At 38.5% G+C, this 60948-nt stretch overlaps 2 protein-coding genes and 1 long non-coding RNA gene across 3 annotated transcripts; 2 read left to right on the top strand and 1 right to left on the bottom strand.

The window, feature by feature from the left end:
• Nucleotides 1-13054: 13054 nt before the first annotated feature.
• Nucleotides 13055-16578, top strand: LOC110802447 (uncharacterized). The gene is made up of 4 exons (XR_002537164.2): nucleotides 13055-13289; nucleotides 13790-14166; nucleotides 14560-14721; nucleotides 16393-16578. It is a non-coding gene; the product is annotated as an uncharacterized lncRNA (long non-coding RNA).
• Nucleotides 16579-19775: 3197 nt separating this feature from the next.
• Nucleotides 19776-22455, top strand: LOC110802439 (zeatin O-glucosyltransferase-like). The gene is made up of 2 exons (XM_022007879.2): nucleotides 19776-20868; nucleotides 21844-22455. Exons 1-2 carry the CDS (start codon nucleotides 19865-19867, stop codon nucleotides 22265-22267), a joined length of 1428 nt encoding a protein of 475 aa, XP_021863571.1. The 5' UTR covers nucleotides 19776-19864; the 3' UTR covers nucleotides 22268-22455.
• A 27201-nt stretch (nucleotides 22456-49656) lies between these two features.
• On the bottom strand, nucleotides 49657-53760 carry LOC110802431 (uncharacterized). Its single transcript, XM_022007870.2, has one exon. The coding sequence runs from the start codon at nucleotides 53758-53760 to the stop codon at nucleotides 49657-49659; it is 4104 nt and encodes a 1367-aa protein (XP_021863562.2).
• Nucleotides 53761-60948: the final 7188 nt, after the last annotated feature.

Genomic DNA, 60948 nt, shown 5'->3' with positions numbered 1-60948 from the left:
CGGAAAAAAAAAATTGCATCAGGAAGTTACACATATCATTTCTGATGTCTGTTTTAGTATAATTTAATAGATATTGCAGGAATTAAACGTTGAACTTAAAATAAAATGAATAAAGTATAAAATTTTTGACCAGGGATGGGTACATAATGCAACAAGGATGTGCACTTGCATGCCCTGGATGATTGGATGTAAGTAAAAAAAAATTAAGAAAACAATTTAAATGAAAAATTGTCAATTACTATTTAGGTGTTTAATGAATTTATCAATCACTACCTAGATTGTTAAATGTTGTCAATAAATATGGTGCATAGTTATTGTTGTCAATTGATACCTTAACCCATATCTCATCCAACTAGTCACTAATTACATCATCAACCGTTATTTATATTTTAATTATTTTAATTAATTAATAAAATTATAATCTAAATAAAGTTCCAAAAATAATTAAATCAGAATCCCCGAAATTACCCAAAAAACTAGACAAACAAAAAAAAAATACTCCCCAAAACAAATGTTCTCGCTGTTCCCAAAATTACAAAGTAAAATAAAAATAAAACATAATAATCTATTACATTATACTAAAATACACACCTGGAATGACACATGTCATTTCCTGGTACAAGATTTTCCCGTCAATTCTTTTTTTTTCCCTAGAATAACATATGAAGTATCTATTTTATCTTATTATATTTTCTCTTCTTTTGTACAAACTGTGTTTGTATGGAATATAATTATAGGGTCATAGAATACTCTATCCGTTTCAAAATAATAGGGACACTTTGACTTTTTATACTATTCACAAAATTCAATTTGACTATCATTTGAGATTTATGGGTAAGGAAAAATATAGTCGTGTGAGGTCTTGTTTGATTCGTCTCGATAGGTAATTTCGAAATCTCAAATTTTTATAATTATTACGAATAAAAATTAGAGACATTAATATCCAAACATTTACATTGACAAGCGTGAACGTGAAAATGTATACTATCTGTAGACGCCTACATTTGTTCCTAGGCCCGACGCAGTGTGTTCGATGATGAAACTTAACAATTCTTGACTAAGCTTTCCTATGTGTACGATGAACGATCCGTGATTAATTGACAATCCCGTAAACCATATTTCCAGTTTTAGAAACTGCTATTTATAGTAACTGCTGTGCTTAACCGCTGCTCAAAATAGTAACCGTATAAGATAAATATTCAAGTGATTAAGTTGCATCACAACTGATCATCGGATAAAGAACAAGAGTTGCATCCCAACCAGTATTCTGAAGAGATAAAATCGTGAGTGAGATTCAAATAAAACCAAATAAATCTGGAAAAGTGAAGTAAAACACCAGCGCTAGAAAATTCTAGCGCTAGGCATGTATGCGTTAAAATATTTCCAGCGCACCAAACAGAGCGCCAGCATTATTTGGATCCACAAATCCTATGACATGTCATGTACATAGTTTAATCCATCTTTTATTAAGGAATATTTTTTGTCATCCAATTGCCATATGTACCAATATGCAATCATTGCTTGATTTATAGACTTGAGCATTACGATTATGCATGAGGTTCCAACACAATCTATGTCGTGAATTTGCTTGAAACCTTTAGCAACTAATCTAGCTTGTGTGTAAACACAATTCCATGTTTGTTGGTTTTTAATCCTTAAAACCAATTTGCAACCAATATGTGTAAACCATATATTCTTGCAAATCAACAAATTTTCAATTTTGTCATCAAAACATTGAGTCTATTTCATGGCCTGTAACCATCAAAAACATTGAGTCTATATAAGGCCTTTAACCATTTTAGGGAATCTGGGTTTCGTCATAGGTTTCTTACAAGTCATAAACTCATTTATCTTCAAGATAATAGTTTGACGGCAAGTTGTAGGTTTCTTCACTATCTAATAGAAGAATCTAATTGTTTCAGTGACCTAAACTCTATGACTACATGGTTATAGAACATAAAACAATAGAATATCAATAGACACATTGAAATTCCTTTGAATATCTATTCTCCTTGTAATGCCTTCTAAGATATGTCTATTCTTTAAAGCAAATTCTAATGTCCTTAAAAAGTAAGTGTTCGGATTTTCTGAAGAACTTATAAAAGCCTCCGGAATGTCCGTTTATGTTTATTGTTCTCCTTAGAGAGTCATTTTGGAAACGAATCTCCAAAAGGACACTATTTTGAGCAAACAAACATTATGTTCTCAAAATCTGTGTTAGAAATAATACCATTGTGTCTTATTTGAATAAATCACAATGAAATATATATATCTATACTTGGGCCTTAGTTTGTTTGACAACAAACACTAAGCTACCACTGAGTTTAGGAACTCTTAGATGTATATTATTGAAAAGAAATTCATAATTTACTTTTCAATAGCTTTAACGGATTTGCTTCAGTTTGGTGGTAGTTGAGCATTTTGTTTAGAAATGATAGGAAAAATCTTTATGATTCATCATTGATCGAATCAAGTACCAAGTGACTTTGATCTTTCCAATTTAGATATATCATATATTATGGAGCTCGATCGTAAAATTACAACAGACAAGCATTGATGATCATTCCTGGCTTAAGTAATTATCAGAATGATCTAACCTAGATCTTTATGATTTCTTGGCAACTGGGTTTTATACTTCTTTATGAATCTTTGAACTAGCCAACACATTCAAACTTATATCACATTGAGTAAATAAATGCATATTCTCTCAAATCTAGGTGAAATAATAAAGTCATAAAATCATCCTTTAGCTTTGAACTATATTGTCTAGGATTTCTAACAATAGTTCATTTCATTTGTTACTTTCAACAAGTAAGACTAGCTTGTCTTGAATGATCTAGAAATCAATCGACTTTCAAAAGTCCATCAAAATAGAGCTTTTAAATGTTACCTTGTTGATATGGTCTAAGCAACAATGCCAAAGGTTAGTGTAACTCAAATCAAGAGATTAATTTGAACCTAGTAAAGTTTTTATTGTTAATGAGTTATTTGTTTTAATCAAGCATACATGACTCAACTCGTAAATGACCATTTCATTCAAATAAACAAACAAACATTGTTTTTTTTTTTTTAATGTGAGTCTTTCTGTGTTTGAAACAGAAATTTAGGTATGATTATTATGGAAAATAAACATTAAGTTCCACCCTTGAAAGGACTTAAAACAAACTAGATGACCCTACAACTAATAATGTAGCAATTACATGCTTCATTTCGCACTTGTAGGTCATTAGTGTAGCCTAGATTCCATTGTTTGAGTTATTACCGAAGTAAGAACCTCAAGCGGTATATGATACCAAGGAAGTTTGATTTCTTGGTCAATTATCTTCAAACGTATAAATTAGTAGGTAGAAACAGAATTGTAAATTCCTTTCATTTGTTCCTTGTTTTCCTATTTCTTGTACCCTTTCTTATAATGTTAAGATTGACTTCTTTAGTGTTGACTTTTATAATTTGTTGGACATGTCCAATGTAATTTTAACAAAGTTCTTACCATTTTATTTATGTTGAACATCTGTTTCAACTAGATGATCTCACTATAATCTTCTAAAGTTCTCTAAGCATCGCTTTATTTGAATGTTTAAGGGCTAGACTCATTCGAGAATTAAATGGACAAAAATATAAGTTGTTAACCATTGTTAAAGTTGAGGGTCAAACTTTATGCTTTATGATTTCAAAACTATATTGTAATTTGAATTCACAGGCACCAAGTGTTTTTCCATTCGACTTTGTTAGTCGAAAACGATCATAAAAGTCGATCTCTATAATAAACGTACATTTTAAATTTCTCATTTTCTCTCATTTCCGTGAATCGTTCTTGGATTCATTACCAGTCGAGGAAATTTACTGTTATCTTTCTAAAAGCATTTATTGTTATGGAAGATATTTAATTATAAACAATAATCAAAACATACATTGAAGCATTAAAAGTTTAAACATTTATCATGAGTAATAACTTGAAATTAAAGCAATCATGCAATTTAAACAAGTCATTGACATTTTATTCAAAATATTTAGGTTCGTCAGATGTGAATAAAATGAATCCAAGATCCTAAAAATCATTAATGAACTAAGCACATTATGTATTCGACTTAATTCTGAAACATTGTAGGTAAGAAAATCCGTTGCTAATAGTCTATAAACTACTCTTAGTTGATAGGCACGTTTAAGAACTTATTTGGAAAATCTATCCCATTTGCCACGACATAAAAGGACTCCTTACTTATATCTATGAATTCAACAAAAATAAACTTGTACTCACAACTAATTGTGTACTACGATCAAGAATGACACCTCGCTATGGCATAAAACTATCACTAATTGATTGAAAAATGTACTCACAACCAATGTGTACCTTACCCCTTTAAAATCAATATGTAACACCTCGCTATGCCGGAAAACTATTACTAGATTGATGTAAAGTGAGAAATGATTGTTATTTTGGAATGACACCTTTTAACTCAATTTTGCGGTTTGGAACTTAAACCTTTTACTATGTTGGTTAGATTTTAGTGAACTAAATTTTTTAATCATGCAACATAATTAAACTAAAACTTTTTGCATAATATCAAGACATATTTAAAGCAATAACTATCCTAAAACATGCATAAGATTTTATTGTGATCTAGTATGGCCTGACTTCATCTTGAAGCTTCAACTTCAAACTCCGTCTTGAAAATGGATTCGGAACTTCGTTCTTGAATTTCACCACGGGAGGCTCCACTTTCATCAAATAGGATTTGCAATAAATAAACTAATTACAACAAATTGATGGTACACAGACCATATTTAAATTAAAACTATGGTGCATTAGACTATATTTACATAACCAAGTTACTGGTACACATACCATATTTTCTATCCTATTTGGGCCATAATAGTCAATTTCTGTAATCTGCAAAACAATATATTTACAATATACCATTCTCTCATTCCATTATCAATGAATGGCCCATTTAGTAAGTTAGCAAAAAAATATGCATCACATAAACATTTGCAACAACTAATTAAGGCTCAAGAATCTATCAATTATTTGACCTTCTTAGTTCTAATCAAGTTGTTAACCTTAAAGGAATAAGGACCTAATCAAGAGATAAACATACATGAATAAAAACTCCCACTCAAACCAAGAATTATATGCTTTATTAATTTTTAAACATAAAAATATTTTGTCAAGTCTAATCGGAAACCACATATTTAATTAAAAATTTAAAGCTCATATATTAATTATTTTAAAGGAAAAATTACTTTTAATAATCCGACCTTTAAGCGATTTTCCAAAATTAATCCAACCTTTTGATTATTATCTATTAATCCAACCTTTATACACCTTTAACTTGTATTGCTCCTTACAGGTTACCTAGCAGGTTAAGCCGGTCATAATTGATGATGTGGCATGTCACAGTTACAATTTTGCCTGTGGGCCCATTTCTCACGTGATTCCTTAAATTCCTCCCTTGTTCTTTTTTTTTCTTTCTCTGCACTTCTCCGATTCTTTGTTCTTTCACACCTCATCCCCCTTCATCATCTTCCTTCACCTCCATTGAAGACTTAGCTTCATTCTCCAAGAAAATGGGTTTCTGATTTGTTGGACGGTTCATATGAGTTTCAAGAGGGGAATACTTGAACATTTGATAAAAAATTGGAATTTTTTTTGGAAAGTTTGATAAAAGTATTTCATCAATATCGTTTCTCTTTTAACAATTTCAAGTTCTTCGTATAAATGGGTTGCTGGGAACATTTGAAGATATTGAAGTGCCAACAAATCTTGGTTCCTTCGTCATAACCATAGGATTCAAGACACAATTTTTTTACAAATACAATCAAATCGATGAATACAAATTCAATTTCAGGAAAATCATGGTATCCTAAATTAATTATAAAAACCCCCAAATCAATTTCGACATTATAATCAATAAATTTAACACCCATTAACTTCTTTCTCATACTCCGCCATTAATAAGTTAATAAGAAGATAGAATTAACCCAGAAAATCGAGCACATAACAAGTTCATAATAACAAGAGATTATTAAAGAAATTACAAAAGACTTCACCAAGCAGATGTCTACATTATTCCCAGTTGAACAACAATTATCTTTATCTTCTTAATCTGCCATTAATAAATCAAGTAACCCATGAAATTTAATAGCAATTGAGAGATAATCTTACACCAAGATATGTACTCCGAAAACAACTCTACCCAGGGAAAACCACCACCCCACTCTCTCTCCTAACCTCTTACGCCTGGCCATAACCACCCCAACACCAGCCCAACGCGAATGGAGAGTGTTTTATCGGTTTTGATGGGAGGTTGAATGAGGTTGGAATTTGTAAATAGGGTGTGAATGGGGGCGAGGGTGTTTATGGTGGTTGGAAATAAAAATGAAGATGCAGGAGAGAAAATGTGGGTAATGGTGTTAGACGGTTGAAGATGAATGATTGAATAAAAATAAAAAAGAATAATAAAAAAAGTTATCTTGATTAAGGTGGGTGGAGGAGTAATGAAAAAGACTTAATGAAAAACAGGTTTAGCCGGTTCCAAGTTTTTTGGAGTAATAAAAGTTAAAGGGGTATAAAGGTTAGATTAATAAATATTAATCAAAAGGTTGGATTAATTTTGGAAAATCGCTTAAAGGTTGGATTATTAAAAGTAATTATTTAAATCCCTTAAATTTATTTTAGTTGATTAAAATGAATTAATTAAAATTTTATTCGAAGTTTTAATTTTAGTAAATAATTAGTATAAATTTATTATAATAATTAAACCAAGAAAATTAAATTCTGAGAAAAAAAATTTAAGCACGAAATTAAAATTATTTAATTTCGTAGCTCAACGAAAAATCAAGCTGCATAAACATACACAATAGCCTAAAACCATAGTATGCATGTGCAACGGCCAAGGCAAGGCTCATGGGCGCGAGGCCCATTCCTTGCCAAGGCATTAGCATCGCGGGATGTGCACACATGGCAGAAGCCATTGCACAACCTCGCCAGGGCCATCGTTAGCTGGTGTGATTACAACGCTCACTGGGCGCGCCAATAATGCAGACAGACGCGCATGGCACGAGGCACTCGCTGGTCTTGTGCGCGCTCTAGTTCCCTTGCCCTGCTCTCTCACTCGCACACCGCACACACTGCACAGCCGTAGCCCTCTCATGCGCGCATGTGCCTTACTCGCTGCCAAAGCACCGCATGGGCGACGAGCTCCCTTGCTCGTCGTAGCATGCCTGTACCATAGCAACACCCCTTAAGGGTTACACTAGGCTTTTCGGTACTTCGTGCGTGCAAGTTTGTGAACGATTTTGTATAAAATTGAAACTTTTATACTATTAAATTTCATGAAAAATTAATGAAACATATTAATTTCATAAAATTTTGAAGAAAAATCGAAAATTTATTAATTAAACCAATTTCCAGTTACATGAATTCTAGAGATTAAAATCTTGGTTATAAAATTTTAAAGATCCAAACATTAATAAACTTTATGGTGGTTTTTAATAATAGGATCCTAATTAAATTATCAATTAATTTTAAAAAACGAATCAAAATCTAATTTATTCGTAATTCAACAAATGAATTATAATTACAAACTAGGTTGCATAATTAACTAATTTAGACATTAAATTGTTAAACATATGCAGTGGGTCAATTATTAATTTTAAAACGTCGTTTACAAGCGGAATTCACTATAAAAACATAAGATTCCGACAAAATTGACAGAAATGGCGAAAATCCTTCAAACATGTAATTAAAATAATCACACGAATTTGCAATTAATTAGACGAAATTAATTCACCCCTTTAATTCTTTGAAAACTTTTAAAATTTAATCCATGTTAATGTAATTGAGTAAGCAATTAATTAGAGGCTAGTGATACCACTGTTAGGTTATAAACAATATAATTCATGCGGAAAAACCATAAAGCCATAATCCAAATTAATTGTCACGTAATCAATTAGCATAATTTAGTATACATACTATGTGATGCGTGCCTTCCCTAGACGCTCCCAAACCGAACAAGAACAAGTACAAAGCTTCAAATATCGCCCCTCCGTAGATAGTCCACAACACGTTCGGATCCGCCTTAGGTTCAACCAACTATGATATAATCTAAGGTTGTTATGCACTCGGGAACTCACTATAACAGAATTTATTGAATTCAAGTTATGATTATTGATATAAATTTATGATCATGGATCACGTATTTATTGGGGAATAGAGTAGTCATATCCTACTAGAATTAGATTTACTAACACCCTTAGAATTAGGATTTAAGTTAATCTCAAATACTTAGTCTTTTATAAACATCCAAATACTTAGGTATTAGGATTATCATAAAGTTCTAAACTAAGTAGGATAGGGAAAATAGATATCTTGTGGCCAAAGCTACTTGTCGCGCAAGTAGATTTAGCGCCCAAGCCCATGATCCATGCGGGAATCAGCCTTGGCGTCCAAGCCCACAAGCGTAGGCCTCGCTGGGCTCTGGCCTAGCGCTGGTGTTGGGCCTTGCGCTTGGTGATGGCGCTGGGCCTTGTGCCTGGCGTTGGCATGTCGAGCCTTGAGGGTTTACTCATTAAGCGATGGGCTGGCTCGCTTGTCGGGTTGTCGGTTGTCATGCTTCCGATTTGTTTTCCAATTCTATAATTTATTTCCGATTAGAATAATATTTACGTTTCCAGTAATATTTCCGATTCCGACAATATTTTCCGATTTCGGAGATATTTCATTTTCGACAATATTTCCAATTCCGGCAATATTTCTATTTCCGTTAATATTTTCTGAAACGAACCATATTTCCGTTTCCGGTAATATATTCGACTTTGATAATATTTATATTTCCGTCATGAACCATATTTCCGTTTCCGGCAAATATTATTTATTTGCCTTTTGATGATCCTAGCTCCCACTGGAACCAATTTCCGTCATTTCCGAATGTCCATAATTAGAGTATTTACTATATAATATATTCACCTAAATACTTGATCCGTTCATGTACTATTTGTGTTATCCTACGGGTTTAGTCAAGAGTAAGTTGTGGCATTAATATTAGAATTCCACTTGAACTGAAACGACCTCTAGCTAGGCATTTAGATCACTTGATCTCATTGAATAATTAACTTGTTTAATTAATATTGAATCGCATTTATCAGATTTAGCATTAAATGCATTGAATGCAAACTTGGACCAAGGGAATTTTTTCCTTCACCCTCCTCCAGTGTCGTCACCAACAAGGAGTAAGTCATCCCCTTCCCCTTGTACGTACCTCTTCACCTCAGCACCCAAATCTGCACCTATGCACGCCCTAACCACCTTCTCTAAAGGCAACCCAGTCTCCCGAGGAAGAAAAATCAAAACGCCAATAAAAAGACATACCTGTAAGGGCAGTATAGTTCTCAGGGGTGATGGTCCTCTCGCCCCAAGGAAGGTAAAAAATGTTGGTTGTATCCCACCACCACTTCAGAATAGACTGCAGAAACCGCTTGGATGTGTTAGGGCGCACTAGCTCCTTGATACTCAGCATGGTTTGTTAAAGAGGGCAGGCTTGTACCGCCCTCAGCGTCCCCGCATCAAGCTTATCGAGACGAGCCCCGGACACAAAACCACCATAGGGCGGACAACTAATATCGGCATCTCCATGCCCGACCCAAAATCGAGACACCACTTGGTGCCTCAGGTCGTAATGTAGATCGACCCCATCGAACTCAAGAGGGCCCCGCCAAGCAGGCTCCTTCTCAAGATCAAGCTCATCCCCACCGGTAGCCGGCGCCCGCGAAGTAGAAGGGCGCAAAGTAGAAGGACTACTACCAGACCTCCGAGAGGCACGAGTAGTCTGGCGGGTATGCTCACGCCTCACAGAATGTTAGTAACCGAGGATCTACGACAAATTCCGAGGCATCCACCTCCTTAGAAGAAGACATACGACCATCCGACATACTAATTTCAGGAAACACGAAAAACTGTAAGGAATTATACCTTAACCCAACAAATAGCACATATTATTCATAAAAATTCCAAGTACTTATATTCTCAGCAAGTTTTCTCAATGAAGTCAAACAATTTTGTGCCCTAAGTATGGACATGCTAATAAGTTCAAAATTGGTAGTAAACCCGAACATGCAAAATTGGTCAGAAGAACTCCGAATACAAAATTCATGCATTTTTCTATCACTTATGGACCATGTAAACTGCAAGCAATAAGCCAAGAACGCCTACATTGTATTCCAACATCAATTCGTAGGCACACTTGCGAAATTGATATACTTGCAAAATTTAACATGCTAAAACACATATACATGTTAAAACCATCACATGCGAGCAAACAATTGCAAGAATTTAGGCCAAAATCAAAAGCCCCAAATTAATTTGGGCATGAAATTTCACACGAATTATGCTCAAAATCTAACAAAAACTCAAGTAAATTCCAAAATTACTTACATATAAAGGATTTGGGATGACTTGGGAACAAATTTGGTGAAGAAAACAGAAAAATCCAAGCAAAAAACGAGCAAAAAAGGGGACAGAGAAGTGAAGAACTCGAACAACAGTAGCAAAGGAAAATGGCGTAAGAGAACTGAAAATCTGTATATAAAGATGGGCCGCACTGAAAAATTTCAGTGCGTGACATATCCACGCTAGAAATTTTCAGGGCTATAGACCCACACGCTGGAAATTTCAAGCGCACAATTATTCCGCCTGCAAAAATTGTCGGGCCACTTTTCCCTTCGTATACCGCTAATAATCGTTAGCTTTACTCCATTTCCTTCCCGCGGAAAGAGTAACGATTTTTCAAAATAATTATTTTATAAAATAATTTTTTATCCTGTTCGTCCACTTGTTGACAACGACATTCCGGGAAGTAACCGTGACCCAATCCGGTAACGGTTCTCTAAAAAATGTTTTTCTTATGATTAATTTTTCATTTTAAAAAATAGAAAATGATTAATTTTCAAAATTATTTTAAATCGTATTCTCGTTTACTAAATTTAAACTCCATTTTCTGAAAATTACCCGTTTACTCTGAAAATGCAAACTCCGAAACTCCGAAATCCCGAAACTCCGAATCTCCTATCCCTTTGAGGTTTATTCAGTTCTCGTCAATAAAAAAATGTCATTATTCCGAAACACTGAAACTCTGAACCTCTCTGAGGTTTATTCGTTCCTCGTTAAAAAAGACATCATTACTCTGAAACTCTGATCTCTTTTGAGGTTTATTTGTTCCACGTTAAACGAAACGTAATTACTCTGAACTTTAGCTTTCATTTCCGTTTCGAGGTTTGTACATTCCTCTTTAATAAAATGTCACCATCGTAATCTAGAAATTAATTAATTAAGTATCTCTTTTTGAAAATTTTCTTTCACCATCTGAACATCTTCAATGACTCTGTTAGCAGTGTCAAATCAGGTTAATAGATTCCCGATAACTCGTGAGGAAAACTGATGATGTTCCTAATGATGACCCTTAAGTCAAAATGTTAGCACTCGGGGACTCGTGAGACCCTCGCCCGAATTTGGTCAATTTCCAAATGCACTCCATCTGTAGACGCCTACATTTTTCCCCTAGGCCCGGAGCGGTGAGTTCAATGATGAAACCAAACACTGCTTGTCAACGATTTCCTAAATATGTAGTGAACGACCTGCGAATGAATGACGTACTCCTAAAACCTATATTTTCAATTTTAGTTTATAGTAACTGCTATGCTTAATCTCTACCTAAAATAGAAGTTGTACAAGATAGATTTTCAAGTGATTATACTCATTACAATTAATCCTTAAAAAATATAAGAGTCGTACTCCGACTAATATCGTGAAAGAGATAAAACCGTGAATGAGATAGAAATTCGGAACATACCGCAAGGATCTGGGAAACCCACGGATAAAAAACACCGGTGGTAGAAATTACTAGCGCGTGGTACACACGCGCCGCCAATTTCCAGCGCCCAAACAACAACGTCATAACATTCTGGCGCTAGATTTTGGTTCTGCACCAATCACGGCACGGATAAAATTCTAAAATGAGCTGTCACTGACTCAACACTGAAAAATCTGGTGCGGCCTAACATGCGATGGTTATTTCCAGCTTTATCCAAACATGCGCTACAAATTTCCCGCGCTGCAGTTTTCTTTTCACCAAAACTCAATCTCTTCAAACGTCTATCTTATTTCGATCGGTTACACTATAATACAACCCTCTGAAATCCAGAAATTGGTACCATTATCACGCAAATATCAGCCTACTTGTAATCGTCTGTCGTATTAACTCTTGTTAAGCATACTCTGCCCGTATATGCATGGATCTGTCCGAAATACCAACGAAGTTATAGCCAATTACAAGCCTAAACTAAGGAATCTGAAATGAAACTCTGGAGGAATCGCAACGAACAGTCAGTCATTTACCGGGAAGTTCGAAGGAGAAAAGAAAAACTAGTGGTTAGTGTTCCCAAGAACCGCAGTATAGCCTACGCTATATGAAATCTATATTTTTACTGCTTTCATCACCATTAAAAATTTGTTCACATAATCTACTGTATTAATCACGCCTAATAAGATAATCTCTGGACAAATCTGATTATTGTTAAGCACCTTTAATCAATCTAAATCACTCTTTTGACGTTATTTAGTAAATATATGTGCATATTTAACTCAGATTAGTAATATCCTTTTCATTGTCACATTGACTAGTAAGGACCTCTGCGTAGGCTAATATTTGGAACTCCCTGTATTAGTAAACGTCCCCCGAACTCTCAATTTTTACTCTGTTGGATGTACGTTGAGCGATCTCCATGACATGGATCCACTAGAGGAAAAATCGCCATGTGCTTCCCTTCAAGTGCGGCTCATTTAATAAATTGGCAGCACTTGAGAGCATTAAAAAAAAAATTATTCACAAGTGCGGCTCATTTTAGAAAATTGCCAGCACTTGAGTTCAAGTGCGGGCTTTAAACTCAAGTGCGGGTAAAAAAACGAGCAGCACAAAATTTTCTAAAAATAGAAGCAACCCACAATATATTTCCCATAAAAATAAAGGGTACTTTTTTTTCATTTTCCCGCTATTCCTCATTCCCCTTCTCTGCTTTTACTTCTGCCATCGCCGTCGCCGCTTCTTCCACCGTCGCCGCTGCTTCTTCTTCTTTCGCCGCTGCTTCTTCTACAATCGCTTCCGCTGCTTCTGAAGAACGTAGTCTCGAGGTTGGCCCATCTTGAGTCGCCCCCATCCACCCACACAACCAGATGCTTCGAGTTGCCTTAATTTGAAGAAATCGTTCAACGATTCTGCTTCATTCAAGTTTCCCAGGTAATTACACTTTCTCTATGCGATTTTATGCGTTTAACTTTCCAGATTTCATGCTTGATTTTAATTTTAATTACTAATTTCTGAAGTTTAGCTGCTCAACTCTCAATCTCAATTTCTCTGATTTTGATTCTAATTTTAATTAGTGATTTTGATTTTGTGGGTTTTGAATTAAATGGTTAATTTACGGGTTGATGTTGGTGAATATATAGTAAATTCAGGTTTAATGTGGGTCTCTAAAAATCATTGATGTTGTTTCTGTTATTGCTGTGTTGATGTTATTTATGTTGTTGTTTCCGCTATTTCTTTTGCTGGTTGTTCTTCTGATGTGTTGCACATGTTTTGTTTGTGTTTCTGGTCTCCTTGTGACAATGGGGGACTTGGTGTGGGATTTCTTTAGTTTTGGATATTTGATGTTGGTGTTAGAAAGCTTTTGAAAATTCAACACATCCTTGCTGTACTTCATTTTACAATCTAAAATTTGATGTATAACATATTAACAGGTTGTAGGATCCAGGGGATGGTCGTCTATCTCTCGTTATCGAGGGGAGTTTCGGAGTTTGCATTTTCAGAGTAAACTGACCTGCTCCTGCTTCTGATCTGATGCTGCAGATCTGTTGCGAGCAGATCAGAAGCAGCAGCAGATCAGAACATCAGTTGTGAAACTGATCTGCAGCATCAAATCAGAAGCAGCAGCAGATCAGATCAGCAGTTATGTATCTGATCTGCTACTTCCAATCTGTTGTTCGAGCTTCCCATTTGGATAAAGCCTTCATGTTGACTGTCTTTTTATTTTCATGCAGTTCTTATAACTTGTAGAAGTGGAGGTCATGACTGCATTCAAACCATTGGAGTTCTTCGGATCAGCTTTTGATGCTTTGTATCCTTTTACAACATTAGCATGCAGAATAACTTGTGTTGGATGTGTCTGCTTATTTGTGTAGAGTTAGATACATTCCTGCAGGCTGCAATATTATCAACTAGTCAATAAAAACATCACATTTTTCCTAGTAGATACCGGAGTGCAATAATAATTCTTGGAGTTTCAGTTTGTTCGCCAAAGATAGTTGTCTGAAATTGTGTCATACTGAAATGAGAAACAATGAGTTCATAATACTTCTTGGAAAGCAAGCAATGTCTCTCTTGTTTATTTACAAACAACTATTTATAAACAACATGTGAGACATTGCTATGTTTTGAATGATGCAAGTATAGATATTCATGTAAATAAAGTGCTTAAAATTGTGACAAGAATCCTTAGCCTACATCTCAGATATTTTTCTGTTCTCACAACACTGAAAACAAGCAAGCTACAGGAAGTTTAGTAATGCTTGACATTCTGGTTGGTGTCCTGTTAGTTATATCAATGACGTCTCCTTTCTTCCTCCCTTCAGTGTGCAAAATCAGTTTCAGTGACTTCAGTCTACTATTCAAGGTACACGTAGTTTTTCTATTTAATTTCAATGATTGTTTTATGACTTTATCTTATTGTTTATTGGTTATATCCGGTGTTCACTTATTTTGTTTTTTTTTTGAATATGATACTTGTCTTTCCTCGAATGCTTACATCTTATCAACATAAAACATCAAAGTGAGTAAGTAGTACTACTTTACAAAATCTTATAGAGTGGAAATTCTTAATTTGATAGAATTGTTCAAACGAGAAAAAATTACAAAATGGGTGAGAATGAGTCTTTAAAACATAAAACTAAGTGTATTAAACATGGAAAGACTTGATTTAAAATACTTATTTAAGTTCATTAGTTGAAAGTTGGGACCGAAATTAGCCATTTTAGTCAAAATGTGACCGATAATGAACTAACGAGGCTTAAATGTGCATAACTTCACCTAAGTGGGTGAGAATGAGTCATTGAAACATAAAGCTATGTGTATTAAACTTGTAAAGTGTTTAAAATAGTCATTTAAGTTCATTGGTTGAAAGTTGGGATCAAAATAACCCATTTTAGTGAAAATTTGACCTATAATGATCAAACGAGTCTTATATGTGCATAAATTGACCAAAGTAGGTGAAAATGAATATTTTAAACATAAAGCTAAGTGTATTAAACTTTTAAAGCGTTTAATATATTTATTGAAGTTCATTAGTTGAAAGTTGGGACCGAAGTAAGCCATTTTAGTCAAAATGTGACCGATAATGAACTAACGAGGCTTAAATGTGCATAAGTTTACCAAAATGGGTGCAAATGAGTCTTTGAAACATAGAACTAAGTGTATTAAACATGGAAAGACTTTAAAATACTCTTGTAAGTTCATTAGTTTAAAGTTAGGACCGAAATTAGCCATTTTAGTCAAAACGTAACCGATAATGAACTAACGAAGCTTAAATGTGCATAACATCACCAAAATGGTGAGAATCAGTCTTCGAAAAATAAAACTAAGTATATTAAACATGGAAAGACTTTAAAATACTCATTTAAGTTCATTAGTTGAAAGTTGGGACCGAATTTAGCCATTTTAGTCAAAACGTGACCGATAATGTACTAACGAAGCTTAAATGTGCATAACTTCACCAAAATGGTGATACTGAGTCTTTGAAACATAAAACTAAGTGTATTAAACATGGAAAGACTTTAAAATACTCATTTAAGTTCATTAGTTGAAAGTTAGGACCGAAATTAGCCATTTTAGTCAAAACGTGACCGATAATGAACTAACGAAGCTTAAATGTGCATAAATTCACCAAAATGGGTGAGAATGAGTCTTTGAAACATAAAACTAAGTGTATTAAACATGGAAAGACTTTAAAATACTCATTTAAGTTCATTAGTTGAAAGTTGGGACCGGAATTAGCCATTTTAGTCAAAATTTGACCGATAATGAACTAACGAGGCTTAAATGTGCATAACTTCACCAAAATGGGTGAGAATGAGTCTTTGAAACATAAAACTAAGTTTATTAAACATGGAAGGACTTATTTATTTCAGTTCATTAGATGAAAGTTGGGACCGAAATTAACCAATTTTATTATTTCAGTTCATTATTTTTTCTTTGTTATGAACAAATTACGTCTGAATTTATTGTACGATTCAATATTTATAATATAACTAATGTGTATAAATATTTTTTGATGGTCGATTTTTGTAAGGCATTCAATAATCCGAGGGAGCGGCCTTTCACCTTTGAGGAGATAGATGAAGTTCGAGAAATGTTGGCAAAATTCATTAACAGTGATTGTCTTTGATATTTTCTTGTACTGAATCTTAAATTATGGATGCTAGCTAGTTTTTCATATGATTGTAATGTAATCGACTTTTATATTTACAATTATATACTATTTAATGTAATTATCTATATCATTGGATACTTTTTATATGACGTATGGAGGTTAATCAGTGGCGTGGTCCAATTGTAATATGTATCAGGGAAATCGGTTATACAATAAATCTAGATCAAGTGCGGCTCATTTATAGGCCAAGTTCGGCTCATTTTTATGCTTGTGCTGCCCATTTCTATGTCAAGTGCGGGCTCATTTTCAAATTTGGCAGCACCTAATATGTCAAGTGCGGGCTTATTTTCAATATTGGCAGCACCAAATATGTCAAGTGCGGGCTCATTTTCAAAATTGGCAGCACCAAATATATCAAGTGCGAGCTCATATTCTAAAATTGGCAGCACAAAGTATGTCAAGTGCGGGCTCATTTTCCAAATTGGCAGCACTTGAAACATCAAGTGCTGCCAATATTTTGGCAGCACTTGAGAAACATCAAGTGCGGGCAGGCCATGTGCTGCACATGTAAAAGCCCGCACTAAACCCCTTAAAATGAGCCCACACGTGAGGTTTTTTCCTCTAGTGATCATCAGGGAACCTATGGTCATTGTGGTTGAATACGCTTGCTTTGGGCTCCGGCTTTTACTGACGTATCACAATAATCGAGTTTTGTCAGTTTTCTTCAATATAGTTGTATAACTGAATGACGACTCCTAAAGACTAGTTAAAAGAGGCTAATGCCCACAGTTAGTTCCGCTTTTACTTAATATGTTTCCACATCCTTGAGGATGGTCGATTCAAGCCATTCCGTAGGAAAATTGCCCCATGCTTTTTCGACCCCCTCACTGATAGTAATTGACAAAGTCACTAAACAAATAGATAGTAACACGAACAAATAAAAGATAAGCAAAGTGACAAAGGTCACAAGTTGCAATAAATTATATATGTCTCAACTTTTTTTTTTCAATAATATTACAGACATTATTAGATTGTAACTTCTATTTTTTTAATATTTAATTTACAAGATAAAAGAAATACATATTTACTATAACCAAAATAAAAAATGGTTTCCTTATTACTTTATTATGAACTACGTTATTTAAATTTTTTTATAGTAAAATATATTCGGCCTATGTGCATGGCACCCTTGTGCTACCATAAAAAGAGTGACACGACATAATTGTGAAACATTTTAATTGTCGCAACTTACGATCTTTATCATCACCCAAAAAATAGATAATATAATACGAAGAAGTATATTGGTTAAAATAAATTACTTTTTTTTTGGTTCTTTTTCGCAAATAATATTTGACCAGTTCTAGATGTATATTTAACTTGTGCAATTGTTGCAAAAAGTTCACAAAAGTATATGTAATTAATATGTATCAGAAATAAGAATTTATATACGGGTGTCTAGTTAAGAAATGTTTGAGGGAAAAAAAAACCTTTTTAAGGTGAATTAGAGGTTTACTCGTTGAAAAAGCTAATTGAAAGTGTTTGGTCAGGAGAGGTCCGTATGAGAGTTTTGAGGTGAAAAATCTAATTTTGAAAAAGCTCAACATATGAGCTTTTTGTAATTAGAGGTTTGAGAAATTGAATGTAGAATAACTACTTTGTCCTAATATTACCTAAAATTGCAACCCTTACCAACATTGTCACCCTAGATTATTTCCCTCTTAAAAACCTTACTTATATCTCCTTCTTTATTTCATCCCAATTACTGGACTCGTTTTTTGTTGTAATAAATTTTATATTAGAACATTTGAACACTTTTAAAATATTGCAAGCATGTTTGTAAATTTAGTAATATTTCTCTTGCAAATCAAGATTTTATTTATTAAAATTTATAAAAAAAAAATATGTAACAAAAAATAAATAATTTATTATTCAATGTTTATTCAAAAAATCAAGAGAAACTAATTAAAATGATAAGCTAATTTGTCTAATAATATTAAGAAACAAAGTACTACCTCCGTTTCTGAAAGTTTTTACGCTTTCCGTTTAAATCTGTTCCTAAAATTTCTTTACACTTATACTTTATTCTATTTTTGAAATACAATTTTACAATTATATCCTCTAGTATGAATATTTTTTTTATTCATCCACTTGCAATATTATTGACCCATTTGCATAATTAAAACCTCTATTATAATTTTATTTTTTTATTGCATCTACTATCACAGTTAAATAAGATGTCATTTTCAACCACTTACAAATAACTACCCCACTTGCTCACCTTCTCTTTTACCTTAATTCGCGTGAAAACAGCAAACGTAAAGAACATATATGAACGGAAGTAGAATTCAACAAAGTATGTCAACGTGCTCAATGGTTATTTTACATATTAAACAGTTAATAACTAACCGTTAAAAGCTAATTTATCAAACACTTCTACATAAAATGCGTCGAAGATCTGAACGAGCTTGCCGGGGGACCACCGTTTTTCAATTCTTAAGTGAGCTGGAGCGAAACTAATTCAATCAGATAGTCAAAGCATCTAATACAAACAACTAACTCCTAACTGATAGTCAAACCAACTATCAATGATCAGCTCGACGTATCCTCGTCGTGCTGCTCGTGCACATATGAGAAGGTCGTTGACGGGCTGGCATGCTAGCTCAATTCGCGTTTCGTGCAACTTACTCACACGATCATGTAATTAAGTAGCCAGATCCGGGAATATAATGTTCGCGCTGGAATTCTCGTTCCCGTGCCATATACGAGCTAATTAAATTCACTTTTATAATGCAGGCGTTCAATAATCAAGCATCACCCTCAAATATAATGGTTATGATCAATCATACGAATAATTCACCCGATCAAAAGGCATGGTGGAGAGCGTTTGGGCCGGGCCGGTTTTTTTCTATCAAAAAGCCACTACTCTGGTCCCAAAATAGCAGGCTTTTCGAGCCAGATCAATTTTACATCTAAAATTTCAAATTTAAATTGTCTAATATCCATCTAAAATATTTTAAAATCGGATCCCACCTTAAAAGGGTTTAAAAATGAGTCCGAATCTTCTAGAGTTTTAATAAAACTCTACAACGTAAAGTTGCATCTAAATCATACATTTTACAAGATAGAATTTTAATAAAATGTATGGTTTAGATACAAGTCTGCATAACTCCCCTCTTTTAGGCCTCACCAATCAGGATCTTAAAAGAATCATGTCTAACACAAACACATTAATTTATGCATTTGATAAAGACTCATTTATTAACAACAACGAGGAGCACGCATCAGACTTAGCACTTAAAATAAAAGGGAAGAGTACTTGTCATTATAAAATGCAACATTAATTTCTCCAAGGTCAAACCTCCAAAACTAAACATCTAGCTCTAACACGAAAATGGAAAACCAAAAGTGCAACAAAGAACACCCTCAAGTGGTAGTGGTGATGGTACCACTACCAGCACAAGGCCATCTAAACCAACTCCTTCACCTCTCTCATCTCATCACCACCTACGGAATCCCGGTCCATTTTGCCGGTTCCTCCACCCACAACCGCCAAGCGAAGCTCCGATTACAAGGTTGGGACACCGAAACTCTAACAAAAATACATTTTCATGACTTTGAACTCCCTCCTTATGACTCAACTTCTCCAAAAATTGACCTTTCCTGCCCTTTCCCCCAACACCTCCTACCACTTTTCGAGGCTTCAACTCATCTCCGTGATCCCGTATCTCAACTCTTACAACAACTCTCGGGAAAGTTCGATAGAGTCGTGGTAATTCACGACGTTATAATGGCTTATGTAGTACAAGATGTTAAGCTCCTCCCAAATGCTGAAGCCTACACTTTTAACCCCATCTCCGCATTTACGACGTTCCTCCAAACATGGGAAACGATACCCGAAAATTACAAACTACATTTTCAGCTACAACATTCCACTACCGATATTATTCCAAAGGACATCCTTACTGATGCTTATAGGTGCATGTCAAAAGAGATGTTGGAGTTTGCAATGAATCAGTTTAAACTCCTGGGGTTCAAGTCTGGGTGGCTATACAACACCTCGAGAGTTATTGAAGGACGATATCTTCAACTGTTAGAGACAATACATTCGACGAAGGAGGAAACAAAACACTTTGCCTTGGGACCTTTTAGTCCGGTGGTTATTGAAAGCGCCGAAAATAGACATCATTCGTTCAAATGGTTGGATGAACAAGAGAAGGATTCAGTGATTTATGTGTCTTTTGGGTCGACGGTATCATTGAGAGGTGATCAGATTGAAGAGCTTGCAAAAGGGTTGGAGGAATCCGGTGAGAAGTTTATATGGGTGTTAAGAGGAGCTGATCCAAATGATGTTTTTGCTCAAGGTGATCAAGTCACAAGGCCTCATCTTCAACAAGGGTATGTTAAACAATCATCTATACGGTTATTATTTGCACAAATAGTAAGATAAATGAGAGAAAATATAATAAAATAAGAAACTTGCATGTTGTAAAAAAAGTTAGTGAATATAAGAAAAAAATTAACGAAAGATGTAAATTTATTGCGGGTAAGAGAGGTAAGATGATACATTTTTATGTCAAACAAAAAGTATAAATTACAATTTAAAATGACATTATAAAACATATTAAAATAGAAAATGTATAGATCATTATGAAAATGTATAGATCATTATGAACCAGAGGTAAATTTAGTATTTAGTAGTTTAGGAAATACGTAGTACTCCGTATAACTTAAATATAACTCTACCTCGATCTAGAATTTATATTACCGTAGAATTACTTCATAATTTATCGTAACACATATTCTATTATCAATATGAAAAAATATACTTCTTCCGTCTTTTAATACTTGTAACATTTGGCCTTTTGCCACTATTCACATAATCTACTTTGACTATTCTTAGTGCTTTTTATATAAGATAAAACATAGTCATGTGGGATCTTGTTAGATTCGTCTCAATGTGCATGTTCAGGGCTTGTTTGGTTTACATGGGAATTTAATTCCTTTAGGAAGTTATAATTCAAGGGAAATTACTTCCCTTATTAAATTCATGGGAATTTCCTTAATTTGTTTGGTTGACAACATGGGAATTAGAAATTCCCATGAATTTTGATTGACCAAGGGGAGCTAGGTAATCAACTTCCCATGTTTTGTAGGAATTCCAACTTCCCATGAATTCCAACTTCCTCCATTTTTACCTTTTTATGTCAACCAAACAACTACACTATCTATAAATTCCCATGAATATAAAGAGAATTTAAGATATAAATGATCAAAGTTGTGCATTGGCATACGTGAAACTAACAAACGTTGCGAGTATTAAAAGACGAATGAAATATCACACTAATATATGTTTCCTATCTCTAATATCAGGTACGAAGAAAGAGTGAAAGATAGGGGAATTGTGTTGAGAGATTGGGCACCTCAGTTAGAAATCTTGGCTCATCCATCAGTTGGTGGGTTCATGAGTCATTGTGGGTGGAATTCATGTATGGAAAGTATAAGTATGGGAGTGCCGATAGCGGCGTGGCCGATGCATTCTGATCAGCCAAGGAATGCGATATTGATAAGTGAGGTGCTGAGAATTGGTATGGTGGTCAAAGATTGGGCTCGCCGCAGTGAGCTTGTGACGTCGAGTACGATAGCAAATGTGGTGAAAGCGTTAATGGCGTCGGAGGAAGGGAAGGAGATGAAGGAAAGGGCTGCAAAATTAGGTGAAGGTGTTAGAGAATCGGTTGCTCAAGGTGGTGTTGCTAGTTTAGAAAGAGATGATTTCATTGCGTATATCACCCGATGATACCAACTTTTTATATATAAGTACTCTCGCTACTAAGATCTTGATTAAATCACCTTATTTCAGTACCTTATTATTAGCTAGATTGAATCTGAAAAGCTTTTTTATCTTTACAAATCGAAAAGTTATTTAGAGCACCTAACAATTATTTAAAAATATTTCTTTTTGTTGTATTTATTTTTTTGGTAAATATTTATTTGTATTAACCGAAAGTGTAAATTTACACGCTAACCAGCTAAACAAACAGAACAAAGCAGGGGATTAAGCAACACAAACATTTGTAGTTAATCAGCCCCTAAAACCATCCTTCACTCGAGTTCAACAAGTTGGAACTTCTTCCTCGCATAACATCTGCTATAAATACAAAATTGAATACTCCTAAATAAATAATCAGCATCCTTGCATCCTTGAAACCTTCTACTATTCTTTTCCTTCCAAATATGGTGAATTGTTACTCCAGGAATCAGAAAAAACCTAACTCCAGTCCACATAAAGGTTCGCCAAGACCCAGTTCCCTCTTTGAAGCACCACTAGATCCAGTCCACATAAAGGTTTGACAAGCTGAAAGGCCTTCTTAGGAATCAGAAGAAGAAAAAAACCTAACTCCAGTATGCAGGCTAAAGAGTACAGATTTAATCAACTGAACTCTCCCTGCACAACTCAATAATTTAGCAGTCCAAGAGTTTATTCTACTTAGAATCTTCTGTATAAGAGGATGACATTGGATCACATAAAGCTTCTTAGTAGATAAAGGAACACAAATAGATTCCTGAATGTCAGCACGAACTCCACCAAAATACATAAAGCTCTTAGCCATATTTGCTTTCAAACCAGAAGTAGTAGAGAATTCTTGAAAAGCCTTATAAAGCTCCATCACAAATTGTAGATCACCACAAACAAACAATAGTAAATCATCAGCAAAGCTAACATGGGTGAGGTTGAGCTTCTTACATCGAGGATGGCAATGGTAGCCTTTATCATTGATCACCTGTCCCAAGCATTTATTAAGATACTCCATACATAGGACAAAGAGATTAGGTGATAACGGATCCCCTTGTCTCAAACCCTTCACAGCTTTTGACTGGTTCAGTGAGATCGGCATTCACATTAAACATGTAAGACATTGTGCTAACACTACAAGGAATATTGATTTTTGCAACTTCTTAGTTTAGTTGCAAAATAGGGTTAAACGGTCGCTATAATGGGTTTGCCACTGAACAACCATCGCAGGTTGTCGGTAGCTAAAAGCCTTGCCTCAAAAAAATTGTTGCGCCTAAAATGACAGTAATAATTTGTTTGCGACTGGGTTTAACGACTACGTTGCGACTATGAGTTTGCGACCCTACTATAGACACTATAAATTTGTTAGTGTATTGCAATTAAATTAATTAATTTTGACCAAACTCATATTATAATCCATTTTAATCATTTAAGTCCACCTAAACTAAATACCGGAATCAATCAAATACAATTTGGGTCATAAACATTTGTACTAGTTCGTATTGTTAGCCCAAAATAAACAATCAACCGGACTAAGTTGAAGACTCTCAAGTCACAAAATGGGCCCGACCCAAACCTATCAAGTCCGATAAAGGAGTCTCCGTCTCCTATAAATATTACTCCTCTACTTCAGAAGCGAGGATCAGAAATTCAGTAATCTCAGGAGCTCATACATTTCTCATGGAATTCTCTCTAAAAAGTAGTCAACAAGAACACATCAAATTCATGTCGACTGCTCAGATACACCAAAACATGTTCGAACAATACTCAAGCTTTATAAGCTCTTGTTTGAGTGCACTCAAACCAAACCTTCAAATTCAGGTTGACGTCGACAAACGTCATTCTACACTCAAACTCAGGTTAACGTTATCAGATGACTGTCACCCTACACTCAAATACAGGTGTCATACACGTGTCAATGTCAGCTGCGAAACAGAATTAGAGGACTTAGTTTATTTCTTGTAAATTGTCAAATGCAGAGATTGTACCCAAACATTCAAATATCAATAAATTACTTTGCTACATTATTTTCTATCTTATTTACTTAGACTACAAAATTTGTGTATACAAATTTTGGCACGCTCGGTGGTACTATCTCTGCCTCTCATATCTGTTCCATGGCTTCAAAGAATATTATCTCTCAGCTTGCTGAAGTGACAACTGTCACAGTTTAGAAGCGAGCTACAACATTGGTTGCAATGCTCCAAAACACAAGTATCATTACAAGAGGAATGAGGAAGAAGAATTCTTCCTCTGCTGTAGCAGATCTGCAAACTGCATACGTTCTTACCAAGGCGCGCAAGCGCCATGCATTTCCCTCAGTTTCTAAGGTGTTTGTCACGCCTTCCTCTCAAAGGTCGCGTGAACCTTGTGTGTTCGGCTCAACATCTCCAGCTGGACCTGAACATCATTCTGTTGCTTCACTCAAATTGAAGCAAAACTTTCTTGGGGATTCTGACAAGCTGGTCATCCACAACAGCCCACTCTTTGAATTTTATGACGAAGAGAACAATTCTTAAGCTGGTAGTGTTTCCCCAACCGTAACATTCGAAGAGGCGCCTGGTTTCGAAGCACCGTTTGAATTCTCACATGCAGACACTGAAGGAAATGTGTCCTTACCCAATGTGCAACAGTCTAATACCAAGGTTCAGATTAATTACAAATAATGAATTCAGTAAGATCAAGTTTTTGGAACAGTTTGCTGGAGCAATGTTTTCGATCAGTGAGTTCTACTCTTTATATATTAGGCTCACAACTTACTCTTGATTGAACCTACAAGGTCACACCAATAACAGGAAACATATCACCGGATTAAATGAATCGGAAATTCATTTAATGACTTTTTGGGAAAATAGTTTGGAAAACATAATTATATGATAAGACATTGGATCAGAATAGTATATCGTATAGCGTACCATCGTAAGCTAGGCGAAACGTAAAATTGTATCGTACGATATTGGATCGTCAAATACGATACCATAAATAAATTGTCGAAGGATAATTTAATCGCAACATCAAGAGCAAGCCATGAGCCAAGCGCAAGGCAAAGCAGCGCTGGCCCAAAGGCCTTGCTGCTGTGTCGCGCGCAAGAGGCACAAGGAAGCATCTCTGGCCAAGCGCGACCCACAGCTTAGTGTTCTCGCTGTATGCTGTGCGGGCTGCTTGGCCGAGTGGGCTTGCTTGCTGGCTGTGGCCTCATGGCTTGGCCGTTTAACTTGCTCACTAGTAGGTTATTATTATAACCTATTGTGCATATATTTTCACACAACATTCAATACACAAACCCTAAGGAAACTTTGAGAACCCTAATTCTCTCCTTGCTTCCAAACTGTGTTCTTCCCAAAAAGTCAAAATAAATTTTTATTTATTTTTAATAACAGGATCATCTAAGCATAAATAACTCCAAACCATTTACCACATCATTATACTTACCTAGAATTTGATTTAGGCTAAGTTAAGTAAAGTGAAAAAAATCTAAAATAAATCTAAATATAAGTTTATTTATTTAGGTCTTTTCTTTCAAAACATCCGAAGTGAAGAATATGAAGGCAAGGCAAGGCAAAGCAGTTCAAGAAGAAGGGATCAAGATTTGAAGCTGCTCATTAGACATGAATCATGATTATTGTAATATTTATTGTATATGGCACTTGTAAACTAAAGTTCCACCATCAAATTGATAAAAAAAACAAAGGAATTCTCTTATGTGCACTTCTTAATAATAAATTATTTGAGTGTTTTTTATTAAACCGGTTAAAAAACTTTGTATGCTTGATCCATATATTTTGCATTCACATGAGATAAACCTGGTGACTTATGGTTTATGACCTTGAATCGAGTAAATGGGTCAAATTGAAAATTTAGTCATATAGGATTGTGAAGTGATTCACCTTCCTATAAAATATATTATCATCAAATCTTGTTACCCATAGTTAATCACTCTCAGTCTAGTATGACATGATTTCTATTATGAAACTATTATGCGATTTTAGGCCATAACAGGTGTCCCAACTTATTTGGTCAATTTCATAAACCCAAACACATTACCCCAAATCCCACTCAAAATCCAAAATAAGCAAGTTACAAAGTGAAGTTCAACCCAAAATAAGCAAGTTACAAAGTCCAAAAACAACTTTCTTTTCAGAAATAAGTCAACCCAAAAGTCGTCAATCGTGACGCATTTTATTGTTGAGTTGTCTTTCACATAAGACTTTTATGGTGTCACTAATCGGTGTGATTTCCACAACCTTAATGGAGCTATTTGATTCCCAAAAGCAAGTCATTTAAAGACTTAATACCAACCTTGTTTTGAGTTATCCAACACTCTCTTTCCCTTCACCCATTGGAATTGACCACCTAGGAAGGGACACCTGTCACAACTACGTAGGGTTTTTATCCTTGAGTGGATTCAAATCCCACAATGAACGGTAGGTAGGGCAACTTTAATGCTCAAACCCACCATACATCACCATATTTATCTCTCATGTATTATATCATAATGCATCCGAGTGTGTTTGACTACTTGTAAATTACGTGATATTATGCATTAAATTAATACATTATGAATGATCATAACCGATTATTGTAGAAAAATAGGGACAACATATTAGTAGGAGTCTGTTCTTAGAGCAGAGGGAGAGACGAGTTCCAGACGTTCGATCTTCCTAACTTATACCCCGTACCTTAATCTTTGATTTCAAAATACCATATTTCATAGAAAAAATGCCTTGTATTTTATGGATCGATCATTGTTTTCGGAAATTTATTTTTCATTAAATAATTATTTCTCCCTGGAAAATAATGATTTTAAAAATCCGATCCCTATCGGATAAAATAGGGTGGCGACTCCAAACTTTCAAATATTATAGGCCTAACTGGTGGCTTATGTGGGATTCTGACCGCTAATCTAGGCCAGTCGAGAATTAGGTCCCACAGGCTGGCGACTCTGCTGGGGACTTTCTTATTTTCTATATATATAAAAAATAAATTTGGACGTATAGACCCATAAATATGTTTTACCCTTTCAGAAAACAAATAACTATCCCAATTGGTTATGATCATTCACGGGAAAAGTTTAAATTTTTGTATGTATCAAGTTTATGTGAAATTACGTGTATTTGGGTTTGCCTATGTGAAATTCGGCCCCCACACACGCACTGGTACTATCATAACCTAGGCTCTGACCTGCTCATTTGCGGTGTTCAGGGAGTATAGACAATTATAATGAATTTAAGGACATAAACCTGTATTCGCGCGTTATTCACAGCCGGCTATGCAGGACCGTCCAACCCCGTATGGGGCCACTCGAACAATTACTTTCTTAATTGAACAAACCCTTTTAGTTAAGGTGTTAGGACACATGACCAACACATGCTTGATTTTATTTATGTTGTTAACTGTCTGTCATTATTAAATTAATTCAAGTAATTTTTTTCCTTTATGCGTTCGTGATGAATTTTTTTTAATCTTTTCTTTTCTATTTTCTTTCTTTAAAATTTTATTTTGTAACATCTTCGGACAAAAAAAAAAAAAAAAAAAATGTTTACTAGTCAAATCAATCGCGATTTATTGTCAAAATTATTTCGAATTTTCATAAAGAAATTTCCCTTCAAAAACAAAAACAAATAAAGAATTTCTCACACTCACGATGTCATGATTAATTCTTAATCACTATCCATTTCTCATGAACCAAGTCAAAAATCAATGCCAAAATTCAGTTGACTTCGTAAACATAAAAATCTCAATAAAATGCAAATGATTCCAATGCTCTAAAATCAAATCGGATCGTTCTAAAAAAAATTCGTTTGCAAAATAGCTCTTTTTTTTTAAACCCGATTTTTCCGGGAACCCATATTTCATTTTGCTGATTACCATCTTTTTTATGATGATTTTCAAGAGAGGAACCCTTTTTCTCAAAATGGACTTATGATGTCACCCAAATACTTTTCCATTTCCCGCCATTTTCACTTTGTTATACTAAACTTCCAATATCAATACTAATATCATTCTTGTTTGAAATGACAGGTACTTTACTTGTACTTGATTAAGCTCTTAAAACAATATGAGTTTCGCAAAGCCAAGATACCAAGCTGGAAGTAAGAGGGGCCGCTGGAGGTCAATAAGTAAGATTTAATCCGAAAAGGGTGAACCATTAGCTGTTATATACCACCGGCTGAAGTTGCAAGGATTCCTTGAGCCAAAACATCTCAATTATGCCATGCCTTCTCCCGCAGCGGACATGGCGAAGCACTGTAATTACTGCCATGACTACGGACACAATATAGAATCTTGTTCAGATACAAGGCATGTTATACAACAACTTATCGACGATGGAAAAATTCCAATTCCAAAGGCTTGGCCCCCCCTACCATCATTCAACAACGCAGAGTTGACCGAGTTCATTGATCACCATCAACATTTATGCATTACCCTGGGATACGCTTGTTATTTAATCTCGGGTATTTGGATTTATAATGGGTCAGCTTTCAACGTTTGTTCAAAAGTAGTTTTGAATGAAGTGGGAATGGAAACACACCTTTAGGATATTCCGACAAGATTTTAATTGCATACGATAACACCCCAAGAAAGTAAATTGGGACCATTACTTTGCAATTAAGGCACAAGAGTTGGGAATGTGATGTGGAATTTCAAGTGATCGAAGCTCCTACTCAATTTCCCTTTCTACTTGGGAAGTCGACGCTTCATGACACACGAGCTATTGCCTCTACCCTTGAATCAGAAAGTGAAGATCCCAACACCAAGGGGAATAATGACTATCCATGGGGGACATGGTTGTTCCAAAAGTATCATTAGAATCTTGCAACATGATTGGTTCTGGAGAAGGTTCGACCTCAGAACGTGCTATACTTGGGTTAGGAAACAATGATGATAAGATGTCATTATGGGACTTAATATCAAAGTCTCAAAAGTATCAAGAAGCCTTCATCAGCTACCTCAAGAGGTCTACGATTGACATCACAACCCCAGCCAAGGACCTGATGAACGTGTTCAAACCCGATTGGCGACTTGTCATGAAAGATTTGGTTGAGAAAGACTTCCTAGAAGACACGTTAGAGCATATGATGATCTGTGATAACAAAAAAGTACCATGGTATTTTGGTAGAGGGAGGATGTCCCATCAATGTGTGTCCTTATAATACCTTCATTAAGTGGGGATATGAAAAAGAAGAACTCGAACCAGCAACCTGTGAAAATCTTGGCGATGATTACACAAGCGGAAAGATATGGGGTAAACTCAGCACTAATGTTGACTATAAGGTTATATCATTTACCACATAACTCATAGTCCTCATTATCCTCTTACTCTTTAACATAAAGCTCGGCCAATCATGGATGTACAAATTCATGCCATTCTCACCACCCAGTCGGAGGGTTCATTATGGTCACTGTATCCTCCTTTGTTTCCAGAAGATGATAGTCGATCTAAGGTTTCAAATAAGGCTAAGGTCTTTGAAATCTCCACCATTACCCATGAACTTCCTTCAACAGAACAGGAGGTTGTGAATCTTGACCTTTTAATGTCATATGAAGAAGTAGGGCTAGAAGAAAAGACCATGATACCTGTAACTCTTGATCAACTGACTTATTTGGCCTATACGTACCCTTATTATAGACTAAAACTTCTACCCTTTTTTTAACACGGGAAGAATAAATAAAGAAGTACATAGGTTACAGATGAAATGGACGAGTGATGATGAAGCGTCTTGAATCGGTTGAGGTGTGTGATCTTTTAATCGTAACGCCAAGTAACAAATTCTCCAGTCTCCAGGAGTTGTTCCCAATCTTCCTGGCGCTTGGCAACATACAAGGAGTTGTCTTCTCGATCTAGGATCCATGATACCCAGGCTATGCATACCAACTGACACGAGGGTAAGGTCAAGGGATCAATCTTGCGTACGAAAATGTGAGGTTCCATAATTAACACAATGGAGGCCAACTCATTAGCAGATGTCATTATTCCTTCAAATTGTATTGGATATTTCTCTTTGTAAAACCATCCAAGTCGTTCGCGCAGCCTTTGTACCTTGATCTTATCTGGTATCCAAGTTAGATGGTCACGTTCCGACTCCGAAATAGGCCAGTACATACGTGTTATCTTCATTACCGGAGTTGGCCATGTTTTGATCTCCTCGTTAGGAAAGTAACCTCCCTCATTTTCAATGAGATTCATTTCTCCAAACTGACTTGTACTGGCATATTGGGCCGTTCCATCTCTCGCATCTCCTGGAATCATGTACCCCCTTGATGGAAAGCATAACATTCCTCTAACTTTCTGATGCAATGTTGATGCAACCATTTGATTCTCATGTAGCCAAGGTCGTCCCAGCAAGAGATTGTATGAAGTCTCGCAATCTATCACATGGAAATTCACCTTATACTCGATTGGTCCGTACTTCAAACTCAATAATATAGTTCTCGTTATCTCCCTCGGGGTATTATCAAAACCAAAAGACAAACTCGAGTACTGAGTTATTTGGTTTGCTTCATAACCTAACTCGTAAAGAAAGTCTCGCGAATTTAAGTTGACTGTCGATCCATTATCAACCAGAATATTACCTATGTAGCCACTGCTATGTAACAAGGTTATGTACAAGGCATGATTATGTTATGGATATGGAGGCAAATCGTCGTTTGTGAAGTCTTATCTATTATTCTGATGGTTGGTGAGAATGGCATGAATTTTGTACATCCATGGTTGGCCGAGCTTTATGTCAAAGAGTGAGGGGATATTGAGGACTATGAATTTTGTGGTAACTAATATACCCTTGTAGTCAACAGTAATGCTCAGTTTACCCCATATTTTTCCGCTTGCGTAATCATCGCCAAGATTTTCACAGGTTGCTGGTTTGAGTTGTTCTCGTTTATATCCCCACTTAATGAAGGTCTTATAGGGGTACACATTGATGGGACATCCTCCCTCTACCAAAACACCATGATACTTTTTGTTATCACAGATCATGATATGCTCTAACGTGTCTTCAAGGAAGTCTTCTCAAACAAATCTTTCATGACAAGTTGCCAGTCGGGATTGAACACGTTCATCAGGTCCTTGGTTGGAGTTGTGATGTCAATAGTATTCCTCTTGAGGTAGTCGATGAAGGCTTCTTAATAAATTTGAGACTTTGATATTAAGTCCCACAATGACGTCTTATCATCATTGTTTCCTATCCCTTGTATAGCACACTCGAAGGTCGAACCTTCTCCAGAACCAATCATGTTGCAAGACTCTAATGATGCTTTTGGAATAACCATGTCCCCATGGATAGTCATTGTTCCTATTGATGTTGGGATCTTCACTTTCTAATGAAGGGTAGAGGCAATAGCTCGTGTGTCATGAAGCCACGGTCTCCCAAGTAGAAGGGGAAATTGAGTAAGAGCTTCGATCACTTGAAATTCCACATTACATTCCCAACTCTTATTCCTTAATTGCAAAGTAATTGTCCCAATTGACTTTCTTGGGGTGTTATCGTATGCCATTAAGATCTTGTCGGAATACCTTAAAGATGTGTTTCCATGTCCAACTTCATTCAAAACGTTTTTTGAACAAACGTTGAAAGATGACCCATTATCAACCCAAATACCCGAGATTAAATAACAAGCGTATCCTAAGGTAATGCATAAAGGTCGATTGTGATCAATGACCTCGGGCAAATTTGTGTTGCTGAATGATATGGTAGGGGGGACCCAAGCCTTTGGAGTTGGGATTTTTCCGTCGCCGATAAGTTGTTGTGTAGTATGCCTTGTATCCGAACAAGATTCTATATTGTGTCCGTAGTCATGGCAGTAATTACAATACTTCGTCATGTTCGCTGTGGGAGAAGGCATGGTATAATTGAGATGTTTCGGCTCTAGGAATCCTTGCAACTTCAGCCGGTGGTATATGACGGCTAAAGGTGAAGGAAATAATGCCCTTGGTCCAAGTATGCATTCAATGTTAAGTATAATAAATGCGGTTCAGTATTAATTAACAAGTTAATAATTCAGTGAGATCAAGTGAGCTGAATGCCTAGCTAGAGGCCGCTTCAGTTCAAGTGGAACTAATGATATTAATCCACAGCTTACTCTTGACTGAACCCGTAGGGTCACACAAATAGTACGTAAACGGATCAAGTATTTAATGGCATTAAATACTCCATCTATGGATATTCGGAATCGACGGATCTTGGTTTCAGTGGGAGCTGAGATCGTCACATGCAAGAAATGAATACTCCGGAAACGATGATATTGCCGGAAACGGAAATATGGATCGTATCGGAAATATAAATATTATCCAAGTCGTAGATGTTGCCGGAAACGGAAACATGGTACGTATCGGAAAATATTATCGGAAATGGAAATATTGCCGGAATCGGAAATATTGCCGGAAACGGAAATATTGTCAGAATCGGAAATATTATTGGAATCGGAAATTAATTCCGGAAACGGAAATATTAAATATTTGTTCGAAATGGAAATTAATTCCGAAATCGGAAATATTAAATATTGTTCGGAAATGAATTCCGGAATCGGGAAATTAATCGGAAGCGTATCGTACGAATTAGCATCGGACGAGGCCCGCTAGACGAAGGCCCAGCACGAAGCCAGGCCATCGCCCAGCGAGCCAACACGCACCATCGCGTGCCAAGCCTCGACCAGGCCCAGCCAAGGACTGGGGCGCGCGCGCGAGAGCACAACAGCAGTGGGCCGAGCGCTGTGCGCCTAGCGTGGGCCGCAAGGCTTGCGCGGGTGTACGGTGCTCGTGCAATGCTTGTGCGGGAATCCTAAAGCAATCGGGATTCGAAATATGATTAAATCCTAAAACTATTAGATAATGATTATTTAATTAGAGTCCTAGTAGGATTATAATTAAATAAATTAGTATCCTAATAGAATTCCAAATCCTTTTCCATAACTCTATAAATAGGTGCCTAGGGTCACATATTTAGAGAGAGAATTCAAATATTCAAAGTGAGTTTTGAGAGCAAAATTCAGTCACACAATTGCCTATAAAGTGCCGAAAATAATAGTACCTTAAGGGTGATTCTAGTTGGTCAATATTAAGGCGGATCCGGACGTGCTGTGGACTATCTACGGAGGGACGACACTTGGAGTCCTAAAGACTTGTTCTTGTTCGGTTCGGGTGCAGCTAGGGAAGGCACGCAACAAAGAGTATGCATCTAAACTATGCTAAATGATTATGTGTAAATAATATGTTTTCCTGGCTTTATGGTTTTTCCGCATGATTTATGAATTGTCATATGTATCATAACCTAACAGTGGTATCACGAGCCTCTTATTATTTTCATAATCTAAAATTGCATGAACATGGATAAATATTACAAATTTGCAAGAATTAAAAGGGGTGATTAATTTTCGTAATTGTTAATTAATTGCAAATTGCGTTTATTTAATTATACGTACGCAGTTTTTCGGCAGTTTCTTCGTTACTCATCCAAATCGAGTGATTTTTGTGTCAATTCCACATGTAAAAGGCATTCTAAAATTTTGATAAAAATATAATTTTTCTGCCGAACCCAGAATTCTCAAATTCGAAGCCTAACTATGACTTTTCGGAGGTTTTAGTTTTTTGAATGCAAAATTTCGTAAATTTAAGATGTTAAATTAAATATTTGCGATTCATGTTGATAAATCTTGAATTTTTTATTGACCTACTGTATATGTTTAACAAGTTTGAATGCCTAGCCTTGTTAATTATGCAATCTAATTTGTAATTATGATTAATTTGTTGAAAATTAGAATAATTTAGAATTAATTTGATTTTCATAATTATTTATAATTTAATTAGATACCTATGATTAAAAACCACCATAAAAATTGTAAATTTATGTTAAATTTTAAATTTTTATGACCTAGACTTGAATCCATGTTAATCGGAAATCAATTGAATAATAAATTTTCGATTTTTCGCCCTAAAATTATGAAATTAATATTATTTATTAATTTGTCATTAATTTTAAATATAATTTTTTTATATTTTATGCGATTCGCTCATATGACTTGCACGCACAAAGCAATGGACGCTACGTGTTACCCTTAAGGGGTGTTGTATAGTGCGGGCATGTGACGACGAGCAAGGGAGCTCGTCGCCCATGCGACACGAATGCAATGAGCAAGGCCATGGTGCACGAGCACAAGGCAGCAGCCCTGCCTTGTGTCGTGGGCTGTGAGCAATGGACGAATGGGCGAAGGCAAAAGCAAGGCATGGCAGTCGCGTGTGGGCAGCAAGCGAGCTGCGCCACAGCGCGCACTGCCTCGCGCAAGCGTGCGGAGCCTCACGCGTAGCGAGCGCAAGCTCGCGTGCCACGAGTGCTACGCCCAGCGTCGATGCCTCGCGCAGCGAGCGATGGCTCGCAGGATCGAGCGCTGGCAAGCGCGCGCAGCGAGCGCTGGCTCGCATACAGCGAGCGCTGGCGAGCGCGCGCAGCGAGCGCTGGCTCGCATGAAGCGAGCGCTGGCGAGCGAGCGCAGCGAGCGATGGCTCGCGTGCGTCGAGCGCTGGCGCGCGCAGCGAGCACCATGCGTGAAGCCTTGCGATGGTGAGCAGCAGCGATGCAAGGCAGCGCATGGGCTGCACGCACATGGCCAGCGATGGCTGTGTGCGTGTGGCCCATGGGCGTGCGATGCGTGAGGTTGTTGCGTTGCGATTAGATCGTTTTGAAATTTTAATTTGAAATTTTCAGTTTACGTAATTTTAATTAATTTTAAAATTAATAATTTAAATAATTTTCTTGGATTTTAATCAAGTGTATTGCTTGCATATACAAAGTACCACGTAGTACTTGGCCTAACCTAGTTGTTGAGATTGTATCTTACAACCTCAAAGTTGTATTTTGGGGGTGAGGATTCCCTTCCCTTGAGTATCCTCTTATACTCAAGGGGCTTACTTATTAACTCGGGCCGAATAGTTCTAAACTGTAACATACCATTGCCACAGTATCTATCATCACACTGCCTTATATCTTCCATAGTCTCAACTCTCAAATGACTGGAAAGTTTTGGTGACTAAAACAATAAGCTACGGCTATTTTTCAATCCCAAAAAACTAGCCATTGGGCTTTAAAAAGGTAATTTTTACATTTGGGCATTTGGTGAATTATATTTTAAAATAGGGGTATTTGGTGAAATAAGTTACATTGTAGGGGCATTTGGTGAATTAGAAAAGTAGGCTAACGGCGGACTAACGGCGGACTAACGGCGCATCATTAGTAAGGGTAGTTTGGGTATTATATTAAAGGTGAGGGGCATTTGGTGAATTTCTGAAAGTTGAGGGGCATTTGGTGAATTTCGTGAAAATTGAGGGGTATTTCATGAAAAATCCGTAAATTTTATTTATTCTAATTATTTTACTAAAATTAAAATCATGAATTAATTTAAATACGACTGAAATTAAATTAAACTTTTTGGATTCAATTATAAATTTATATGAGCTTTAAATTTTAATTAAATTTGTATGTTTCCGGTTAGACTAGAAATACATTTTTATGTTTAAAATTAGTAAAGCATATGAATTTATTGGTTTAAGTGGGACCCCTTTTTAGTCATAAACTCTTGATTAGGTCTACAAATCCTTAAGGTTAAAACAACTTGATTAGAATTAATAAGGACTGAATAATTGGTAGATTATTGGTGCCCTTGATTAATTGCTGCAAATGTTTACGTGATGCATAATGTGTTTTACTAACCAACTATGTGGGCCATTCATGATAATGAATGGTTGAATGGTATATATTGTATATGTACTGTTTTGCAGGTTATGAAGTGACTAGTATGGCCCAAATAGGATAGAAAATATGGTCTGCGTACCATTAATTTGAATGTAATTGGTCTAAAGTACCAAAGTTGTTTTTCAATTCAAATATGGTCTGCGTACCATCAAATAGTTGTAATTAGTTTTAATTATAGCTTATCCTATTTGATGAAAATGGTGCCTCCCACGGAGATTTTCAAGATGGACTTTGAAGTTAAAGCTTCAAGATGAAGTCGGGCCATACTAGATCACATTTATCTTATGCATGTTTTAAGTTATTTATTGCTTTTAAATATGCCTTAAAATGCATGAGATCAAAAGCTTGATTATGTTGCATGATTAAGGATTTTAGTTCACTTAAAATCTAACCAACATAGTAAGAGCCTTAAGTTCCAAACTTAAAAATTGAGTTAAAAGGTGCCATGCCAAAATATACACTTGCTTGGATATCCTTTACATCAATCTAGTAATAGTTTTCGCTCAGCGAGGTGTTACTTATTGGTCCTAAAGGGGCAAGGTACACAAATAATTGTGAGTACATGTTAGTTTTGGTGAAACTCAACGATATAAGTAAGGAGTCCTTTTATGTCGTGGCAAAATCGATAGGTTTACCTAATAAGTTCTTAGACGTACCTATCAACCAAGAATAGTTTCTAGACTATTAGCAAAAGGCTTTTGCTTACCTAAGATGTTTTAGGATTAAGTCGACAAACTGTGCTTAGTTCTTCAATGATTTTAGGATCTTGGAATCATTTTATTCACACCTGCTGGAACACATAACTTGAATAAAATGCTTAATGAACATTGAATTATGCATGTATGCTAGAATTTAAGTTTGTTAAGAGAAACTGTGAATGGTTATTTATTTGTTTATTCTTTTCAATTGTAGTTTTAAATATGGCAAACAACAATCAAAACATCATCATGGGTTCTGAGCTTATGGTCAAGCTGAACCTGGCAAATTTTCTTGAATGGGAAGCTAAGCTAGTTGAAATAGTCAAACTCAATGGACTTGAGTATGTACTATCACATCCCATGCCAAGCTACTATGCCAGAGACATGACCCCTGAGAGATTTTACGCCTGGGATGCGGATCTCAAAAAGGTTATGAGTCTCATGCTGAACAATATCCCTGATGATTGGGCTAGAAGGTTTGTAGCCTATGAACCTTTTACGCTCATCAAGAATCTGAGGGATATCTGTCGTGGAAGCACGGAGGACAGTGACCTGAACGTCCATGAGTTGATTGAATCAATGTCTGGTCTAAAGGTTAGTTCTCCCAACAGGTGTTATAGGATGGAAGTCCAAGAAACACATGTTCAGCTCCTTCGCACTAAACAGAGGGTAGGCGTCCCACTGAGGTTCCATGTGGATCTTATGCGTTCATACTTTGATCGCCTAAGTCTACTAGGAACACCAATAAGCGAAAGGATGGCAGTCTCTATCTTGCTCAATTCACTACACAGTGGGTTTGGTCGCTTCAAGCAACTATACCTAAGTGAACCAAGAGAAGAAACAGTTGCAGAATTTGTTCACCTTGTCAGAAAGGCTGAAATAATACTGGACTGTGAAGCCAAAGATTTACTCAAGGCTAGAAAGAGACCGTTCAAGAAAGGTGGAAAGTCCAAGGGCAATGCTAAATCAAAGCAGGACAAATCCACATCAAGCTGTCTTTATTGTGATGGAATAGGCCATTACAAAAGAGAATGTCCAAAGCTAAAGGAAGATCAGAAGAACGGAACAGTCGTTCCATCTTCAGGTATTTTCGTTATAGACTGTATACTTGCTAATTCAACTTCTTGGGTATTAGATACAGGTTGTGGCTCACACTTATGTTCCAATCCACAGGGACTAAGAAGAAGTAGAAAGTTAAGCAAGGGTGAAGTCGACCTACGAGTGGGAAATGGAGCACGGATTGCTGCATTAGCTGTAGGAACTTACTATTTGTCGTTGCCCTCCGGGCTAGTTTTGGAACTGGAAGAGTGTTTCCATGTTCCAAGTCTTACTAAAAACATCATTTCAGTTTCTTGCTTAGATGCTAAGGGATTTTCCTTTTTAATAAAAGACAATAGTTGTTCGTTTTATTTTAAAGAGATGTTTTATGGATCTGCTAGATTAGTCAATGGACTTTATTTATTAGATCACGACAAACAAGTATATAACATAAATACCAAAAAGGCCAAAAAGGATGATTCAGATCTCACCTATCTGTGGCATTGTCGATTAGGCCATATAAACTTCAAACGCTTAGAAAGACTTCAAAAGGAAGGAATTCTATAACCATTTGACTTAGAGGATTATGGTACATGCGAATCATGTTTACTTGGCAAAATGACAAAGCAACCTTTCTCCAAATTTGGAGAAAGAGCAAATGAACTATTGGGTTTAATCCATACAGATGTATGTGGACCAATGAGAACAAATGCTAGAGGTGGTTTCAGCTACTTTATCACTTTCACTGATGACTTCAGTAGATATGGTTATGTCTACCTAATGAAGCATAAGTCTGAATCCTTTGACAAATTCAAGGAATTTCAGAGTGAAGTAGAGCATCAATTAGGCAAGAAGATTAAGGCACTGCGGTCTGACAGAGGCGGTGAATATCTGAGCTATGAATTTGATGACCATCTGAAAGAATATGGAATTCTATCAGAATTGACTCCTCCTGGAACACCACAATGGAACGGTGTGTCGGAACGGAGGAACAGAACCTTGCTAGACATGGTCAGGTCAATGATGGGTCAGGCCAAACTTCCATTAGAATTTTGGGGACATGCACTAAATACAGCTGCACTCACTATAAATAGAGCTCCGTCTAAAGCTGTCGAAAAGACTCCATACGAATTATGGTTTGGAAAGCGTCCAAATGTGTCTTTTCTAAAGATTTGGGGATGTGAAGTATACGTCAAACGATTAATTTCAGACAAACTTCATCCAAAATCTGACAAATGTATCCTTGTGGGCTATCCAAAGGAAACAAAGGGGTATTACTTCTACAATACATCTGAGAACAAGGTGTTTGTTGCTCGAGATGGTGTCTTTTTGGAGAAAGATCACATTTCCAAAATGACAAGTGGGAGAAAAGTAGACCTCGAAGAAATTCGAGTCGAACAACAAACTCTAGAGAATGCTCAAGATGACATTCAGGATGAAACTCAGAGATCTTTAGAAGAATCTGGTGAGAATCATGGTCAAACTAGAAATGTTACCCCGCGTAGATCGCAAAGATATAGATCTCAACCGGAAAGGTTCTTAGGTATTTTGACGAACGAGAGCTATGATGTTCTATTACTTGAAAGTGATGAGCCTGCGACTTACAAACAAGCTATGACGAGCCCTAGCTCCAAGCAATGGCAAGAAGCCATGCAATCTGAATAAGACTCCATGTCTGAAAACCAAGTATGGGATTTGGTCGATATGCCAGATGGCTACCAAGCCATTGGAAGCAAATGGGTTTTCAAACTGAAAAAGGACAAAGATGGGAAACTTGAAGTTTTCAAAGCTAGATTGGTTGCAAAAGGTTACAGGCAAGTCCACGGTGTGGATTACGATGAAACCTTTTCACCAGTTGCAATGCTAAAGTCTATTCGGATAATGTTAGCAATCGCTGCATATTACGATTACGAAATATGGCAGATGGATGTCAAAACTGCTTTCTTAAACGACGTTTTAACAGAAACTGTGTTTATGACACAGCCTGAAGGTATTGAGGATCCAAAGAATGCTAAAAAGGTATGCAAGCTAAAGAAGTCAATCTACGGATTGAAGCAGGCATCCAGGAGCTGGAATATACGTTTTGATGAAGCAGTCAGTGACTTTGGTTTCATCAAGAACGCAGACGAATCTTGTGTATACAAGAAGGTCAGTGGGAGCAAAATTGCTTTCCTAGTATTATATGTCGACGACATATTACTTATCGGAAATGACATTCCTATGTTGAACTCTGTCAAGATTTGGCTTGGGAAATGTTTTTCGATGAAAGATCTAGGAGAAGCACAGTACATATTGGGCATCAAGATTTACAGAGATAGATCTAAAAGGATGATTGGACTTAATCAAAGCACTTATATCAATAAGGTGCTTGATAGGTTCAAGATGGCGGACTCCAAGCGAGGCTACCTACCCATGTCTCATGGAATGACTCTAAGCAAGAATCAGTGCCCAAAAACACTTGATGAGCGCAGACGAATGAATGGGATTCCATATGCATCATTGATTGGTTCAATAATGTATGCTATGATATGTACACGCCCGGATGTTGCGTACGCACTCAGTGCTACGAGCAGATACCAGTCAGACCGAGGAGAGGCGCATTGGACTGCTGCCAAGAATATTCTGAAGTACCTGAAAAGGCACAAAGATGACTTCCTGGTCTATGGTGGAGATCATGAATTAATTGTTAAAGGCTATACAGACGCAAGTTTCCAAACCGACAAAGATGATTTCAGATCACAGTCTGGGTTTGTCTTCTGCCTCAACGGGGGTGCAGTAAGCTGGAAAAGTTCTAAGCAAAGCACCATTACGGATTCTACAACTGAAGCGGAGTACATTGCTGCACATGAAACAACAAAGGAAGCTATATGGCTAAGGAAGTTCATAGGTGAACTTGGTGTAGTCCCCTCCATTAAAGGACCAATAGCCCTGTATTATGATAATAACGAAGCTATTGCATAGGCAAAGGAGCCTAGACACCACCAGAGAGTCAAGCATGTACTTCGTAGATTTCACCTTCTACGAGAGTTCGTTGAAAGAAAAGAAGTCGAGATAAAGAAGATTGGAACTGATGACAACATATCAGATCCATTAACTAAACCTCTGCCGCAGGCGAGGCACAACTCGCACACTGCAGCTATGGGAATCAAGCATATTGGAGAAGGGCTTTGATGACCCTGTTTAATGTTTTAAAGTTTTAGAGTTTAAATCTTTGTAAAACATTATTGGTTAATCATTCAGAATAAATGAAAAGAATTCATTTTTCCATTTAATTTGTGGTTTATTAAATGATGAGTCCCTTCAATTTGACGATATATTCAAGATAGACTGTCAGGACCAGTCCTGTGACTAAGAAATGTCTATCAAGTGAACTTGAATGTCAAAGGTTGAAAATGGTCCCTAGTCGGAGTTTTCTATAAAATTGGACGCATAGAAAACTTTAGACGACTAGAATGCAAGATGACTAGTAGTTCTGTTTCTTGAACTATGTGGACATGGCAATGTCATAATCATTTGCATAGATACTTACTTTGGGAAGACTAGTATCGGACAAGACCTATGAAACTTTACTGTAAGAGATGAAAATCTGTCATAAGTAAATTTCATTAAAATTATTAGACACTAAATCCTCAATACCTGAGTGATTTGAGATTACTTGTTTGAGAACTGGTTGCTTTGACGTTGACCAACCGTCGCACCGTAAAAGGAGGCTATAAAGGCAACGCTCAGGTAATCACCTATCAAACGAAGTCTAATCTCAAAATCACAAGATTGGGATTGTCCTCCCATAAATCGGGATGAGATGCTTAAAAGTTGTACAAGGCCACTCGGAGAGCTAGAAACTGTGAAATGCATGGCCGTGCTCGGATGAATCATAGGCTATGATTATCTGTTTATTTGATCAGTTGAACTCTGAAACCGAGAAACACCTCTGGACATAATAAGGATGACAACTCTTACCTTATGTTCAAGAGCAAGCATCGAGCGACAAAGGAATTAGGAAATGCACATTTGTCCCTAAGGACAAGTGGGAGACTGAAGGAAATAATGCCCTTGGTCCAAGTATGCATTCAATGTTAAGTCTAATAAATGCGGTTCAGTATTAATTAACAAGTTAATAATTCAGTGAGATCAAGTGAGCTGAATGCCTAGCTAGAGGCCGCTTCAGTTCAAGTGGAACTAATGGTATTAATCCACAACTTACTCTTGACTGAACCCGTAGGGTCACACAAATAGTACGTAAACGGATCAAGTATTTAATGGCATTAAATACTCCATCTATGGATATTCGGAATCGACGGATCTTGGTTTCAGTGGGAGCTGAGATCGTCACAGGCAAGAAATGAATACTCCGGAAACGATGATATTGCCGGAAACGGAAATATGGATCGTATCGGAAATATAAATATTATTCAAGTCGTAGATGTTGCCGGAAACGGAAACATGGTACGTATCGGAAAATATTATCGGAAATGGAAATATTGCCGGAATCGGAAATATTGCCGGAAACGGAAATATTGTCAGAATCGGAAATATTATCGGAATCGGAAAATAATTCCGGAAACGGAAATATTAAATATTTGTTCAAAATGGAAATTAATTCCGGAATCGGAAATATTAAATATTGTTCGGAAATGAATTCCGGAATCGGGAAATTAATCGGAAGCGTATCGTACGAATTAGCATCGGACGAGGCCCGCTAGACGAAGGCCCAGCACTAAGCCAGGCCATCGCCCAGCGAGCCAACACGCACCATCGCGTGCCAAGCCTCGACCAGGCCCAGCGCAAGGCCAGGCCCAGCCAAGGCCTAGGGCGCGCGCGCAAGAGCACAGCAGCAGTGGGCGGAGCGTTGTGCGCCTAGCGTGGGCCGCAAGGCTTGCGCGGGTGTACGGTGCTCGTGCAATGCTTGTGCGGGAATCCTAAAGCAATCGGGATTCGAAATATGATTAAATCCTAAAACTATTAGATAATGATTATTTAATTAGAGTCCTAGTAGGATTATAATTAAATAAATTAGTATCCTAATAGGATTCCAAATCCTTTTCCATAACTATATAAATAGGTGCCTAAGGTCACATATTTAGAGAGAGAATTCAAGTATTCAAAGTGAGTTTTGAGAGCAAAATTCAGTCACACAATTGCCTATAAAGTGCCGAAAATAATAGTACCTTAAGGGCGATTCTAGTTGGTCAATCTTAAGGCGGATCCGGACGTGCTGTGGACTATCTACGGAGGGACGACACTTGGAGTCCTAAAGACTTGTTCTTGTTCGGTTCGGGCGCAGCTAGGGAAGGCACGCAACAAAGAGTATGCATCTAAACTATGCTAAATGATTATGTGTAAATAATATGTTTTCCTGGCTTTATGGTTTTTCCGCATGATTTATGAATTGTCATATGTATCATAACCTAACAAAAGGTTCATTCTTTTCGGAATAAATCTGACTTATTGACCTCCAGCGGCTTCTTTTACTTCCAGCCTTGTATCTTGGCTTTGCGGAACTCATATTGTTTTAAGATCTTGATCAGGTAGAAGTTAAGTACTTGTCATTTCAAACAAGAATGATATTAGTATTGATATCGGAAGCTTAATAAAACGAAGTAAAAATGGCGGGAAATGGAAATGTATCTTTGTGATATTATTATGAGTCCGTTTTGAGAAAGAGTTCCTCTTTTGAAAATCATCATAAAAAATATTGGTCAGCAGCAAAATGAAATATGGGTTTTCCGAAAAATCGGGTTTTAAAAGGAGTTGTTTAACAAATGAAAATTCTTTAGAATGATCCGATTTGGTTTTAGAGCATTGGGATAATTAATATTTCATAATTTTTATGTTTAGGAAGTCAACTGAATTTTGGCATAGACTTTTGACTTAGTTCATGAGAAATTTTGAATAGTGATTAAGAATTAATCATGACATTGTGAGGGTGAGCAATTCTTAGTTCGTTTTTGTTTTTTGAAGGGAACTTTCTTTATGAAAAGTTGAAATAATTTTGACAATAATACGCGATTGATTTGACTAGTAAAGATTTTTTTTTTTGAAGATATTACAAAACAATTTTTTTTTTTAATAAAGGTTAAAAAGAAAAATCATTGTGAATACATAAAGGAAAAATAAAAGTACGCGAATTAAATTAATCATGACAGACAATTAACAACATACATAAAAAGAAAGCATGCGTTGATCCATGTGTCCTAACACGTTAACTACAAGGGTCCGTTCATTTAAGGAAATAATTGTTCGAGTGGCCCCATACGAGGTTGAACGGTCATGCATAGCTGGTTGTCAATAACGCTAGGTTTACGTCCTTAAATTCATTAATAATTGTCTAAACTCTCTGAACCCCGCAAATTAGCAGGCCAGAGCCTATGTTATGATAGTACCAGTGCGTCTGTGCGGACCGAATTTCACATAAGCAAACCCAAACACATGTAATTTCAAATGAACATGATACATACAAAAATTTGAACTTTGCTCGTGAATGATCATAACCGATTGTGATAGCTGTTCTTTTTCTGAAAGGGTAAAATATATTTTTGGGTTTATACCTCAAAATTTATATTTTACATTTATAAAGAATAGAAATTCCCCAGTGGAGTCGCATGTGGGACCCGATTCTCGATTGGCATAGATTAGCGGTCAGAATCCCACATAAGCCAACAGTTAGGCCTTTAATGTTTGAAAGTTTGGAGTCGCCACCCTATTTTATCCAATAGGGACCGAATTTTTAAATCATCATTTTCAAGGGAGAAATAATTATTTAATGAAAAATAAATATCCGTAAACAATGATGGCTCCATAAAATAAAAGGCATTTTTCTTATGAAATATGGTCTTTTGAAATCAAAGATTAAGGTCCGGGGTATAAGTTAGAAAGATCGAACGCGTTGAACTCGTGTCTCCCTCTATTCTTAAGAACAGCCTCCTACAAATATGTTGTCCCTATTTAATTATCATGATACCTATCTAATGAGCAGCTTCAAATCTTGATCCCTTCTCCTTGAACTGCTTTGTCTTAACCTGCCTTCATATTTCTTCACTTCGGATGTTTTGAAAGTAAAGACCTAAATAAATAAAACTTATATTTAGATTAGTTTAGAATTTTCCACTTTACTTAACTTAACCTAAATTGGTTTTAGGTAAGTATGATGATGTGGTAAATGGTTTGGAGTATTTATGCTTACATGATGCTGTCATTAAAAATAACTAGATTTTACCCTGTGCGATGCACATTTTCTATTAAATTGTTACATTTTAATAAAACTCCTATATATATATTAACTACTATATTTTATATATTAGATTAGATTCGTTTTTTATTTTGGATTGAATTTTATTTTAGATGAAATTGTATATATGTAATATTAATTAATTAATCAATAAAAATATCTACGTGACACATAATTATTTATCTACATGGCATTCGACTTTTTAATTCAAAAATAATTTTGAAGTCTTATTTTTCATTGGCCAAAACCATTAGATTTCATACGTGGCGCTCTAATATTGGATTAATGTTTGATTTTGGATTGAATTTTATTTTGAATTAGTGTTTGATTTTGGATGAATTTTATTTTAGATATATTTTTAATTATTAGAGCGTTTGATTTTTTAAATTTATTATGCAAAGAGTACTTATGCTGTTTTAGGCTTTTTGTACGAGATAATGTTTATTGGTGTCTATGTACTTATGCCGTTTAAGGCTTTTGCACAAAATAGATGATGGTTGGCTTAACAACCGAGTCGTGCCAGGAGTGCTTATGTCGTTTAGGCTTTTGCACAAAATAGATGATGGCTGGCTTAACGACCGAGTCGTGCCAAGAGTGCTTATGCCGTTTAGGCTTTTGCACAAAATAGATGATAGTTGTCTTACCGATCAAGTCGTGCCAGGAGTGCTTATGTCGTTTAAGCTTTTGCGCCAAATAGATGATGGCTGGCTTAACGAATGAGTCGTACCAGGGGTGCTTATGCCGTTTAGGCTTTTGCACAAAATAGATGATGGCTGGCTTAACGACCAAGTCGTGCCAGGAGTGCTTATGCCGTTTAGGCTGTTGCACAAAATAGAAATGGCTGGTTTAACGACCGAGTCGTGCCAGGAGTGCTTATGCCGTTTAGGCTTTTGCACAAAATAGATGATGGCTGGCTTAACGAATGAGTGGTACCAGGGGTGCTTATGCCGTTTAGGCTTTTGCACAAAATAGATGATGGCTGGCTTAACGACCGAGTCGTGTCAGGAGTGCTTATGCCGTTTAGGCTTTTGCACAAAATAGATATGGTTGGCTTAACGACCGAGTCGTGCCAGGAGTGCTTATGTCGTTTAGGCTTTTGCACAAAATAGATGATGGTTGGCTTAACGACCGAGTCGTGCCAGGAGTGCTTCTGTCGTTTAGGCTTTTGCCTAAAATAGATAATGGCTGGCTTAACGACCGAGTCGTGCCAAGAGTGCTTATGCCGTTTAGGCTTTTGCACAAAATAGATATGGCTGGCTTAACGACCGAGTCGTGCCAGGAGTGCTTATGCCGTTTAGGCTTTTGCACAAAATAGATATGGCTGGCTTAACGACCGAGTCGTGCTAGGAGTGCTTATGTCGTTTAGGCTTTTGCACAAAATAGATGATGGCTGGCTTAACGAATGAGTCGTACCAGGGGTGCTTATGCCGTTTTGGCTTTTGCACAAAATAGATGATGGCTGGCTTAACGACCGAGTCGTGCCAGGAGTGCTTATGTCGTTTAGGCTTTTGCACAAAATAGATATGGTTGGCTTAACGACCGAGTCATGCCAGGAGTGCTTATGCCGTTTAGGCTTTTGCACAAAATAGATTATTTGGGTATTACTTCTTATCCGTTGCCATGTTTATTCACTAGCCCCTCAGGCCATGAGAGCTTATCGTTTAGCAAAAAACTAGTAACTTTATCGGTGTTGCTAGGATTTTTGTACTCGTTACTTTGGCCATAACTGAGCTCGTCTCCTTCATACTCAATTAATAGTAGGCTGGCTAACTATAGTAGGAATTTTACCATTGTTTGAGCACTTTCATATAAAATCACAAAATCACAACTTTGACTTCGTACACACATCAATGAGGAAGAATAAATTACAGTCAGCATGCTTATCAACACTGTCCAGTAATTTGGATTTATAATAGCTGAAGAGAGAATCACTCACAACTGTGTAAGGTACTTATGCTCGCATTCTTTGTATGAAAATGAATACCATTTGAACATGATAAGGATAAAGCTAGAGTGTATGGGTGAGCTATCAGCCAGCAGATAGCACTTTCACTTGTCGGGCCAAAAGAGTACTACACTTCACAATCGGCCAGATAACTCCTGATCGCTACTACCATCCAGCCGAGAGAAAGCCCAGGTCTATCATCGGTAAAGTCAACGGGTCACTATCCAAAGAGTGGGCCCCGAGAAATCCGTACACCCGACCCGCTCCTATATATATGGGTCGCATTTATTGTAAAAGGTACGCAATCCCAATCATTTTATCAAGCCTAAAAGCATATATCTCATCATATCTGACTTTAGCATCGGAGGGGGGATCCTCGAATCACCTCCGAGGCTAGTTTCACTCTCGTCTTATGTGCAGGATCATACCACGAGATCAAAACAGTCTTACGAACTCGGCCTCTCCAAGCGTTCTTCCTCAACATCGGAACAATTGGCGCTAGAAGGAGGGGTGCCAAAGATGGGGCCTTGCGCTTTAGCCGGTCAAAGACTTACTGCAAGCGTGTGACTGATAGTCACAATGGAGGTTGGTTTGCCGCCCACCGCTGTGCAGTTCATGGCATTGGCATTACAGAGGAAGAGTGGTTGAGCATTGAGGATGCTTTTCTTATTGATGAAAAACACAAGACTCCTACCGGCTTTGAATCTCAGATTCTTCCTGAGGAGATCATTCAGAATGCAGACCCTTCAACTCTTCCTCCCATTGAGATTCAAGAAGAAGACTACCTTGATCCGGAGTTCTTGTCTTCCAGCACAAATCAGGCAGGGGAGATCCGAGATTGAAGGTGCGGGCAGTCATCACTCCAATCCTCTTGCGGCTCGTCGGGCGCCGTCTGCGTTTAATGTTTAAACTTTTTGTTTGTAGCTGTTTGTGGCACTCTTTTGCCTTGATATTATTCATACTTGGTTTGTAACTGAATTTATATTTTTGTTGGATGGGAGCTGATTGGATTCAGCCTCATTTTAGTGTCGTTTTAACAGTTGACTAACTCCGCTTTTTGGGTGTTGGCTGTCGAATTAATCCTGGTTGCTTATTTTATTTGATATTGAATCGCATTTTGATTATACACTACCAATCGGATTATAATTATACATTGTCCCGAGTCAATCAAGCTGATAGTAGCCTTGTTGACCTATTTTAAGGGTTTGATTCGGATTTTGATTATACGCTACCCCGAGTCAATCAAGCTGATAGTAGCCTTGTTGACCTACTTTAAGGGTTTGATTCGGATTTTGATTATACGCTACCCCGAGTCAATCAAGCTGATAGTAGCCTTGTTGACCTACTTTAAGGGTTTGATTCGTATCACCCCGAGTCAGCTAGCTGATAGTAGCCTTGCTGACCTACTTTAAGGGTTTGAATCACAATTTTTGATTATATATTACCCCGAGTCAGCAAGATGATAGTAGCCTTGCTGACCTACTTTAAGGGTTTGATTCGTATCACCCCGAGTTAGCAAGCTGATAGTAGCCTTGCTGACCTACTTTAAGGGTTTGAATCGGATTTTGATTATACACTACCCCGAGTTAATCAAGCTTATAGTAGCCTTGTTGACCTACTTTAAGGGTTTGATTCGTATCACCCCGAGTCAGCAAGCTGATAGTAGCCTTGCTGACCTACTTTAAGGGTTTGAATCGGATTTTGATTATATTTAGGAATCTAGGATTTTATTTCATACACCATAACCGGCCAGCCTCTATCGGCCATAAGGGTTGCTGATTACAGTTAGTATCTCATACATAAAACTTTCTAAGTACGCTTGCATTCCAGGAATTCTTTAGAGCCGCTCCTCCCATGTCCATCAATCTGAACGCCCTTGGGACGATTTCTTCCCATATCTGATATGGTCCCTCCCAGTTTGGGGTTAACTTTCCTTGTATCTTGGCCTTGCCAGTGGCTGCGGTCCTTCGCAATACTAGATCTCCCACCTCTAGCTGTCTGTGTTTTACTCTCTTATTGTAGGCCTTGCTGATGCGTTGCTTATATGCTGCCGATCTGATTTCTGCTTTGAGTCTTACCTCTGGGAGGAAATCCAACTCTTGCCTCAGTAACTGGTCATTGTTGTTTTCATCGTAATGTTGAACTCTGAATGTGGGCAAGGCTACTTCTGCTGGAATAATTGCCTCTGAACCGAAACATAGGCGAAAAGGGCTTTCCCCTGTTGCCTCCTTGATGGTGGTTCTGTTCCCCCACAGTACTTCTGGTACTATGTCTGCCCATCCACCCTTGTGTTCTTCCAATTTCTTTCTCAAGGCTGACAGTATTTGCTTGTTAGCCGCCTCCGCCTGTCCGTTGCTTTGGGGATGGCAAACGGAAGAGTAGGCGAACTTCACATTGTACAAACTCAAAAAACTCTGTATTGGCGAGCAATCGAATTGCACTCCATGATCCATGACGATAGCTGTCGGTATACCGAACCTGGTTATTATGTTCCTCCATATAAACTTCTTAACCTGGTTTGCAGTTATCTTTGCCACTGGTTCTGCCTCTATCCATTTGGTGAAGTAGTCTACGGCCACAATCAGATATTTTCTTCCTCCTGTCGCCCTGGTGAATGATCCCAAGATATCCATTCCCCACTGGGCGAATGGTATTGGATTCAGAATTGGCATGAGGTCATTAGCCGGACGATTTATGACAGCCGAGAACATCTGGCATTTTTCGCATTTTTTAACATATTCTTACGCGTCCGAAAGCATCGTTGGCCAGTAGTATCCTTGATGCTGACATATTAGTGCGAGGCTTTTTCCTCCCAGATGGTTTCCACAAGTCCCCTCGTGAATTTCTTCTATCAGCCGCGCCGATTCATAGGCCGATATGCACCTCATTAAGGGTAAGCTAAAAGCTCGTTTGTAGAGTTGCCCTCTGATAATAACAAACCAACATGAGTTCCTTGTTACTTTTCTGGCCTCTATCTTGTCTGCTGGTAAGGACCCATCTCTCTTATATGCCGACATTGTGTCATACCATTCGGGGTTATTTGCTATTACCATGAGCTCTTTTCCGCTGACCTCAGTACTTCTACGATGCATGACCTCAACCATCACCGTTTTTGTCAACGCACTTGAGCTGGCTAGCTTCGACAGAGAGTCTGCCAATGTATTTTCTGATCGAGGCACTAACTTTATTTCGAAGCTTTCTAGTTGTGCCACTGCCTGCTTTAACCTCTCGGCATACCTTTTCATGGACTCTTCCTTCGCTTCGTATTCCCCCGAGAACTGATTTGCGACTAACTGTGAGTCAGTGGTCAAGATAACCTTGCTAGCCCCTGCCGATTCACAAATTTGTACGCCTGCGATTGCGGCTTCATATTCGGCTTCGTTGTTCGATGCTTGAAATGAGAATTTTATGGCGTATTCGAAAGTATTTCCATCTGGTGCAGTGGTTATAACTCCGGCTCCTGACCCTGACCTGGTGACGGAGCCATCTACTGCTACTTCCCACTTTCCTTCGTCCAACTCCTCCTCATGATAAGATGCTTCGACAATGAAGTCCGACAGAGCTTGCGCCTTGATGGCTATGCGAGGCCGATATTCCATGTGAAATTCTGACAGCTCAATTGCCCACTTCAAGAGTCTACCCGACGTGTCCATTTTCTGCATGGCTCTTTCAAGAGGGAAATTCGTGAGGACTTCGATTCCATGCGCGTCGAAGTAAGGTCTCAATTTTCTGGCTGCAGTCAACACTGCGAACCCCAACTTTTCTATTAATGGGTAACATTTCTCCGCTGATTGCAGAATGTGGCTAACAAAGTAAATCGGGATCTGTGTTCTGTCTTTTTCGACGATCAGAACTGCAGCAATGGTATAATGGGAGGCCGATATATATAACTGCAGAGTATCTCCTTCCTCTGGTCTTGCTATCGTGGGCGGGATTTGTAAGTGTTGTTTTACAGCCTCGAATGCTGTCTTTTCCGTCTCTCCCCATTTGAACTTCTTGTTCATTTTCAAAACGTTGAAGAACGGCAATGACTTATCTGCTGATTTGCTGATGAATCGTGTTAAGGCGGCCATTTTCCCTGTCAGCCTCTGTACATCTTTTATACATGTCGGCTCTGGTAGGTTCATGATTGCTTCCACTTTGTCTGGATTAGCATCAATTCCTCTTTCGCTTACCAAGAAACCTAGAAATTTTCCTGATCGAACCCCGAAAACGCACTTCTTCGGGTTTAACTTCATCTTGAATTTTCTCAGAGTTTCGAACGTCTCTCTCAGGTCGTCGACATGGTCCTTGGCCAATCTGCTCTTCACGATTGAGTCATCCACATATACTTCTATGTTTCTCCCTTTTTGGGAGGAAAATACCCTGTCTACCAGCTTCTGATAAGTTGCACCCGCGTTCTTCAGTCCGAAAGGCATAGCCCTGTAACTGAAAACCCCCGTGTCGGTAATGAAAGCAGCTTTCTTCCTATCGGCCTTATGCAAACTGATTTGATGATACCCTGAAAAGGCATCCAAGAAACTCAGCAAAGCGTGCCCACTGGTTGAGTCCACTAATCTATCTATCCGTGGCAAAGGATAGCAGTCTTTGGGACAAGCCCTATTCAGGTTGGTGAAGTCCACGCACATTCTCCAGCTGCCGTTTGATTTTTTTACCATGACCACATTTGCTAACCACTCGGGGTAGTCGCAAGCTTCTATGAACCCTGCTTCCAGCAGCTTCTTTACTTCTTCTTGTATAGCTAGATTCTTCTCGTTGGAGAAATTGCGCTTCTTTTGCTTTACCGGCCTTACTGCTTTGTCGACGTTCAAACGATGCACGATTACATCCGGGTCGATACCGGGCATTTCGTCCGCCGAAAAGGCAAACACATCTGCATGTTCTCTCAGCAAGCTGATTAAGTTGACTTGCGAATCTATTTCCATATCAGCTCCTATTCTTACTGTTCTCTCAGGGACCCCTTTTGTCAGTTCTATCTCCTTTGTCTCTCCTTCGGCCGCTGGTCGTGGGATTCCGGTCGGCCTCTCATCAAAATTTTCCATGCTGAGGTCCCCCCTCTGCCTCTTAGCTGGTATGCTTGCTTCTCTGGTTAGATTTGTTTTTGGAACCATCCTACCTGGCGCTTTCAGCGCTGTCAGATAACACGACCTGGCCGTTTCCTGGCTGCCATGCACCCTTTCGGTTCGTTCTAGATTTGAAAGGTACACCATTGTGAGATGGTAAGTTGAGACTACAGCCTGTGCATCATGAACGAAGGGTCGGCCTATAATTACATTATATGCCGCAGGTACCTTTATCACTAGGAAATCCACCATTAGATCTCTTGCAGACGTACCCTTCCCCATTCGTACAGGCAACCGGATACTGCCTTCTGGATAAACAGTAGCTCCCGAGAATCCGATGACGGGGTATTTGACTCTTGTCAATTCGTGATATTCAATATTCAGCTGGGTGAAGGCTTCCCAGAATAAGATGTTTGCCGAACTGCCCCCGTCGATGAGGCATCTCTTGACCGGGAAGTTGGCTATCTCCAACTCGAGCACCAACGGATCGTCGTGGGGGTATATTATGCCTCTGCAGTCTTCTGAGGTAAACGACGCAATCGGTCGGCTGAGTGGTTCTGGCCATTTTCGTGTGCTGTGATAACTTACAAGGTGTCGGTGTTCTTCCAAACTCCGCACGGCCCCACTGATGGTCCCTCCGTGCACCGGTCCTCCTGAAATGACCCATATAGTGGGCCTCTTCCCCCTATCTGCCCCCTGGGTACTTGATTCTGGTTGTGATCTGGTTTCCTGTCGGACAGTTGGTGCCTGCTCAATTCTGCCGGCAGTTTGATTGTATCCTGGCTGAGTGGGCACATAGGGAGTGTGCTGTTGCGAGTTCTGCTGCCTTCCATTCCCGCCATTGTTATCCAGACGGGCTTTGTATTGGGATAAGTATCCCTTTCTTACCAACTCCTCTATGTTGTCTTTCAATTCTTTGCAGTGCTCCGTATAATGGCCGTGGTCGTTATGAAAAGCGCAAAAGTTTTTTGTGTTGCCTGGAGCGTCTAGGGGCAGCGGCTTCCTCCAAGCCACCGATTTGTTAACCGCGTAAATGGTTGCCCTGGCCGTATTGAGCGGGGTGTAAACCTGATAGGCCCCTATCGATTGTCTGGCCTGAAAGTTTCCTCGGGATTGGTAGCTCTCCTTTCTGCCCTGATCTTTTTTGAAGTTGTGTTGTTGCGAAAGGCCCTGATCCTTTCTAGCCGGTTGGGATACTTGACCTCCCATAGAGGGGTGTGATATGAGCATCAGCTCGTCGCTTCTGATATATTCGTTAGCTTTTTTCAACGCTTCTCCCAAATTGGTGAAGGACTTTCTCCCCAGGTATCTTTTGAACTCGCACTCTTGCATTCCTCTCAGCAGAGCTAGAACTGCTATCTCTTGCTGCAGATCTGGTATGGTAATGGACTCATTGTTAAAACGAGTGAGATATTCTCTCAGAGGCTCTTTTGGCCTTTGGGAAATCGACATCAGTTCTCCCGAAGTTTTCTTTCTCTCCACGTTACTGATGAAACGTCTCACAAAATCTTCCTGTATCTGCCTGAAGCTGAATATCGATCCTGCAGGCAATTTCTTATACCAATCTGCTGCCACCCCCGACAAGGTGGTTTGGAATACTTTACACCATATGGCATCCGAGTTTGAATACAACATCATATGCTGTTCGAATGCGGTGGAGTGATTTTCAGGGTCTGTTGTTCCATTGTATTTGCAAGTAGGCATTTTTACCTTCTCCATGGGCTGCTCGAGGATACCCCTGCACAAGGGAGAGTCTTTTGGATGGATGGTGCGTCTCGTCATCTCAGGGTAGGGCCTGTATCTTTCGTATCTGTCCCACTCAGGTTGGGGAGATTGCACGATATACTCCTCCTGATAAGGTGTGGGTTCTCTGCTAGCTGGGATGGATTCTTCCTGCCTGGAGACCGATTCCCTGCGCCTAGCCGATCTCTCTCTGTGCTTGGAAGTGTGCCTTTTTCCGCTTCCCGACTCATGGCGGATTTGATGGGGTTCAGACTGCACTGCAGTCTTACCTCTTGTTCCAGAGTTTCGTAAAGATTTCGGATGGGCATTTGGCTGGGTTGGGAGCCGACAACAACGGCTTGACTTCCCTCTTTACCTCCCGAAGACAACTCGGCCATCGCCTTCATGACTGCCGAAGCCGTCAGGAGTTGCTGCGGTGTGAACCTTTGAGATAGCTTCGACATACTACTTTGGATAGGTGGAGGGCTGGGGGAATTCTGCGCTCTTTCCTCCAGGGATGTTTCATCCTCCACGATGACTTTGTTCGGGTCCTCAAGACCCTAGGGAGTGTTTATCTGGGATTTGAGTGTTTTGGGAGCAGGGTTGCTTATGGGGTGGGGTGCGGATGTGACTTGGCTGTTTGTAGCAGTGGTGACGATCGCCACCGCTTGGGAAAGGCCAGGATTTTTCTTGGGTTTTTTGTGGCTGGTTGCAGAGGTATCCATGATGACTGTTTTCATAAGGTTGGGTGATTCCCCTCCTTCTAGCGCCAATTTGAGACTCTCCCTTGTGCAGTACGCTTCCTTCATCTTGGCATCAACCTCCCCCAGTTGACTGCTCAACTCCTCAGTTCTCTTCTTCTCAGCATCTAATTCAGCAGATACACTCTCCAACTTCAGATTGCGCTGCTTGACAGTTTCTAGCTCAGTGGCAACCTTAGCATGATCCTCCTCCGACTGCTTTTTCTCTTTAATCCATTAAGCTTGAGCTTGCTTAAGAGCAGCATTCTCTTTCTGGTAGCAGACATAAAGCTTCACCAACTCAACACCAGAGTTCACCGCCTGAAACCACAGAAAGTCAGTAATGAAAATAAAAACATAAAACTGCGACCATGTGCAGAAAGCATACCTTATACATGTCATTCATGTGCTGAGCAGCTGGTGCATCTATCTTAACGGCAGGAGTATCGCGAGGAGTAGCCAAACCCTTCAGAGCTCTCCACCCCATACAACCACCAAATCGGCAGTCATCAGTAAGAATGGACTCACCACGAAGGAGATCAATCTTCGGATCCCAAGGTTCATCAGGGTTGCCAGGAGGAACTTCGAAACATTTTTTCTTGTTCGGAGTCAAAAGGACGGGAGTAATCTCTATCCACTCTTCAGGCCGAACAAACAAACCCATGTGCAAACTACTGGTGCCGGCACTCTGACTAGGCCTTATATAAGCAGATTGCGCGACATGGGTAGGAGGAGGAATGAGGGGGTTATCTAACATACCAACATCAGTATTGTTCACCTCCTGATCCTCATGATGCGAAGGAGTGTCCCTAATATCCACAATTGCGGCATCAATCTGCACAATCGGAACTTCAGAAGAATTTAACACACCTGCATCCTGCTCCACAGGAAGGTCTGACACCTTTTGCACAGCAGCACTCGTCTGCTCGCCAGACCCGTGCACACGAGATGTATGACGGCGAGACGTGGTCGGACGAGTATAAGGTGCAGTACGATTGCGTTCCCGCCTACCGGTTTGCGAGGCACCCCGACCGCAATCTAAAGATTGAAATCCACCAGCCATGTTAGAAGTACCAGCAGCAGGTTGAACACCGGAAAATGGTTGTCTTGGAGGATCGTCTACACTCCAGCCAGCCGTGCTACGAGAGGCCGGATCGCGAATACTTATCGGTTTTGGAGCCGGTATTGAGTTCAACGCTCTCGTCTTTTTAGCAGGGGACTCAGTCGTAGGTTCTTCCCTGGCAAGAGAACGCTTACGATTGGCTGTGGAAGAATAAGTAGAAATAGTAGAAAAGACGCCCCGAGGAATATCAGGCGTATTGGTTGTGGGTCGACCGTCCTTGCCCAAACCAAGCTTAAGGAAGTCAAGGGTATGCAAACCTGTCAATGAAAACAGAAGAAGAACTAAGCAAGCAGAAAGAAAGCATAAGATAAAGCAGAATAAGACAAAGCAGAATAAAAAGAGAGTCACATGGCTATCAGCTCACATCCATACCAAGTGGGTGGGTATGACATAAGCCGACAGCAGACAGCGGTCCATTCGCCAATATGTACTTGGCGGGTGGAAGCCAATACCTAGGAACACAAACGGTCTTCTGCAAACCAGTGTCAACACGATTGCAGGAAAAAAAACGATATGCCCTCTTCTCCCTGAAACCCAACTCCCTGTCCGGGTAATGCTCCATATGAGGACGAGGCAAAGAAAATCGAGTGCGAATGGGAAAGTCGGAAGGCACTCTCAGCCAGTAGAATTTCTTCTCCCAACCATGACAGCTAGATAACTTGGGATATACAGTCATCTTGCCAGCCCTAGTGTAAAAAGACCACCACCCAGATTTCTTCTGATACTTCTTCAGCCAGATCAACTCTCGAAACAAATTTATCGTCTGAGGCCATTGTTTGAACGCAAGCAGCCAAGTAAAAGCAACAACATTTCGAATCACAGCAGGCGTTACTTGGGCCAAACACACGTTCCAAGCCTGAGTATCCTCGCAAGATAAGAATGCAAGGGGAATCGGAGACCAAAGTCAAAATGGTGGGCATATACAGCCGTATGACCGGCAGGGCAATCTAACACCGAAGCTCCCTCTACAGGAATTACCAGCCGATAGCCGCTGGGAAATTTAAAGAACTCCTTGGCCCACCGAGGATGATTATCCTTTATCGCCCTTTTTCGCCAAACAGACGATATCTTGGTAGTTTCGACTTTGCTACCAGTCGGAGGACGACACTCTCGCCTATATTTTTCATCTTCCAAGTCGGAGTCAGGATCTTCGTCCAAATTCTGCTCCCTCACTACCTGCTCGCACAAAGATGTCACATCCTCCCCATCAGACCACAGTTCAGGCAAGTCATCACCCTCAGACTCCAAAATTGAATCACCAATTTCCTCATCCTTCTCCTCTTCCTCGGAATTCTCTGCATCATCAGCAGCACGACTACTTACCTCCTCGCCATCAATCGCCCGACTACTACCAGCCACACCCTCCAAATGAGTACCCCTAACTGCACCCTGATCAAATGATACAACAATATTGCCAAGGTTAGTACCATATTGACCCTTTCCGGAGCCGGCAGAGTCCATAAATTGCGTCCAAGAGCGAAAAGTATAGTCAAGGGCAATTGGAGGAACATCCACTGCCGGCGCAACTTTAGGGCTACAAAGCAAGTTTAAATCGCGACGTATGTCGGCGCGTACCTGATTTCTCATACGGGCCCGCAACTCAAACGCCGCATCAACATATGAGGGCTCAAAATGGTCAGAGCTTCCAGGCCTATCAGAATCCATAATATTCACATCCACCGACGGAGAAGCACTACCAGCGTCGTCATACCCTTCCCCACTAAGCAGGTTTTCGCTGTCTACCTCACTCGACATAGTACCAAGTATAAACAAACAAAAAAGCGAAGGGAGAAGATAGAAGGGAGACAAGAATATACCTTCAGTACGGGCACCAATTCGCAGAGAGAATGAAGGAAGGATTCCAGCAACGAAATTACCAGCCAACACCGATTTAGGAAGCACAGGAGTAATTCGAGAGAGAGAAAGCGTAAAAAAGAAAAAAGAGGAAGAAGAAGTTACATAAATAGTCAAAAAGGGAAGCCCAAAAGCCGGGTGATGTGTGACAGTTGCAGGAGTCAAAGCGACGGTTCAATATCAACCGTCAAAATGTAAAAAAGACAACACGTGTCAAGGGTCAACGCTCAAAGAAGGACACGTGGCCAATTTTTAGCGGCAAGTTTTCAAATTTTAAAATTCTTAAACCTCTGTGATATGTCAACACTTGGACAAGCATCCTCATTCCAAAAAATTCAAGGGGGCTAGTCTGCGCTAAAAAATTCAAGGGGGCTAGTCTGCGCCAAAAAATTCAAGGGGGCTAGTCTGCGCCAAAAAATTCAAGGGGGCTAGTCTGCGCCAAAAAATTCAAGGGGGCTAGTCGAGATCGAAATCAACAGAACAAATCAGCATTACACAAAATCACAAGGCCAAACCGTCGGCGTTGGAAGTAGTACAATTCTGGAGAGGGCTAGTCAAAAGTTAGTCCAAAATTATAACTCCCAAAACCAACGGCTAAACCTTCCGATTTTTGGGGGCTCGTAGGGGATGGACCGTTTTCCTACCTAAGATCAGAGCAAGCGTAGTCATTCAAGAATAACAACGCTCACTCTGAGGGGGCTAGTTGTATGGGTGAGCTATCAGCCAGCAGATAGCACTTTCACTTGTCGGGCCAAAAGAGTACTACACTTCACAATCGGCCAGATAACTCCTGATCGCTACTACCATCCAGCCGAGAGAAAGCCCAGGTCTATCATCGGTAAAGTCAACGGGTCACTATCCAAAGAGTGGGCCCCGAGAAATCCGTACACCCGACCCGCTCCTATATATATGGGTCGCATTTATTGTAAAAGGTACGCAATCCCAATCATTTTATCAAGCCTAAAAGCATATATCTCATCATATCTGACTTAAGCATCGGAGGGGGGATCCTCGAATCACCTCCGAGGCTAGTTTCACTCTCGTCTTATGTGCAGGATCATACCACGAGATCAAAACAGTCTTACGAACTCGGCCTCTCCAAGCGTTCTTCCTCAACATCGGAACATAGAGTACACTTAATAGCAATTCCAGAAGAACAACTTCACAGGGATACGCTAAATAATTTCCAATTACACGGGGTACCACTTTTCGACAATAGTTGCTAGAAAATGTATGCCTGTAAAGAAATGGTTTACCATAACTCGGTTAAAAAGACAGAAAATCACTACCCATAACTCGGTTAAAAAGACAGAAAATCACTACCCATAACTCGGTTTTGCACTTAAGAATAATGACTATTGGAAGCTTATGAGTCTTGCCTGACATCATCTAAAAACATAGGGTGCTTAACATGCTGGTAGCAAATGGTTTACAAACATGGCAGGCTGGTGCCCACAGGGTAATTAAATGACAATTAAGAGTAAGCCAAAAATCTTCTATGACGTGTACCAATAACTTGTTAAACAAACCCCAGGCTGGAAAGCACATACGGAGTACAAGAAATTCAAATTAGAAGAATGAATTTAACTAATACAAGGTCTACAATGATATTGGTTACTTACTAACTAGCCTTACTATTACGCTTCCATCGCTATTGACAAGCTACCGGCCGCAGCCACGAAGTATGGGCAACTGTGTACTGATAGGAAAGCTTCCCAGCTTAAGCATTCAAATTGTTTTAGGTGGTTTCTATTATTTTAGGCCCAAACATTTCTAGGCCAGGAGTAATGAGAGAACAATTGTGTACTGGTAAGAACGACTGTTATTTATAACGGTATTGCTTTTTGTCTCTTGTACTTATGCCGCTTAGGCTTCTGTAGTCAACGGTGTTGCTTGTACCTATGCCCTGTGGAGTCTGGACTTATGTACACAATAATGGTTGGCTTGTACCTATGCCCTCTATGCTGCTTATGTACAGTAAGCATCATGGCTGCTATTGTTATTTATATCGGTAAGAGGTGTTACACTGATGGTAAGACACTATAACCGGTAGCATTATTGAAATAGTTGATAGCAAAACGATATGACAACAAAAACTGATAGCAAAGTTTAGGCTGGCACTCTGGCAGTAATATTAGGCTGGTAACAAATTAGACATAATAAACCACTTGCAAATAATTCCTTGCTTACTTTTGGCAATTTATGCACACAGATCGCCATAACTAGTACTTTACAGACAGAGCCGAGAACAAATTTGAGGGTATAATGTGACTAACACACTATGGGCTTTCAAATCAGGCCGGTAGCAATTCAGATAATAATTAATCACTTGTAAATAATTCCTTGCTTAAACTTTTGCTTTAACATCACTTCACATACACCAGGTAGTTTCAGACTAGCCTGGGAACAAAACGTTCGGCAATAAATCAGGTAATCTTAGCCGGCAATAATACAGTCAGCAATGAAACAGGTCACTTCAGTCAGCAATTAATCGAGTAATTTTAGCCGGCAATAATGCAGTCGGCAATCAGTCAGGTAATTTTAGCCGCAATAATGCAGTCGGCAATCAGTCAGGTAATTTTAGCCGGCAATAATGCAGTCGGCAATCAGTCAGGTAATTTTAGCCGGCAATAATGCAAATCAGTCAGGTAATTTTAGCCGGCGATAATGCAGTCGGTAATCAGTCAGGTAATTTTAGCCGCAATAATGCAGTCGGCAATCAGTCAGGTAATTTTAGCCGGCAATAATGCAGTCGGCAATCAGTCAGGTAATTTTAGCCGGCAATAATGCAAATCAGTCAGGTAATTTTAGCCGGCGATAATGCAGTCGGCAATCAGGTAATTTTAGCCAGCAATAATGCAGTCGGCAATCAGTCAGGTAATTTTAGCCGGCTATAATGCAAATCAGTCAGGTAATTTTAGCCGGCAATAATGCAGTCGGCAATCAGGTAATTTTAGCCAGCAATTAATGGGTACGTTAATCATGGATGAGCATTGAAGAATTAAAACACCCTCTTAATCGCACAAATAAGGAGAGAGAAAGCTTAGCTTTGGTATTGGCGTTCTGATGTCGTCGCCGTTAGCAGAGCAATTTAGCAACTAGCACTTAGTCGGTGACGGCGGTAGCATATTTGCCGGTAGGAGAAATGCCGGTAATGTTGATTTACTCTGTCATTTCTTGATCTAAACCCATCATCTTGCTTTATTACTCACGTTGAGCAATTTCCTTACCCACAATTGATGCTTAACTTTCCATCTTCTTACTTAAATGGACCGACAATGTACTGTGGGCAATTTCTTGACTTACAATTGATGCTTAACAATCGGCAAAACCCTTTAATTGACTTGTGGTTCCTTTATATAGGAATTACGATCTAGTCACTCCCAAATTGAGAAGTTTGAAGTAGGAATAACTCTTGGGCTTTGGTTTGCATAGAAGGTAAAGTCGAACGGTTATATTTTGAGAGTGGTTTTTGTTTGGTTTTGCAATGGGTTTTTCATAATTATTAATATATAGATAGGTATCCACCTA

Source organism: Spinacia oleracea, chromosome 6 (assembly GCF_020520425.1).
Source record: "Spinacia oleracea cultivar Varoflay chromosome 6, BTI_SOV_V1, whole genome shotgun sequence".
NCBI classification, from domain to species: domain Eukaryota; kingdom Viridiplantae; phylum Streptophyta; class Magnoliopsida; order Caryophyllales; family Amaranthaceae; genus Spinacia; species Spinacia oleracea.
Note: the sequence above shows the minus strand (reverse complement) of the source record. Positions and strands in the feature narration are given on the sequence as shown.

What these genes read in the sequence shown, in the direction of transcription:
- LOC110802439 (XM_022007879.2), top strand. Translation starts at nt 19,865, where the DNA reads ATGGAAAACCAAAAGTGCAACAAAGAACACCCTCAAGTGGTAGTGGTG. An exon ending in AGGCCTCATCTTCAACAAGG is followed by an intron (nt 20,869 to 21,843) that starts GTATGTTAAACA and finishes CTCTAATATCAG; the next exon opens with GTACGAAGAAAGAGTGAAAG.
- LOC110802431 (XM_022007870.2), bottom strand. Translation starts at nt 53,760, where the DNA reads ATGACGAGACGCACCATCCATCCAAAAGACTCTCCCTTGTGCAGGGGT.